Genomic DNA, 72,089 nt, shown 5'->3' on the forward strand with positions numbered 1-72,089 from the left:
GTGGATGGCTTGCAGGGTGGTGGTGGTTTCAAATACGCAATAATAATTATAGATGGCTGAATAATTAATCAACTGAAAATAATGCATTTGACAAGTTTTGCCTCCTCTTCTGCTGGTGAATTTTCCATGAAAAGATTGCAGTGTTTTTAAAATGTATTCATTATTCAAAATCATTTATCAAGAAATTCATTCATTATTCAAAATCATTCAGCAAGAGTCGGATTCTTTCGTGCTTACTCATATTGAAGTGTGTCCGACTGTCTACAGAGTAAGCTATTGCCCTGTGCATGTAAGGATGGCAAAACCTGGTCCCAATTAATTTATTCAAATAATTCTTCATCTGTAACTTGCTCATCAGCAGTTCTTTGTGAGTATTTGTTATTCAGCTATGTGAACTGTTTTGATTGACCTTATAATTAACACGCCTGTATCCATTCCATGACTGCATTTACATAACTCTTTGAACTGGGTTTCCAGTACCAGTATCACACAAACTGGCTTTCTGTGAATAGTTTCCAATATTCACATAACATTCATTGTTTCTGCATTTTTTCGGGGGCGGGGGAAGACACCAGGAAACGTTCACTAAAGTGAGCAGAGAAAACAATCACAATAGGGACACAAGCACAATTGAAGTGAGCTTATTTAATAATCCACAAGATCATGTCTCAGTTTTCTTTGCAGTATTTGCCCAGCACCAATAATTAATGAGTGAGGAAAGGATTCCATTTAGTGAAACATATGAGAACAGTCAGACAAGAAAACACCCACACAATGCTACTAAATTCGGTCATTCTTTTAAATGGAAGAGGTAAAGGAGATATAAAAATTGTCTTGCAGCTAGCTAAAGCAAATGTTATGCTTTATAAAATGCCTTTTATATTGATTTGTTGAAAGGCTTTTACGTTTTGGTGGTTTGCCAAGGAGTCAGCATGGCATAATAATTCTTATGGTTTTCTATATACATTTTTCACCCATTTTAGGGAAAGTACTTCTGCATGCAACCTTTTGATTGAATCAGGGCACTCCATTTCATATAATTAAGAACCTTTGCTGTTCTGTGAGCATTTTGGGAGGCTTGTATGTAAGTAAGAACAATGGTCGGTAGAGTGGGATGTTTTTAATCTTCACTGATTCACATCTAAAAAGACTTTGGAAGAACCAAGAGCTGAGAACATAAGGTGTAAATGCATGTTCTCAATCGCGTGCATGGAAGAAATCCACAGACATGAGTTAATTTCGGTAGCCTGAGCTGAGGATTTGGATTGTCCACATTTTTTCGTGGCCTTCCTTCTGGAGAAATGCTCACTTCTTCACTGGGCTGTTCTGAAAGGCAACATTTGACTGTGGGCTGTGAGAAAGGCAGGTCAGCCTTTCTCCTGTGTCCGTGACTTAGCTGTAGCTGAAATGCAGTGTGTGAGTTTTGTGAGTTAGGGTTTTAAAGAAATGATGCAGGTGAAAATGGGTAGAGGTTTATATCGATCTGTGTGAAAAATAACAGCATGGACGGGGGGGAAATTTTCCCCTTTAAATGTGGAAAATAAATATTTAGTCGAGTGGAAATTTAAGGCCAAATGACATCATCTGCACAGGGATGTGATAGGAGGGAAAGGTCAGAAGAAGCGCTTTGTTCCCAGGCCCACCAAAGCGGGTGATTGCAGGTGGTGGTGGGGCATACAGCAGGGGCATGAAATGGGTGGAGCCTTATCTCATCTTCCCTGTGCACCAGGATAGCTGCACTGAGGATAGTGCTGGCTACATCTTTACAGAGTTGAAGTGGGTCCCTTTGGCTAGGATGTCTCCCCAGCCCCAGGAGGCTCTATGTCTTTAAAAGGTATAATGTTTCCAGGCACTTCCTCTGAGGCAGTGCATCTACTGCTACCTCCCCAGCATTGCTCAGTTTTAGGGTAGGACCCCACCAAATTCACGGTCCATTTCGGTCAATTTCATGGTCAAAAGATTTTAAAAATAGTAAATTTCATCATTTCAGCTATTAAAATCTGAAATTTCATGGTGTTGTAATTTTAAGGGTCCTGACCCATGAAGGAATTGTAGGGAGGTTGCAAAGTTATTGTAAGGGGGGTTGCTGTACTGCTACCCTTACTTCGGCGCTGCCTTCAGAGCTGGGCAGCTGGAGAGCAGTGGATGCTGGCTGGGAGCCCATCTCTGAAGGCAGAGCTGCCACCAGCAGCAGCACAGAAGAAAGGATGGCCTGGTACGGTATGGCCACCCTTACTTCTGCGCTGCTGCTTGCAGAGCTGGGCCCTCAGTCAGCAGCCACCACGCTCCGGCCACCCAGCTCTGAAGGCAGAAGTGCAGAAGTAAGGGTGGCATGGTATGGTATTGCCACCCTTACTTCTGCGCTACTGCTGGCAAGGCACTGCCTTGAGAGCTGGGTGCCTGGCTAACAGCCGGCACTCTCCAGCTGCCCAGATCTGAAGATAGCGCAAAAGTAAGGGTGGCAATACTGTGACCTCCCTAAAAGAGCCTTGTGATCCCCCTGCATCTCCCTTTTGGGTCAGGCCCCTCAATTTGAGAAATGCTGGTCTACCCTGTGAAATCTGTATAGTATAGAGTAAAAGCACACAAAAGACCAGCTTTCACAGGAGGAGACCAGATTTCACGGTCCATGATGCGTTTTTCATGGTTGTGAATTTGGTGGGGCCCTCTTTATGAGCCATAATTATGCCTTTATAGAGGGAAACTAGTGCTACACATACAAATAAAGCAATTGGCATTAGCATATAAGGGCTAAAGATATACTTGGCACAGCTGAGGTGTGTGTTGGAAGGGCAGGAGAAGTGACCGTTAGCCAACTTTGCATTCTTCCCAAGCCTGAGTCTGGCTGGTCCCTGAGGATGCTCTAAGTTAGACCTGGCTGTCCATGGCCCCAAAGAACTATTCAAACTGGGAGTAGATATGTCCTGGCCATGCACCCTTTCCTCCAGAAATGCCCAATATGTTGGGACCAAGAGATGCATGGCCTAGAGAGGACCTAGAGCCTCTTCACTGACACCTGGGGATTCTATTTATACAAGCAGAATCATCAGGCAGCTGGCTGCACTGGCTTTCCACCTCTTTTATGCCTTTGGAGTGGCATAAAACATCCTAGAGAGGATCCAAGAATTGGGCTCTTTGCCTGAAGCTCTTTCTCTATTCACAGCCACTCTGTCTCTGTCGCTATATTCATGAGCAGGAACATGGGAGTGCATTACAACTCCTATACGTTACCAGGCTTAGAGGGGATTTATAATGTTTTCATGTTTCCATTTTGTAGCTATGTACTTGAACATCTAGTGGCAAATATGTAGAGTGTGTTTATGGGCTGTGGAATGGAGAAGGAAAATTGTTTTAAACGCAGTGACCAAAATGGAAACGGAAATCGTCTTTTTATTCAGAAGACAGACAGAGCATAAGCAGAAGAAGTGCAGGTTTCCCCACAATGCCCACAGCCCTGACCAAGGGAGAACTCCCCTGAGATAATGCCTAGCTCTTACATAGCGTTTTTATCACTAGAACTCAAAGTGCTTTACAAAGGAGGTCAGTATCATTATTCCCATTTTTCAGATGGAGGAAACTAAGGCACAGGGAGGTAAGAGTAGGAAAGTTATATCATCTCTGAATTTGGCAATGGTGCTGGAACACTGTGTCCAGTACTGGTGCTGACAGTTCTACAAGGATGTTGATAAATTGGTAGAGTTGTGAGAAGAGCGACGAGAATGAGTAAGAGACTGGAAAATATGCCTTTATAGTGATGGCTCAAGGAGCTCAATCTATTTATCTTAAAAAAGAGAAGGTTAAGGAGCGAATTGATCTTAGTTTATAAGAACCTACACTGGGAACAAATATTTAATAATGGGCTTTTCCGTCTAGAATAGGAAGGTGTAACAAGATCCAATGGCTGGAAGTAGAAGCTAGACAAATTCAGACTAGAAATAAGGTGTACATTTTTAACAGTGAGGGTAATTAATCACTGGAACAATTTACCGGAGTGGTGGTGGATTACTGGCAATTTTAAAATTCAAGATTGGATGTTTTTTCTAAAAAAAATTTACTTTAGTTGAAACAGGAATGTTTTGAGGAAGTTCTGTGATCTGTATTATGGAGGAGGTCAGACTAGATAATTATACTGGTCCATTCTGGCTTTGGAATCTATGAACTGTCTTGCTTAAGGTCACTCAACAGCAGAACCAGGAATAGAATCCAGGTCTCATGAGTTCTAGTCCACGGTTCCAACCACTAATGAGATGAAGAGTTAGCGTCTTTCCATGTCCATTCAAGCTCTGGCATGTATACTAAAACTGAGCACAAGGATGCCAATTAGACCAACTTTGCTGGTTTCAATTCACATGGGCCCCAGTCTGCTAGGAAGTAGGCTGAAATAATCAAATAGTTATTGGGGATTCATCTAAGGGCAATGGTGTCTATCTGCCATCAGCATATGCTGGATTTGAACTGATAACCTTACACCCAGAACACCTGAGCCATTTGCTTTTCCCGGAACAGGGTTTTGCATTGTTTCTACCCCTAGGTTATATCCTTTTGCCTCTGCCATTATAAAAATAGCCACAGTTTCTAATGTTGCTCAGTGGTTATCCAACTTGAAGGGACATGGACTCTCTGGATGCCCATATCTCTCCATTTGCAGTTAGAGGCATGAGTTGGAACCTAGTCAAGGAAGGGAGACTGGTGACTTTTTAAAAACAAGAACATCTGTGTTTAATTTTTCTTATATAAAAGAATTGAACGTTTACTCAAGAGGGAATTTGGGGCCTTTTGTGTGTTTTTTGTTTTATGATTTTTTTTTCTTTTAGATAAAGTTTAGCCACACTGCTGTTCTTAGGCAAAGTAGTTTTATGAGGAAACTCTCTCAGGAATGAAGATCTATTCCCCAATGCTTAAGCATTATTCTTTATAATTATGGATATTTTTTCCTCCAAAAATATTTTTTTAAGAAGCTGACATTTCAAAGGCTTTCAGTTCTGTGTGTCATTATCAAATAATCTTTTTTGTACTTGGCTGTTTATTATTGGATTGCAACAACGATAAAGCTCTAGGGGTTTTGTCTCCTTTGGTATGTTAATTAGCCATTTTCCCTTTGATCTTTTTCTTACTGAAAAGAGTGAAAAGCTATCTCGGTAGGGAATCTTACTGATGTAACATTCATCCCCTCATCTCCATAATCTCAGGATCAGAGGGAGACAACAATTTCACTGCTGAATGAGGTTGCTATAGGCTTTAGTTATAATGTACTCTGCTTCTAAATAATCCCACCACCATTTATATTTGGAATATTGACGAGGAAACCTCTGAGAACAAAAAATGCAAAAATAATTAATTTTAAACTGAAAACTACCTTCATTAACTTAACTTGTTCTTCACGTTTAAAACTCATGCTGTAAGCCTCTTTCTTTTTCCTGTTGACTTGATGTATTTTCAGTAGTCGTAGTAATGAAATATAGGATGGATGCCTAGGAAATAGGATGACTATCAAAAGAACCTCTTGAACACTGGATTGCAGAATAGCCTTCCAACGAAAGTGGTGAATGTTGTATTGCTTGGGACATTTGAAGGAGACTGGGCATACGTATGCAGGGCCGTCATGCTGAGGAGACAATGTGTTTGAGGTTTTCAATCTCTCAGTGCAACATCTGTAGCAAAATCCTTCATGTTTCAGCTAGATACTTTAAAAACTGCAGTAAAAATATGCCATTGAGGGAGTTGGAACAGATCTACTGTATGGAACAATCCTGCAGTGGCACGGGGATAGATGAGCTGCTAGATATTTTCCATATACAGTTTCTCTGAGCATGACCATACATTCCCATAGGAAAATGTGTGGGAGTAGAGAATTTACTAGAAAATCTCACTACAGAGATTCCTAGCTAGTTTCCTGCAGCCATTTATGTTAGTTACCAATCATCCTTGTGCGTGTGAAGGGACAGGCTAAAGAATGGGTTAGAGGCCTGGCTTCCTGGCCATGTGGAGCTCAAAGATCCACTGGGAATTCTGTCCTTCTTTAGTAGATGTAATAGTAGTGTGTACGTCTAAGGCTCCTGTATTATGTATTCTGCTCAGACCTTTTACACAGGAAATAGTAGCGTGAAATCTGAGTAAGTGGAGTGCAAAAGTGCCAGCAGTGTGGGTCTTTTTATTGATCTCTCCCCAACATTGGCATTTGGGCATTGTTAGCCACAGACATTACATCACCCATTTCCCCTGTCATATTGTGTTTTGGACAAGGTTAAGGGGCCCAGAGAGGCACGTAAGATTACAGCAGCTGAGTGCTTTATTACGAAATGACACAGAAGGATCAGCTGTACTTCTGCTGCAGTGAGACTACCTTGTTAACTCTAAATGCCGACAAGCATATTTTGCACAGGAACATCCTTTCTGGTGTCCTTATGATTTCATTCTTTAACACAGTTTTTCTCCACCTGCGGGGGTCAGGAAAGACAAGTGGTGTGTGTGTGTGACACAACAGCACTGAAAAATATATTACAATCTAAAAAAAATAAAATCTTGCTCTCCTGCTTTGCATACACCCTTACTCTTCAAGGCAGGGGCATGTACAAGGAGGGGGCAAGCAGGGGCATGCCCCCCACAATAAATGGCGGGAGCAGAAACTTCTCTGGCCCAAGGGCTGAAGAGGGGAGAGTGGCTTCTCCAGCCCCAGGGCCACAGTTGGAGCTGACAGCTCCTCCAGCCCCACGGCTGGGACAGGGAGGGAGTGCTCCTCCGGCCCCGGATCTGCTCTGGTTGGGCTGGAGGAGCTCTCTACCTCTCCCCACCATGGCTGCGAGGCTGGGGGCACTCATTCTCCCTGTGTCAGCCCCCAGGCTGGAGGAGCCCTGTGAACCCTCTGCAGACAAGTAATTGTGGATACACATGTTCAGATGGCTCCACAGCATATGGATTTTCATTGAAATGATGACTGTACTGCTGTTTATTTCTATGCATATGATATATGCGTGTGTGTTGCTATTGTTTGATGTGTGTAATATGTGTGTGTTTAACGTGCCCCTCCAAGAGCGGTCACATTTAAATTCCTGCACCCATCCCTGATTAAATCACATATTCTTTGTCAACCTCTTGAAACACACACAGGAATTAAATTCAGGCTGATCATTCTTATCATTGATACATGTTTTTACTCTGACTTTAAGAGCAAATGTAATGTAAGGGGTCATGACAAATGTTGATGTTGAATAGGGGTTGCCAACCTGAGAGGGTTGAGAAACACTGATATAAATCAAAATCTGATTCTAAACAAGGCTAATTGTCAAAATGCACACTAAGTTAATGTTAAATGTTAACTTTAACCAACTCACATATAATACCTGAATCTCTGAGCTTGCGGGCAGCATTATACTTCCTATCTAGCCATCTCTATTAACACACTGGGTTTCTTTATTTTCTGGCTCTTTACTTACTTCTTTGCTTTAACTTTAGTCTTAACTCTCCCATTTGTCTTTGCTGACTTTGGATTGGCTATTTTCTTTCTTCTTCTCTTTGTCTCTATATTTGACCTTTCCCCCGCTTTTCCTTTCTTTTGGCTGCTTGTCTTTTGACATCTTTCAGCATTCTCTAGCCCAGAGTTTCCTTGAGGAGCTGATTCCTTGACAATCCTCTTCTGCATCACCATGTCCATAATAAGATTTATCAATGTAACCACTAACACTCTCATTACAACCTTGGTCATGGACCATCTGAAACTTGAATCTTTGGGATGGAAGCTCCTTTTTCCTGATTTCTGCAGTAGCTCTCTAAGGAGTGGAACTTTTTAAACCCCCGAGTGGTACCAGAGACTCTGCATGCTTCTTTGAGTGGGGGCTTTACCTGCCCTCGCAGCCCTTTCCAGAGTACCTATTAGCTCACTCTCCTTCAGCTCAGACCTTTCTGTAGTATAATGGGAAATTGAGAAACCTGAGATTTTTCCAATAGCTGGTCGTAGACTCCACTCACCTGGTTTCTCTCTCCCATTTGGGAAAAAAAAGATGGCAAGAATTATGCTTTCAATGAATTCCAGCAATGGACTCAAGAGCTGTCTCTTCTTTTCCACCTGTCCTGGCCAGGTCCCTCTTTCTTCTCCTTTAGTCTATTGAGTAATTAGTATCTATGTCTACACTACTGACCTTACAGCAGCACAACTGTACCTCTGCAGCTGCACCGCTGTAATGTCTCCTGTGTAGCTGCTCTGTGCTGAGGGGAGAGAGCTCTCCCATTGGCATACGAGGGGTGGTAGCTATGTTGGTAGGAGAGTGTCTCCTACTGACATAGTGCTGTCCACACCGGTGCTTTTGTGGGTGAAACTTATGTCAGACAGGGGGGTATAGACAGAGCCTAAAATACTTATATGCCTTGCTTTACCTCACATACCATGTATGTACCCTCAAAATACCACTGTGAGGTAAAGTTGTACAATTCTCCCATTTTGCAGGTGGGAACCTGAGAGATGGGGGGATTAAATGACTTGCTAGTAGAGGAGGGAATTGAAGCCAGCTCTCCTAAGAGAAATCATGTGAAATGACATTTCAGGTTAGCAGGGATTTTTACAATCAGATCTGTGAAAACATTGGGGAACTTGGGGGTCCTGGGAATTTTGCAGAAAATAATATTTTAAGCTCCAAAAGCCGCACCAAATGAACTGGTGATGATGTTTGTTTTGATAAATTTCACACTTAAAGTTCACCACCCCTCTCCTCAACCCCTCAGTTCATGGATGACTTCCCCCTGTACACTGCTGTCCATGTCCTCTTCCACACGGACAGCCTGGATCACTCCCAAGAGATGCTGCTGCTGGCTTCCACTGTACCCCAGAGGTTGCCACCGGGTCCTGCTTATTATGACTAAATAGGTCTATCCTCCTCCGCTGAACCTCTGCAGAGCCCCAGCTTGTGGAAAGACTTCTGTGTTTCCCTGGTGGGAAAGTAGACAATATCCTTTTGGCTTTGTTCCTCTCCCCTTGATGGTTTAGGGCCACTGATCTGGATTTTCTCCTTCTTACTTCCCATCAACATTATGCAGTGAAGGAATGATAGGATATGATTGTTTTATTTTGCTGGATGGCGATGGTGGCCTTGAATTGGGATGGCTACTTGCTTTAGACTTAGGGTAGAGGGAAGGTTGGTAGTGTCACACCAGGCACTTCATGCCAAACTCACCAAGAACAAGGCAACAGCCATAGATCACAATCTGGAAATCCATAAATAGGAAGAAAATACTGTCATAGAAAGCTTGGCCCATTAAAATGAAAGGGTGCATGGCAGCCTGCAGGATAGTTCTTGATCCTATGGATTTATTTAAATCTTTCCCACTTTTCTTGTCCTAACGACAATGGTACTTAGATTCCAGCTCTCACCTGTCAGCCGGTGACTGGTCCAGAGACACAGCAGCAGCTCACAGGTGTTCTCCTAAGGGCAGCAGCAGGCTCTTTCCAACTATTTGGTGGTGGTTTAAATCTGTCAAATTTGAAACACAAATGTGCTGAAGTTGCAAGCAATGGGCAGAGCATGTCAGTCAGAGAGAGCTGATAAGGCTGAGGGGAGAGCAGCTGGACGTGGCTGTAGTGCCATGCAGACAACCATTTCCGGTCCCATGTCACTGCTTCAACCTATTGACTCACCGGGTATGGGCAGTGTGACATTTTCACTGCTTTAAGCTTAGGGTGCAGAAAGCACCTTCATGAAAACACCCCGTGGCCTAAAGCGGACACCGATCCTCTACCCATTTGCTTCACTCACCCAAATGCTCTTCCATTTGCTCAGAAGCAAAGAGGCAGGAGGAGACCAAATGCTGTATAAGCTGCAGGATGCTACTAATGACAATGACTGCCTAGGGTCAATGTGGCAAACATCATGGCTCAGTCCAAATGGATGTGTTTGTGTTTATTCTTACTTCACAGAAACAAACTGGCTTGATAATATCTAATTCAAAACATTGGGATTCTGTGCTGACATATGGTAGCATTAAGCAGAGAGGTGAACATCAGCAGCGCAGTTTGAATATCAATCCGCACCCAAACTTTCCCAAAGTCCCAGTTCAGGAGGATTCGGATTCAGGGGTTCAGGTTCATTCATAACTGGAACGATATATTTAATATCCTTTCTGGATCTCACATTTGTAGCTTTGCTATTGGTAATGCCCTAATATTCACAAGTGACACAAAAATATCCCCTCCCTCCGCCACCAAGAAAAAAATCGGGAGAGGATAGTAGACTGTTCTACCTTGTAATTAGCTGAGATGCGCTGGTTACATTTTACAGACCTGATGAAGAACTCTGTGTAGATCAAAAGTTTGTCTCGTCCACCAATAAAAGATATTGCCATACACACACACACACACACACAAAATAGGGCATGAGCACAGAATATGCACACTGTATTTACCTTACCCCCCCCCCCATCTTTGTTAAAAGCACATTAAGGTTTCAAAGTCAAGCACTCAAAAATTAGGAAATGCCAGAATTAATGTTGCCTTAATTTGGACCCTTTGTGCATATGCATTGTGCCTCATTCAGTGCACAGGATGGATGGTACTCACTTAATGAACATTTATTGGATATTTAATTTCTTCTTATTGTTCCATGTGTGGCACAATGTTGCATATACTGCACACTTTTCACATCCTGCTCTGAAGACAGGATTCTTAATTTCCCCATGGGCTTTTCTATGGTGCTTATCACTAAAGGAATTCATTGACAAATATGCATATAGAGACCTACAAGGTTGAGAAGGCACTCCAGCTGGAGAGGACTGCAGTAGCACCACCAGGGGAGGAGGAAATGGCCCCTTCACAGGTAGGAAGCTGGCTGCTGGTTACTTCTGGGGTCCCCCACTGCTTCCAACCCACCATCTATAGAGATAAAAAATTGGTGTTGCCTTAATAACAAGGGATGAAGAAACTCCCTGTAGGCTTGTGTGGCCACCCCTCACTGTCAGTCTCCAAGGGTGGCCACACCTCTTCACTGTTATGCACCTGGAACAACAGTCTGTACAGGGGGAAATTAGCTGTCTCTAGGGCTCAAACCCTCAGGCAGGGTAGAGCAGTGAACAGTTCAGGAGCCCAGGCCCTTAGGTAGGGTGGGGCACCAAGCAGTCTAGAACTCGAACCCTCAAGCAGGGTAGATCAGGTAAGCCCAACCTTCAGGCAGGGGTGCACCCAACACAGTCTAGGGGCTCCAACAAAGAGTGAGCGCCACAACACAGTCTAGGGGGGTCCGGCAAAGGGTGAGCATCCCAGCAAGCGCAGGTCTCTTAACCTAAGGTTGGGGGGAAAAGTACTGCCACCCCAGGGGAGGGGCAACTCCACCACATCCCAGCCCAGTGGTCTGCCACTGGGGAATCCACCCGCAACACGCTGACTATATCTCCAGTGGCATCACAGCCAGATGGTAGTCTAGTTCCCCTAGGCTGCTTCCTATACTCCCCCTCAGGTGGCATCATCCAAGGGTCATTCTCCGTCTCCCTAGGGTACGCTGCGAGCGGCAGTCCCAGCAACTCTTAGGCATCTGGCGTGTCTGGCTGTACAGGTAGCTTGGGGTCCTCCACAGAACAGCAGAAGGCTTCTGCACCGCAGCAGGGAGAATGCATCTGGCAGCTCCTCTCCAACTGAGCCACAGGGCCCACCTTTTACACTTTCTGTTCCTGTCCCACCCCTCTGCTACCAGCATGGAGAGCGTGGCCTTCCAGGTTCCACCCAAAAGGGGGCAGGTGGCCGCCCCCCACTGTCAATCTCTGAGGGTGGCCACACCTCGTTGCTACACTCCCCCAAAGAGGAAGGAGAAGCCATGCAACCTCCAGGTTGGGAGGATCACAGCCACCACTCCCTAGAGGAAACGAAGGGTGGTGGTGGTCAGTGACTGCCTTCTAAGGGGGATGGAGTCATCCATCTGCCTGACATGGCCTGGCATCCCAGGAGGTGTGCTGCCTGCCATGGGCCCAGATCTGAGACATTATGGAAGGAATGCCAAGAATCATCTGGACCTCTGACTACTACCCGACGCTGCATTCATGGGGACACTAATGATCCTGCAGGGTATGACCCTGAGCAAATCAGAAGTGACTACAGGGCTCTGGGAATGAGGGTGAGAGAGTTAGGAGAGCAGGTGGGGTTTGCACTGATCCTTCCAGTTAAGGGTAGACACAGACATCCTAGAGGTGAACATTTGGCGGTGTAGATGGGGTCACCAGGAGGGCTTTGGCTTCCTTGACCAGGGGTTGCTGTTTCAAGAAGATGGATTGCTCAGCAGAGATGGACTCCACCTATCAAAGAAGGGAAAGAGTATCTTTGGATACAGACTGGCTGTCAGAAACCATGATGGGGAGGGCCAGGCCTAGTGGTCAGAGCCATGGTGATCAGAGCTGAAATCAGGAGTGCAAAACAGCGTTGGAGCAAGGCTGGAGTGAGAGCAAGACTGGATCAGGACTAGGAACAGGGCTGGAGCAACGGCAAGGGCAAGCTAGGGCTTGGGGAATTGGTTGCCACTATCAGGCAGAGGAGAGTTCCAAGCCCCGGAATGCCATTGAACAGATTGAGCTGCTGTTCCTCTTGTGACTCTCAGGGCAGAGCCTCACAAGTCCAGTTCCTTGTGGATTGGCTGGAGCCTAGGACATGAATGACTCATCAGTGCATGTGGCTTAATCAGCCTCTAGTTCAGGGATGACTCATTACCTGCGCTGGCTAACCCAGTGAGGCAGACTTTAAATGAGGTCTGATGGAGGCAGCAGACAAAAGTCCACAAGTAAGTCCAGAACGTGGAGACTTGGGTGAAGGGTCAGAAGCTGAGGGAAACATGTACAATCATAGCAGGGAGAAAGGGGAGACAAGAGGGAATATCGAGGGGAAATCTAATGAACATCTTAGATGTCTGTATACTAATGCAAGAATTATGGAGAATAAACAGGAAGAACTAGAAATACTAGTAAATAATCACAATTGCAACATAACTGGCATCACAGGTGGGATAATACATACGACTAGAATATTGGTATAGAAGGGTACAGTTTGTTCAGGAAGGATAAGCAGGGATAAAGGGGAGGAGGTGTTGCCTTGTATATCAAGGCACCGTGGACTGCACTTCACCCCGTGCTTCACTCTCGCCCACAGGCGCCCCCCGCAGCACCCCCTCCACCCCCAGTTCCCATTGGCCAGTCCTCCGTCAATGGGAAAGTGGGCCTGTACTCGGGGTGGGGCAGCACACAGAACCCCGTGGCCCCCCCACACAGAAGCCAGACGCGCTGCTGGCCGCTTCCGGGGCACAGCGCAGTGTCGGAATGGGTAGGCACTAGCCTGCCTTAGCTGGGCAGCCCCGCCGATGGGACTTTTAATGTCCCGGTCGGCGGTGCTGACCATTGCCGCTAGGGTCCCTGGGTGCAGAGCTAGGCGACCCAGTGCCTTACATGCCGCGACCCGAACTTTGAAAAACACTGCTCTAAGCTGGGTCTGGGAGTCAGGAGACCTAGGATCTAGCCCTATCTCTGTTGCTTTATGGTCCTAGCCAAGTCACTATAGGTATATCTACAATGCACACTAAGCCTGAGTCTGTGAGACCTGGGCTTGTAGACTCGGTGTTTCCAAGCCCTCCTTTGAGAGTCCACAATGCATTGTAAACCTGGGTTTACAATAGCTGGACCCACATCTCACAGCCATGCTAATGCATCCACACTGCACCATGCAGCCCCTCTGACTCAGGTCTGTGGCTTGATCTGAGTCCACACTGCACAACTGACAGGGCTAGGACCTGAATCACAGTGGGACTTGGGCTCTGATCCACACCACTAGAAGGAGCCTAGAACTCAGGTCCTGCACACTTGCTGATCTGAGTCAGGCTGATTGTGTGTGGACAGAAGGGGGACCTGGGCTGAAACCTGATTCAGAACTGGGGCTTTTTGTGCAGTGTAGACATACCCTTAGTATTCTCAGTGCTTCATCACCCTAAGCTGTAAAATGGGGATGATGGTACTTTCCTGGTTTTGGAGAATGCTTTAAAATGATCAGATTAAAGCTAGTAGATAAATTCAAAGTATTAGTATAGACATTTACCATCAGTAATAAAGAAGAATATCACAGCCAGCTGAAACCGTAAAGAGAGTTTAGGTAGGCACAATGTACCACAATTACCTGATTTGGAAATTGACCAGGACACTGCTGGTAATACTGCTACTTTTATGGAAAGTGCTGTGGAGTTTTTGAATGACCAGAAGTGATCAGGACCTTTCCTTTAGGTCTAAATCTGAAAAATGGCACAGCAGGTAGAACAACTAGGACTTTTAAAACTAGACTGGATAAAACACTAAAATATGTATTGCACGGAACGAGCTCATGCTGACAAGAAGATCCACTCAATAACCTAGCACGGGGTGGCCAACCTGAGCCTGAGAAGGAGCCAGAATTTACCAATGTACATTGCCAAAGAGCCACAGTAATGCGTCAGCAGCTCTCCATCAGCTCCCGCCCCTGCTCCCAGCGTCTCCCACCCACCGGCAGCCTTGCTGATCAGCACCTCCCCCTCCCTCCCTGCACCTCCCAATCAGCTGTTTCGTGGCGTGCAGGAGGCTGGGGGTGGGGAGAGGAGTGAGGGCACTGCTGGCTCAGGGGAGGGGGGGTGGGAAGAGGTGGGGGCAGGGACTGTGGCAGAGCCAGGGGTTGAGCAGTGAACACCCCCCGGCACATTGGAAAGTTGGTGCCTGTAGCTCCAGCCCCGGAGTCGGTGCCTATACAAGGAGCTGCATATTAACTTCTGAAGAGCCGAATTTGGCTCCGGAGCCACAGGTTGGCCACCCCTGGCCTAACAGGTCTTCTGTGGCCTTATTTCTATGATTCTATGAAGGCCCCTATGGTTTTGTTTACACAAATTTGCGCTGATTTAATTAAGTCATTTCCAGGCTACGTGTATGGACTTGTAGGTGCTGACGCCATGGAAAAAAAATTATGGGTGCTTAGCATCCGCTGGCAGCTGCCTTATCAGTGCCTCCCTCTCTCCTCAGCGCCTCCCGCCCGCTAGCAGCCCCACCGATCAGCACCTCCCCCTCCTCCCCGCACCTTCTACCCGCCCCAGTCAGCTGTTCCACGGCGTGCAGGAGGCACTGGCAGGGAGGGGAGGAGTGAGGGCTGGGCACGCTCGGGTGAAGGGGTGGAACGGTGTAGGAAGAGGAGGGGAAGAGGTGGGATGGGGTGGAGCGGGAAGAGGCAGAGCGGGGATGGGGCCTGGAATGAAGGAATGGAGTGAGGGGGGCTGGGGCAGAGCCAGCGGGGAGCACCCTTGGCACATTAGAAACTTGGCACATATGTATGGACTCCTATTTCATAGGATGTAAGGCTGGAAGGGACCTCAGAAGTCATTTGGCCAGCCCACTGCCCTGAGGCAGCACTAGGTACACCTATATCATCCCTGGCAAGTGTTTGTCTGACCTGTTTTAAAAAACATCCAATAACAGATTCCACATCCACCCTTGGAAGACTACTCCAGTGCTTAACTATCCTTACAGTTAGAAAGTTTTCCTAGTAATCTAACCTAAATCTCCTTTGCTGTAGATTGATCCAATTATTTCTTGTCCTATCTTCAGTGGACATGGAGGAAAATTGATCACTGTCCTCTTTATAACAGCCCTTAACATATTTAAAGTCTGTTATTAGGTCCCCCCCGTTAGTCTTTTTTCAAGACTAAACATGCCCAGTTTCATTAACCTTCCCTCATAGGACAGGTTTTCAGAATAGAAGTGGCTAATGTTGTTATGCTAAAATCAGTTTGTTACCATAGTGATTCTGTGCTTGGGTCACCTTATACTAATTTTACACTAAAATACACCTCTACCCTCGGGAACCAAAAAATCTTACTGCGTTATAGATGAAACCACATTATATCGAACTTGCTTTGATCCACCGGAGCGCTCAGCCCCGCCCCCCCCGGATTGCTGATTTACCGTATTATATCCGAATTCGCATTGTATTGAGGTCGAGGTGTAATTCTGTTGTGCCTGTGTGCGAGAAGAGAATCAGGACCACAAAGAAAGGCAGACGATGGAAATGGTATGAAGAAAATATGAGGCATAATATGAGCCAACTAAAATACCCGTAGACAAATGCAAGAACAAGGGAAACACAGGAGAGGAATTAAAACTAGTATAAATTGAGGGTGATTACGATCTTGCAAAGATGTGGCAGGATATCTGTTGTAAATAGAATGGCAGGCTTTTCTGCGTGCATGTGGTAATTGAGGCTAGGATTTACAAAGGACCCGTAGGGAATTAGGCACCCAAAGGTGTCTAATTTCTTTAGGCTCATTTTGAAAATCCCAGTCTATGTGCCTAGCTGAGCACAGTTCAAATACAATAGCTGATTTGTGCATGCATGTTGGGTGTTGGCATATATAAATTAGGCACACACAAGTGTATGGCTACAATTGCGTCGCTAACAGTTTCTTAGTGATTAAGGTGAAACCAGAGACAGTATAAAAATTCACTATTGAGGTAGAAGGCTGGGACACTGTAATTAAGGCCTAATAAAGGGCAGCGCTCTAAAAAAAAGTTTCTTGCATTGTTTAATAACCAGTCTAGACACAGAATGAGCCTGCAGGTAGACAATATTTTCTACCAGGAAGATGTGGAAGCTCACTGGGCCCAACGGTATACAGTGGCAGACAATCCTAGTGGGTCTCAGATACAGAGCAAGAGCATTTTAATTAGCCTCTAGCTATATGGGGTGATGACTGGACCAGGACAGGGTTCCAGTTACTGTACCTCCAATATCTATGCCAAAGGGGGTGATCAGATCTAGAGAGTGTCCAGCTGAGTTGCATAGATCTGCAGACTGTTCAGGAGGGCATGGTTGCCCTCTTGGGTAGAAAGTCTACAGCAATATTAACAGCACATAGCTAATCTACCCAAGTTTACCATGCCTAAGTCTAATCTTACAAGATAAATTAATTACATATGTCATTATTTATTTACCCAAAATGAATATAAAGGGAAATAAAAATAAAAAGGGAGATGTGCTTCTATGTTAGGAATAAAGCCAAGTTGTGAAAATGTTCTTCTAATTCTCTTGTATCAGTTTTCAAAAAAGTTATGTCTAGTTGGTGATTATTTACTTTTTTAAAATAATGATAATTAAAACAGTAAGTAATGAGGTGGTGGGAGGATTACATGTTCCTCCTCCTATTCCTTGGATGGAAATCAGGGGCTTCAAATGCTAGTGTAAAAGATAAAAGGCTTGTTGTGTTGGCAACTTTACAGTGGTTTTTCAAGCCTGTCAGATAGTCCTGCTGTGGCATCAGTTGTTCTTCTGGATGCCATATTCTTCTCTGATTTGATTAGGAAGATTCTATCATTATTTAAATGATTTTTCCTTCCTAAATTAAATTGACAATAAGAATCTGCAGATCATTGTCTTTAAGTGAGAGAATCCATCTATTATTTATTAACATCCTCCAGCCCTGTCATTGCTACACCTCTTACAGAGAAACTTAACACTCTACCCCCGGCAATAAAAATAAAATACATAAAAATGCTACCTTGTATTGAATTAAAGTATTGGAAATGCAAAGCTCTACCTTGATGTTGGGAGCAAGGGGTGTGTGTGTGTGTGTGTGTGGTATGTTTGTGTTACTGCAGTCAAGAAACAGAACCAATTCTTTTCAAAGTAATTGGCTTCCTGCTGTCATAAGTTCTGAGGAAATTTTGACATGTTTGTGTTTAGCTGTGTACTCATGCTGTATTCATGCATAATAACGCACTGTCCATATTGGACAGATGGACTTCCTCAATCAAAAGTGAAATATGCAATGTCTCTCCAGCAATCCAAATACCAAGCCACCTGTGGGTGTGTTGCGCAATATATAGCCTCTCTGTGTGTGTGCCTTTACGCTATTTCCTTTGGGAATAGGGCTGTAAAATCTCTATGTGGCTAAGTGAAGAAGCAGTAAACAGAATTCTGAAAGAGTTCAGCTACAAAGTTTACAATAGAGAGTGCTGAAATCCTCGCTTGGAAGAGTTTGGAAAGGAGGCATGCCCTCAAAGCAACTCTAATTCTTTATCTCAGTCTAGGGGCTCAGAAATAGATTTCCCACACCATCTGGCAGGAAAAAAATAACAGGCTGAGACTGTGGAGAGGAAACAAGTCATTGACCAAAGGTTTTTCACTCAAGCATCATTGAATAGCTATCAGCCTCCTTCCCATCCTGGAGTGCTCAGATTACCCAGTGAACCTCTTCATCAAAGTACAAAATTCAAGGATGCATGTATATGTGCAGGAGGGTGAGGGTTAGGCTTTAAAATAAAGCGATCTATGGCTATAGTTGAAAAAGCACTCTGGTTAGTTACAGTAAAACAGCATGTGACAAACAATACACAAGAATAGCTGGAGTTTTGCATTAAGTCACAAGGCAATTATAATCAAAGGGAGCCTGGATAAATGTGATATGAAATCCTGACATTCCCTTGGGATAACATAGCCCTGCAGGTCTCTTCCTGACTCATGAGTTTGCATCACATTGAAAGAGGAAAATAGGACACATTAGCTGATACAATGTAGAGAAAGAAGTAATAAACCCCTCGCTATTAATGGTTGACTGTACAATCTAACTCCCTGCTCTTTCTTCTTTGCCATAAATGCATTTCTAATATTTGGAGGGACAAATTCTCCCCTCCTTTACACCTGAAGTCAATAGAGTTTTGAAATGTAGTTGAAGGCAGAATTTGGATGAAAAAACATGGCTTACTTGTGCTTATCTATCAGTCAAAGCACAGTGTCTGTGCTTGGCAAGTGATAGGTAATAATAACAACAACTCATAATAATCTGTCTTTGCAACAGGTTTATTTTGCACATGATTATTGGATTTTCTTCTGTGTGGCAAAAGACAAAGATTGCAATCAAAATAAAATATGGCACTAAATATTCTAGGGAAATGAAAGAAATACAAAGGTGATTAAAAATGTTCCTTCTATTTTGAAGACAAACTGTCTAAATATCAGAACAGCTGACAAATATCAGAATATTAAGGGCATGGCTGTTTGTCATGTCTACACTGTTTTCTTCATTATTTTTGCTGCAGTTCCTCTTCTTGTATTGCTTCTAAGTTCTGTCTAATATTAATTGTTGTTTAAACAGCACATGACTCATTTAGAGACTGATCCAACATTCATTGAATTCAATGGGAAGATTCCTATTGTCTCCAATGGGCCTTGGATAAGGGCCTAATTTAATGATTTGGTGTGTCTCTCTCTATATATAGTTAGTGTATATTTCTTAAGCATATGAATAAGCTATAGTTTCATGGGTGGCGGGTATCACAGGCCAGGAGAGGCCCCGCCCATGCTCCGCCCCAGGCTCCCTCCTGCTTCCCACCCACTCTCTTCCTCCATGGCTGGGCTGGAGCTGGGGCTAGGGCTAGGGGAGTCCAGTCTGCGGGCCAGGACTCCAAGTGGCTGGGGCCATGCTTCCTGCCTGCCTGGAGCTCCGGGGCTGGGGTGGCCATGTCTCCCACCTGCCCGGTGTTCCGGGGCTGGGGGCACTGGGGGCTGCACCTCCTGCCCACCCAGCGCTTGGGGCTCAGGGCGCTGGACAGCCCACCTGGTGCTTCAGGGCTGGGGTTGCTGGGGGCCGGGCAGCCCACCTGCCTGGTGCTATGCGGTGGCTGCAGTGGTGGAGCTCTGGGCTCTAGCGGGGCGGGGCCTCGGGTGTAAAGTTCGGGCTGGGGGCTAGCCTCCCTGTGCCAGCAGTTCATGCGCCGCCCATGAGGTTTGCCTTTTACATTGTTAAGTACATTGTTAGGTGCTCAGGAAAGTTGCCAGGTTGGCGACACTGAAAATTCAGGCACAGGACTCGTGGCATGTGCAAACTTCCCCTCAGTGCCTGGCCAATTTGCCTGTACCTTCACAGAGGGCCCACCTCTAACGTTGAAAGTGTATTTCAGTCTCTGGGTGCAGGGAAATGTTGCACTCTCACCAGAAACTACCAGCAACGGTGCCAGATGCAGCTGAGAGCTGTGTGGGCACTTACTACTAGGAACTGGCCTGAGATCACCAGCCTATTTCCTAAAGGCCACACCACAGACATCACAATTTTAGTTCCAAAATTCAGGTCACTACTACTAAGCTGGTCTAGATTCCAATTAGTGACCTATGGTAGGGGTGAAAGACTGCATATCTCATCACCAACTCCCTGAGTTCTTCAGGTTCCCAAAGCAATTGTATTTTGCTCCAAGCCTGCTCTTCCAAACTACTGATTTTATATTTTAGCTGAGCACAAGCAGGATTTTAGTCATTAAGTGTAAGCACAGCATTTATTTTATTGTGTAAAAATCAACTCACCCAATACTCAGCACAAAGCCTGGAGAGTTGAAATTTAAGCACAGTGCTCTTTGCGGGTTTAATAATCAAAAAATAATAATAGAGGATGGAATCCATCCCATTACGCTCCCATGGGTAATGTGCCGAACAATTCCTATATGGCAGCTATTCCAGCTTGGCCACCATATGAACTGTCCATCTGTACCTCCCCTCCTACACTGTTAGGGGCTACGATGATCTTAGGTGGTGCAGAGGGTCTTGTGCGGTATTTCCTCCATACAAATATATTTCCCTCAAGTCCATGCTATGAAATGATTTATGTCAATATTATCCAAATTCAGCAGAACAGAACACATCAGCCTCAGGAAATCTTTGAAACATCTGAGCTTACTGATTGTCTGACAATTCTGAAAAGTCACGGAGGACTGAGGAGGTAGTATAATGAGGAGGTAGTATAATGTACCAAACCTCAAAAAGGAGAGACAGCTGATTTTGGCAATTGCTGTTGGGGGAGTCTAATTGCTGTCCTTGGTAAAATAATGAACCAATACTCTGAGAAATATCACTAAATATCAGATGATAATGGAATCTGTTTGTAAACATCAAGTTTTGCAAGACAAACCTGATTTTTCAAAATATGTAATTACAAAATTAGGGCCAGATTCTGAAATCTGATCTACTTGGGTGGATTCCTGAGTTCATATGTAGCCCAGTGTTACATGCAAGTAAAATGGCCCACTTGGGCTAATCAGGTTGTAGGATCAGGGCCTCACTGAAGCAAACATTTATGATTGGATACACTATCTCACAAAAATCTTATTTTCAGTATGACTTCCAATTGGCTTGGCTGTGAACAATCTCGTGGGGAATGCTAGATGAATGCTAACAAAGAAAGGGATAGATGGAAATACATTGAACTGGGGGACGGGTACACAGGGGTGCCACATAGTAAGGTGTTATATCCAATCTTACTTAACATCTTCATTAAGGTCCTGAGAGACTGGGTAAACAACATGTCAGCACAATTCACAGGTGGTACTAAACTGGGAAGCATTGCAAAGATGAGAGTGGACAGAAATAATAAAAAATTGACCCAGAAAGGTTAGAAATATGGGCAGGAAACTAAAAATAAATAAATAAAAGAGAGATGTGATCTTTGAAAAATGAAAAGTGCGAGCTGATACATCTGCGGAAAAGAATTAAAACACAGATCAATGGGGAGAAGAAATGGAGAGATGTTGAGCAGCAAAGCTGTAATGCAATTTGTGTTGCATGTGAAGAAACATCAGAACATGAAAATAAAAATAGTCTCTATATGGCTCTGGTTGCCACAGCACCTTTAATATTGTGCTCAGTCCTTAAATAACTTCAGCAGGGCCAGGATTTCACCTCTCATTTCTAGAAACATTGAAAAAATAGAGGGAATTCAAAGAAGAACAAGAAGGATTAAAGTGGTGAATGGATTGATTTATGGGGAAAGAATACATGGCTTGTGGGGATGCAAAATAACAGTATACAACTAATTCAAGGATGCAAACACCAAGAAAGAGAGAAAAATTAATTAGAGAGGTATAAGGAAAAATGGGATAATTAGGAAAGGGAAAATGCAGATAATACTTTCTGACAATGAGATCTATTAGATTATGGAACAGCCTCCCTCGGGAAGTAATAGAAACCTCATCACTTGACATATTTTACATTTTCATGGGATAAAGCAATAACAACAGTAATTTTCAATTCATTTGTATTATACACTACTTCTTTAGATAGAGGTCTTCTTTAAAGGGGCCATGTCTCTTCCCCTGCTCCCTTGCTTAATATTTATATTTGGTCAAATTATTTGTTGCAAGTAAATTATGAGATTCATTATCCCTTTTTTCCTGTTTTTGAGTCATACTCAAAGCCAGTCTTGATTTGTATGAATGATTTGTATTCGTTACACATAAGTATTCACCAAATAGTTTCTGAGAAAAAATTACAAGCTACTCTTGTCCCTGAACTGTTTACTTTGACTATTTATTACTCATAATGTGGGGAATGGGGGATGGGTGGTCAGGCCTAATTGTTAGAGTCAGAAGCCTGGAACCAGCGCTGGGGTCAGAGTCAGGTGCTGAGCCAAAGGTCACAGCCAGAGACAAAATCAGGAGTCAAGCCAGGGTTAGGGTGTAGGAGCAGGGACCTGAAGTGAGGTAGGGAAGTGGGAACTGGGAACAGAGGGGGTCTGGGATAAAGAAGGCAGGCACAGGCTGAGAGCCAGGAGCCAGGAACAGGCAGGGCTCAGGACACAGACAAGTAGGCAGGGCCCATAGTAGCAGCCAGCCAGAGATTCAGTTAGCTACTCAGACAACTTCCTGTGCCACTTTTTGGTTTAAATAGTATGTCCCAGCCAATTGGTGGGGCTGGACATCTACCCCAATTAGGAGCTTCATGGGCAGGGACCTTTGTGAGCTAGATCTTCACTAGCCCCTCTTCTGCAGTGATGGGTGGTGGCCATGGTCTGAGTCCTGCCTGGGAACCTTGAGGGCCAGGTGTGATACCTGCAGTCCCTCACACATAATTTGTGATTGGTCATTCACAACTGAAGTGATTGACACTTTTAAATGGGAGAACAATAAGAACACAATGATTAAATGAATGGCAAATAATTAATAGTAACAAAATGACAATAGGATGAAGTTCAGAATGCACAAAAATTTTCAAAAATAAACCAGCAGCCATCCAAATACTTACAATCAACCAATAAACTAATTCGGTGAATAAATGCACATCAAACTTGATATGTTTATTCATGAAAGTATATGCAAATCCCCTTTTGTATTATCCTCCCAACTCTACTTACCTCATACCTTTCCAGAGTGCTTTAGCTGCACTCATAAGAAATTTTAGGACAGCATGAAAGTCGACTGTCCTGCCATTTTGTGTCTATGCTGTTTATTTACTCTCTCTGGCTAAGTGATTTTATTAGAACTGAATTTCCCCCTGTTGCCTTTCTGTGTCTTTTTGCAGTTCTGTCCTCCAGTGTTTGCTAATCCTCCAGTTTTGATCATGGTTGGATTTACACCAAAGAAACACTCGACAAAGAAAGACACGAAGCAGCTGTGCAGGGTGCAGATACATACTTGTTATTCTGAGTTTAGTTGATCAAAATACCCCCTGGAATCCTTAAAAGAGTCCTGCGCTGGGCTACGAGTAGCAGGAAGTGTCACTGCTTGAAGATTAACTGTTGCTTCACCATTGTGACAGAAGCAGCTCCAAGGGCTGCAGTTGGAGGACCACTGCACTAGAACGTACACTGTAGAAGTAAGCTTGCATTGGCAGTGAGATGGACTAGATCACCTCCTATGTCTTTTATCAGCTCTAATTTCTATAATTTAATGAAGGATCAATAAGTAAAAGACTTATCCCATGGCATTTACGTTAAAGACAATACTCTGCTGTTGAAAGCTGTGGACCCTTTCAAATTAATAGGGCGCGGGTGGGGAAAATTAGGTGGAGTTTGATGAAATAACAGCATTTACACACATCAAATTGTTTCTGGTCAGTAATGCTATGTAAAATGTATGGTTACCATTACTAAAAAAAGTAGTTGTACAAAAAAATAAAGAACCACCGGGAAGGTGGTGGAGTAGAGGAAGCTGGGGAAGAAACAGACAAAGCCAGTAGGAGAAGACACCCTTCTTCCCCTCTCCCTCCACAGATCAGACATACTGGGAATGGGGTCGTAGGAGCATTTAAGAGCAAGTGAGCCAGACCCTCTCCTGGAAAATCATTATAGCTCCACTGATGTCAGTGTGCTCAAAAGTGTTGTCTGGCATTTATATGCATATAAATATATATTATATGGGTAACTAAAACACAATAGAAAGGTGATATTACTAGGAGCTTTGCCTGCTTAAAGAATGCAAGATTTGGTTATTTGGTAAATGAAGGACACTCTCCCTCTCTCTGGTATGTCAGACACCAGCCACCTGGGGAAGCAGTGTGGTCCAGTGAACAAGCACTAACTCGGGAGTCAGAAATGCTGGATTCCATGCCCAGCTTTGCCACGGACCTGCTGTGTGACTGGGCAAAATGTTTCACCTCCCTATACCTCAGTTTCCCCACCTAGAGATAGGGGATAATGGGACCGATCTTCTTTTGCAAAGCCCTTTATGATCTACAGATAAAAATGCTATGTGAGAGCTAGGTGTTGTTATTAAGTAAGCAAAATGCCTCAGATCCAATGGGGAGTTTTGCCGGTGCAAGGACTTCCTCATCTAAACTTTTGTTAACAACAATGAACAAAATTGTATTTAAATTATAAGACTGATTTTTTTTCTTATATCATTACAGCATTCTCTGTATAAATATGTTTCTCAATATGTACTTTGTGGGAAAAAGGCTTAAAAGATTAGAAATAAGCTGAGGTGATGTAATTCAATACATTCCTCTTCTGTATTCAGGCTAGATACCAGTTAGTTCTGATTCTTCCTTAATTTCCACCAGGTTAAAGAAAAGATGGTTTTGAATTTGATAAAGATGATTTGCTTCTACACTGCTGTGCTTTAATAATTCTCAACTATATTTTAACCTGCCACTAGGGTACTGGATACATGGCTTGTTGGCTCTGTGTGATCCTGAATTATCTTCTCAAAATATACTTTATTAAAGAGATGAGTATTTTTACTGATATCTTTGTAACAAACAAAACCCTCTGGTTCTAATCACAAAATAATTTAATAGCCAATGGTCTAATAATAATGTGCAAGAACATGACATTAAGACATATCTCATTTGTATGCTTTGGCTCACATGATTAACTTTGGTTCTGTTTTCAAGGAATGATTATAAAACTAAAAAAGAAAAATAATCCCTGCCCTTCACATTCATTTTTCAAACAAATATATGTTTCTTCTTAATGGCTTCAGTTCCTGGTGTTTAAATCTTGAAGCTATTGTACTTGATAGCATGCTCTCATTAAACCTCCAGAATGTGCATGCATTTGAGAAATGCAAATTGTTTCCAGCCTTTATAGGAATCTGCATGAAGGTTAAAACCATGCAGAAATTGTTTATTGCACAGGGAAAACAAATCTGAAGGAGCAAAACTTTTCAAGGTCTTGTAAAAGTTTATGTTTCCATTAGAACAAACCTTATCACCACTTGCTGCATTACATTTGGGGAGTTTGAAGCAGCTTCCCCGTGGTTTCATTTGTCTGGGAAACATGCTAATGGTCGTTTCATGATTAGTGTTTGTGATTACGGAGTGTATAGAATGAGATCTGGAATAGACTTTAGAGGGCAACGAAATTCTAAATTGTATAGCCAAATAATTCACAACAGTGTTATTACTCTTGTAACTTTCTCGGAGTGGGAGTTGGAACAGGAAGGAGAGGGAAGCAGTTTGATGATCTTGGAGGTTTAAGCCTTGTCTACAGAGGTATTTCAACCACTGGTGGAGCAGCTGGACTCGTACTTGGGCAAAACCCGGGGGTAGGACCAGTTTAAAATGGTGCTGTGCCACATTTGCAGCTTACCCCACTTTGAAATTGGGGCTAAACTGTATCCCTGCAAGTTGTACTGAGCTCTATACGGGAGGGATGAGATTCTGTGTTGCCTCCTAGAGCACCAGGTTTTGAGAGGGGGTCCTTTTAGAGAGCAGTCAGGGGCTGTCTTGCTCAGTTCCTCCGCTGCTGGAAAACCTTCTCCCGCCGCCGCCCCCGCCAGATCCGGGGCTTTAAGAACAGATTTGCATGGAAGCACAGGGCTGGAGTCAGACTGGCAGCCTAAGGAATTTGCATCAGTGCAGCTACTCCACTTTGGGCTGAAATCCCAGTAAAGACAAGGGTGCACAGCCAGATTCTGATGCCCTTACTCACCTTGAGTAGCAATTTACACTCTGAGTAGACGCGAAGAAATGAGACGACTCGGGGAGCAAATTGCTGCTCACTGTGATTTAGGATGTTGGAATCCAGCTCTTACCTATTTATTATATGATGTCAAGTTGAAGATAACCACGTGGGCATTGCAGTTCTATTAGAGCGTATCTGGCCGCTCCAAGTTTAGGCATCGTTGTCATTTAAACTACCCCTTCCGTCTCATTATTTTGTTTTCTCTTGCAAAGTTTTAAATCCTGTTTAACGGATTTGATTCCCCAACAATCTGGCGAAAATTAGTGTATCATGGGCTTTTGTTTCAGGAACAAATGTGAACTTTCGGGGCAGAAGGGTTTTGTTTTGACTTTTTTCCCCCCAAAGCACCATCATGTGGTTTTACTAAACTGAACAAGAGGAACAAATTGCTGCTTTCCTCGCCTGCATTCACTCACACTTTGCCCTGTCTGTAGCACTGTTTTTGCTTTATTTTGATTTTTTTCAAGCTCCTGCAGAGGTCCCCATTCGGTTCCGAGACTCACCTTTTGTCAGGATGTGCTGGCAAACTTGAAAGCAAGCAAGTTTCCCACAAAACTTTTGATGTGAAGATCGATTTTTTTTAACCTAACCCAAACCTGACAGAATGTAACGTGTGTGTTTCAGCAGCTCAGGGTTGTAAACACAGCATGCTAAAGCCAGATGCCAAAAAGGGACACACATCATACAGTTCCTCTGTTAGCTCGCCTGTCACTCAACGGGTGCAGCGTTGATCTTGCCTCGGAAAATGTCTCTTTCCTGCAACTCCAAATGTCCTTAGTTAATACAGAATGCTTCGTTTTTAATACGATTGTTTATTATAGCAGTAGTCATATGTAATAACAAAACACCAACAGAAAGCAACATAGCACTCTCCCTTCCTTAGGTCAAGCATGCACTGATCATTTACACATTATGGAGGACTGGCGTGATTATAAAATCGGTCTAGTAGCAGCTAACAAAAATAATATGTACTTCGGTTTGATATACTAAATGTATGAAAAATAAGGCCCAGATGTCATACTTATGTCATAATAATCAAAAGCACACCTTGAAAATGAAACAATAGTACCTGGGTCAATAGTGGGTTAGTAGAATTTAATTTTCTATAAGATGTAAGAAAAATATTGAACATTCAGATCATCAGCTGATGAGAGATGCATGGTATGGAACTTACAGTAGAAAACAAATATTAATTATTCCTATAAAAAGAGTGTTCAAAAATAATGTTGACAATATTGATCTGATCTGAAACATACAAGCAGAAACCCCCCAAAGTAACCCCTCCCCCACATACATACACAAAACCAAGCAACCACACAAACGAATTCTAGAAATAAGGCAGAACGCCTTCCCGGCGTCACTTGGTTTCAGTTATTTATTTGAAATTTCTACCTTATTTTTGGACTCCATTGATCTGTTTAGCACAGTTGATAAGTTACGTCTTTTCTAAGTGTGCATGGAAGAAGAATCATTTTTCAAGGAGCAGGGCAATACTTATGTACAGCGATGCACATATGTACAGAAAACCATACACTTTTTCATCACCACTTTGTAAACGATGGTTAGAACTGTCAACAAGGTGACACTCTGGCACAGTCAGGGAACTTGACACCAAACGATTTGTTGCCACCCGGCATTTGGGCAGATGGTTTCATTCCCTTTGAGCCTCCCACTTTTCAAACCACTCGCAGCTTCCTCCGTGCAATGACTTTAAACAGAAATATTCTCATTGTAATATTTTTATGGGCCTGCGCAAGCTCATACACTCACACCTTAATCATAAACCATACACCCAAAACATCAGTGGAAACCTCCCTTCCTTCTTTCTTCCACCACCTAAGGAGACAGTATTGCTACTAAGAGTTGGTGGGCTTCCTGCCTGGTCTCTTGAAGGATTAAACCCAGGAGTTTCTCACTGATCAGCCCTGATGGATATTAAGCGAGGTGGAAGAAAAAGGACAGTGTTAATTCATATTCTTTAACTCACAGAAATATCGAAAGGACTAATTATGTTGCCTACATGCATACACCACAAGTAACTGCTAATGTGGTTTCAGAGTAGCAGCCGTGTTAGTCTGTATTCGCAAAAAGAAAAGGAGGACTTGTGGCACCTTAGAGACTAACCAATTTATTTGAGCATAAGCTTTCGAGAACTTATGCTCAAATAAATTGGTTAGTCTCTAAAGTGCCACAAGTCCTCCTTTCCTTTTTGCTAATGTGGGAATTCCTGTCATTATCATTCTTCCTAGCTTCCTCCTACCATGCCACCCCGCTTTACTTCTACACATATATGCGTTTGGTTTTTTAATATAGTGTTTGTATAAGAACATTCTTAAATGTATTACAGGGAAAAGTCCTCTGCTTTTGTACATCTGGAGAGCAAGTCAGTGGGAAAACTTTAGTCGCCAAGTTTGCTAGAGAACAGAGCAATGTGTTTGCACATGTGTAATTGACAGATTGTTCATTTCTTGGGGGAATGTCCCACTGAGTCCATGCAGGGGACACTATGACACTGGTGTCCCTAGGGATCAGAGGATTGGTCAGGGGAGATGCTGATTTGCATATCCTTATCTATATAATCTCTGGGGAAGGGCGCAGAGAGCAAAAAGGCAAGCTGTAGCCTGGGGCACGCAGAGCTACTTAAAGACTCCTGGCATCAATTACACAGCAGAGAGGTTTTGATTGCTGGGATGTGTTTAAAGGGGGGACAGTGATCAGTCCGGGCATTCAGGAGTGGGGGCTTTTGGTCTGTTTCTAATCTGGCCTTTTTAAAGCTTCCACAACACAAAGTGCCAGTGGCTTTTTTTGAGGGCTGCGTGGTAGGATCTCAGGGGTTATGTCTCCTGGTCTCACGTTGTCCAGAGCGGGACTAAGCTCTGTGCTGCTGTGTCTCCTGGGCGCAGGGTGCCTGGGTGAGACGGTCAGGTACCACACGGACGAGGAAGACGCCCCCGGTACAGTCTTTGGGGTGCTGTCGGACGATTTACAGTCCAGCTCTGGGGACAGACCCCTCGGCAGTTTCCGCCTGATGGAGCAGTTCAGCAACAGCTCGCTGGTGCGGGTGCGGGAGGGCGACGGGCAGCTGAGCATCGGCGAGGCAGGGATCGACCGGGAGCGGCTGTGCGGCCAGTCCCTCCAGTGCGTCCTGGCTTTCGACGTGGTGAGCCTGTGGCAGGAGCAGTACCGGCTGGTGCACGTGGAGCTGGAGGTGCGGGACATCAACGACAACGCGCCGCGCTTCCCCCAGGCGCACATCCCGCTCGAGGTGTCCGAGAGCGCCGCGCCCGGCACCCGCCTGCCGCTGGAGATCGCCCTGGACCCGGACGTGGGCTCCAACTCCATCCAGAGCTTCCGGCTCTCGCGCAACAGCCACTTCGGCATCGAGGCGCAGACGCGGGCGGACGGCGGGAAAAGCGCCGAGCTGGTGCTGCTGCAGGAGCTGGACCGCGAGACCCAGGCCGCCTACACGCTGGAGCTGGTGGCCCAGGACGGCGGCAGCCCGGCCCGCTCGGGCACGGCCACGGTGAGCGTCCGGGTGCTGGACGCCAACGACAACAGCCCGGCCTTCCCGCAGGGCTCGGTCACGGTGGAGCTGGGCGAGGACGCGCCGCGGGGCTCCCTGCTGCTGGACCTGGAGGCGGCCGACGCCGACGAGGGGCCCAACGGCGAGATCGTCTACGGCTTCGGCAGCCAGGTGCCGGCCGAGGCGCGGCAGCTTTTCCGGCTGGACCCGCTCTCGGGCCGCCTGACGCTGGAGGGGCCGGTGGATTACGAGCGGCAGCGGACCTACGAGCTGGACGTGCAGGCGCAGGACCGGGGCGCCAGCCCCCTGGCGGCCACGTGCAAAGTCATCGTGCGCCTGGCCGACGTGAACGACAACGCGCCGGGCATCAGCGTCAGCCCCCTGAGCGGCGCCCCCGCCGGCGCCGGGGTGGCCTACGTCAGCGAGGCGGCGGCGCGCGACAGCTTCGTGGCGCTGGTCAGCACCTCGGACAGGGACTCGGGCCCCAACGGGCAGGTGCGCTGCGCCCTCTACGGGCACGAGCACTTCGCGCTGCAGCGCGCCTACGCCGACAGCTACGTGCTCGTCACCGCCGCGCCGCTGGACCGCGAGCGCGTGGCCGAGTACAACCTGACCCTGGTGGCCGAGGACCTGGGCTCGCCGCCCTTCAAGACCGTCCGGCAGTACACGGTGCGCGTGAGCGACGAGAACGACAACGCGCCGCTCTTCTCCAAGCCCGTCTACGAGGTGGCGGTGCTGGAGAACAACCCGCCGGGCGCCTACCTCGCCACCGTGGTGGCCCGCGACCCCGACCTGGGCCGCAACGGGAAGGTGCTTTACCGGCTGCTGGAGACACGGAGCCCGGGCGGCGGCCCCCGCTCCGGTCTGATCTCCGTGGATCCCCACAGCGGGTCCGTCCACGCCCGGCAGCCGCTGGACTGCGAGGAGCTGCCGCTGGCGGAGGTGGAGCTGGAAGCCTGCGACGGGGGCGCCCCCCAGCTCTGCCAGCGGGCCCGCCTCCGGGTCCGGGTGGTGGACCAGAACGACAACGCCCCGGTCATCACCTCCCCGCCGCTGGCGAACGGCTCCGCCGAGCTGCTGCTGCCCGTCAGCGCCCCCGCCGGGTACCTGATCGCCCGCTTCGCGGCCAGCGACGCGGACCAAGGCGCCAACTCCGAGCTCTCCTACTCCCTCCGGGGCGGCGCCCACCCGCTGGTCGCCCTGAACCGGGACACCGGGGAGCTGGCCCTGCGGAGGAGGCTGCGCGGAGGGGCCTCGGAAGCGGCCTTCCCGCTTGTCGTCGCTGTCCACGACCGCGGGAGGCCGTCGCTGTCCTGCACGGCCACCGTCCGGCTCATTCCCACGGACACACTCCCCTCTAGCGTGGAGATCGTGGTCGTGCAGCCCTCGGCCGAGGAGCTGCAGCGGCAGCCCCGCCTGGACCCCTCCGTGGTCCTCATCGCTGTGCTGGCCGGGGGCTGCGGCTTGCTGCTGGTCGCTATCGTCGCTGTGGCCTCCACCTGCAGGAGGAGCAAGACTCACTTCCAGCGTGGGCCCGAAGAGCAGCGGGGAGGCCAGGAAGCCAGGCTGCTGAAGGGCTCAGGCTCCCAGGCAGGGAGCTCCTCCCTGCCAGCTCTCTGCCAGCTCTCTGTTACCACCGAGTCTGAGAACCCCAGTGAGACTTCCCAGGCCGAGGACAGTAGCAGAGAGTCCTTGTGTCATTCTGCCCAAGGGAGGAAAGCCAGGAGCAAAGACTCCCAGGTAAGCACACCTGCTTCCTTTTCAGTGGCTCTGCAATTAATCCATCCTTTCAACTCCCAGGAATCTTTAGTAAGCGCTTGACATAACATCCCATGAGGTCACCTACCCAATTCAGCTTGATTCATATCTGGACATTTTGGTCATAGAAGAACTAGATCTGTTCGCTTGTAGACATAGAGGTCACTGGATTGGGAGTCTGAAGATCTGGATCTGATTTCTGACTCTGTCACTGGGTTACTGCCTGTATTTCACTTCTCAGTAGAATAGGAATAAGTGTATGTACCCACTTCTGTAAAGTGCTTTGAGATCTAGAGATGAAAAGGGTTCTATCACAGCTAAATATTATTATAGAGATGTGTATGTGTTTTTGTTGATATATAGTGCCTATGGTTTATTTCTGTTTGTTGTAATTATTATTATTTCTATTTATTTGATATGTTAGAATCATATTATCCATCCACTTGAAGTAAACCTTGTGCTTAAATTATTGTTGGGTCATTTTTATATTGAGAGATGCAAAAGTATTAACATAGCTATTTCTTTCTTTTGTCAGGGTCAAGTTCTTGTTCCTTTTCATTCCCCATCTCTTTGGCAGGAGCAAGAATCTGCTTCGAGTTTAAGGTAAAGTAGTGTTTTTCTTACATTTAATATTTTTGGGCATTTACAGAATTTCACATCCAGGCAGAGTATGGAAAAAACAATACACTAATGGTTTCCTTTTGCTTTCAGCTCCCATTCAACTCCTGATCAGTTTAGTGTGAAAGACAGTGGGAAAGGAGATAGCGAGTTTAATGACAGTGATTCTGATATCAGTGGGGAGGGGTTAAAGAAGCCACCTTCACAGACAGCTGAAAAGCAAGTTGGTAAGTATAAATTTAACTTCAAACTCTTCAGGGCAACACGTATAAAAAGATAGTACGTTTTTTGGGCAGAGATCATGGGCCTGAATCACCACTGCATTACTGCGGTGGTGAATCAGTGGAGTTACACAGGCATGCAACTGGAATGCCCAGTGAAGAATCAGGTCTTCTAGCCTTAATTTGCCAAAATGTGACTATGATTTGTGGGTCTTCTATTTTTAGGTGCCTAGCTTAGCACACTTTAAAGGAGTCTGATTTTCAGAAAGTACTGATTCCACACTTTACGGTGTCTCAAGCTGAGCATCCCAAAACTCAGATACCCAAAATCATTTGTCACTTTTGAAATTTTAGGCCTCTGTCTTTCTATTTTTTCTGTAAAGTGTCTACCACATGTTTGGGCATTTAGCAAATAAAATATATTTACAGTTACATTGCTTATTGTCAAATCCCTTGTATATCACACTGGTTTTGCTATTACTAAAGCCCTGATCTTGGAGACACTTGAATTCAAATTGGGTTAAAAAAAAACAAGGAGTCCTTGTGGTACCTTAGAGACTAACAAATTTATTTGGGCATAAGCTTTCGTGGGGTAGAACCCACTTCATCAGATACATGGAGTGGAAAATACAGAAGCAGGTATAAATACCCAACACATGAAAAGATGGGAGTTGCCTTACCAAGTGGGAGGTCAGTCTAACGAGACAATTCAATTAACAGTAGGATACCAAGGGAGGAAAAATCACTGTTGTGGTGATAATGAGAGTGGCCCATTTCAAACAGTTGACAAGAAGGTGTGAGTAACAGTAGAGGGAAGTGTTTCTTTTTAGGATCCGAGCCTAATTTTAGGACATGATGTTGCTCCCATTGACATGCATGGAAATCTGCCCCTTAACCAAGCACAGAAGTGTGGCTATGTTTTTCTTGATATATAAAACTCTTTTTGTAGAAATAAACACATCTAATTGCATAATGCTGGTGAAAGTAATGGGAATTTGATATTTCTCTCCTGGCAGAACATATTAGATCACTGTATTCCAGAAAAAAAAATGTATTGTTAAAACATTACTTCTCTTCCAGGTACTACAGCCTGTACAGATGGACGGACTTACAAGGACACAGAAAGATACTGTAGATTTTATGTCCAACAGTCCCAAACAAGCAAAACCATCCCATTGCATTATGAAAATTATATGATTGCATATTCTACAACACCAATTTATCAGCCCATCCTTCAGCTCGGGAAGCCAAATTTTCTTCCACAGCAGCCAAAGCTGAAAGAGTGTTATCAAGTTAATATTCCTAAAACTGAAAAACTATGTGAAAGAGTTCTAAGTGGTGAGCCAGAAATGCCACCAACCACTCTGTCGAGACAGTATAAAGGACTAAATCACCCTCCACAGAACACTTTACTCCCAAACGCCTCTGAAGTAGCAACGTCATTCTGACATAGCAATGTAAAGACATCCAAAACTGTCATAAGAATGGACTAAATATGTTTGTGTTTATGTGTAAATGTTACCAGCTGAGATGTATAAATGAAATCCCACCGAAAAATCAAATATAACTTTAAATTATGGCAAAAGCAATCAATGTCTAGACAAATCATCCTTCTAAATTTGTCCTTTATATTTACCAAAGAGTCAAAATTAAAAAAAATCATATTAAAGGACATAGTTACTGCAGCTAAAGAAGGATGGGGGAAGCAAAGATTTATGTTTTATATTGAAACAATTAATGTAAATAAAAAGTGTAGATCTAGATATACATTTAAAAGCTAAATGTATGCCTGTATCTGTTCTGTTTCTTATGAAATACTTATTTCCTGATTTATCAGATAATTCACCTGTTCTATTTGTGTTAGCTGTCAAATAATAAATGCAAATTTAGGCTGCAATCCTGTAACTGGAAAGAGGCAAGCAGACCCCTTGTGTCCATGAGAGAGGATAGAAGCCTTAGGGTATGTCCACAGTACAATTAAAAACCCACAGCTGGCCTACGCCAGCTGACTTGGGCTCATGGGGCTCAGGCTGGTGAGCAATTTAATTGCGGTGTAGATATTCGGGCTTGGATTGGAGCCCGGGCTCTGGCACCCTGCAAGGGGGTAGGATCCCAGTGTTCAGGCTCCAGCTTGAGCCCAAATGTCTGCACCACAGTTAAACTGCCCTTTAGCCCAAGCCCATGAGCCCAAGTCAGCTGGCATGGGCCAGCTGCAGGTGTCTAATTGCAGTGCAGACAAAGTGTGAGTAAAGGCTATCGAAGTGGGCTCTTAATAAATAATCAGGAACAATATCTATGTTGAAGGACTGAGTAGTTCAGGGTAATGAAGAGCCATTCTAATCTGGTTGGGGATACTGATGTTCAAAAAAATCACATTCTCATTGGCTGGCTGGGCCTTTTGGACGATGCCACAGCTGTATCTCAATCCCCGTAGTGCATAATTCGTACCGCGTCACTGATTCACACATAATAATTCCCTACACATATTATGTGTGTGTGTGTAAGAGAGAGTAACACTGATATGGAGGACAAAGATAATAAGGCTTGGTTGGCCAGTAGGTTCTACCACATTATCAGCGTTAAATGAGATCTTCTGTGAGTATGGGGATGAAGGGAGGCATTTGGAGATGGGGAGAGAAGAAAGATTTGAAGGGAAAGTTACACCTAAAACAGATTGCTTTCTCACAAAAGGCCAAAGGGCCATTTCAGCAGCTGTTTGTTACCTTTCAGACATGGTCAGCTCAAGTTCTAGTGAAAAGCAGAATCCCGGTGCTGTTCAGTAAAAATTTTTATTAAAGAGAGTGAGTTAAATTTGGCTTTGGGGCCACAAACTGTTGTTAATAAGGCAGTTTGGCTTCTGGAGAAAATGGAGAGGGGGCAAAGAGTTCCTAATAGCACAGGGAACCTTAAAAATAGAGTTAGAGAAAATAGCATTTATAACTTTTCTCTCATTTCTCATGTTATGTTACTAGGAACTACTTTCATAATTCATAAATTGCATCTTAAAAAGTGAAAATAAAAATTCTGAAATGCAAAATGAACGAGCCACATTCTGGCAGCAATAAGCTACTCCAGGGTGTGTGTCAGGAGGCTGTTTTGCTTTGGAGGTTCTTGGGTGACTTACAGCATTCACTCCTGTGACCAAATTGTGCACCCATAGCCTACTAGATTGTAGTCTATAAGAAGCCTACAATTTTATATCTTATTGCTATATTCACCTCTAACTCATTCTAATCTTTCTCAGTAGAAATGAGTCTTGAACCACAACCATGAATCCAAATTCTGGATCTGAACTTCATATCTGTGGAATGGGGCAATACAAAAATCATGGGTGCAAACACACACTCCCAAATTTGAGAGTTTGCAATCCAGGCTCGAATCAAAACTTTCCAAAATTTCAGCGTTCAGCTGAGGTGGTTACACTGAGATCACACAGAGCTACATTTGAACTGCATACTTGGCTATACAGAGACCCACACTTGACTAGTGTGGTTTACACTAGCTAGATACTGCCACACTGGCTGCCTGTGGTGTTGGTTCACGGGAAATGTAGTTACATGGTGTCAAGTTTCCTCCCCCACTCTGAACGCTAGGGTACAGATGTGGGGACCTGCATGAAAACCTCCTAAGCTTATCTTTACCAGCTTAGGTCAAAACTTCCCCAAGGTACAAAATATTCCACCCTTTGTCCTTGGATTGGCCGCTACCACCACCAAACAAATACTGGTTACTGGGGAAGAGCTGTTTGGAAACGTCTTCCCCCCAAAATACTTCCCAAAACCTTGCACCCCACTTCCTGGACAAGGTTTGGTAAAAAGCCTCACCAATTTGCCTAGGTGACTACAGACCCAGACCCTTGGATCTTAAGAACAATGAACAATCCTCCCAACACTTGCACCCCCCCCCTTTCCTGGGAAATGTTGGATAAAAAGCCTCACCAATTTGCATAGGTGACCACAGACCCAAACCCTTGGATCTGAGAACAATGAAAAAGCATTCAGTTTTCTTACAAGAAGACTTTTAATAGAAATAGGAGTAAATAGAAGTAAAGAAATCCCCCCTGTAAAATCAGGATGGTAGATACCTTACAGGGTAATTAGATTCAAAACATAGAGAACCCCTCTAGGCAAAACCTTAAGTTACAAAAAAGATACACAGACAGAAATAGTTATTCTATTCAGCACAATTCTTCTCAGCCATTTAAAGAAATCATAATCTAACACATACCTAGCTAGGTTACTTACTAAAAGTTCTAAGACTCCATTCCTGGTCTATCCCTGGCAAAAGCAGCATATAGACAGACTGAGACCCTTTGTTTCTCTCCCTCCTCCCAGCTTTTGAAAGTATCTTGTCTCCTCATTGGTCATTTTGGTCAGGTGCCAGTGAGGTTACCTTTAGCTTCTTAACCCTTTACAGGTGAGAGGAGATTTCCTCTGGCCAGGAGGGATTTTAAAGGGGTTTACCCTTCCCTTTATATTTATGACACATGGCCTTTCTTGTTACATACCCATGGCCTGTCCTCTGCACCAGCCATTATGAGGTCAGCATGGGGCCCCTTTCAGGGTTAAGTAGTGTGCAAAGCTTTGCATCATGGGAGAATTTCACTCTATAGGAGCCCAGGAGAATACTTAGTAATGCAGCCACTCAGTTGATGATATATTTTCCTTTTGCACATCCTCCATTTTACATTTCTGCTCCAATTCCAATGACCTAGTCTGGAAATCAGAATATTGATCTAGCCGCCAGATCTATCCATCTGTAACAGGGCATTTGGCAATCCCCCGGCCCTGCTATCCTGGGTCACCAGTTAGACTCCCTTATTTTAGTGTCCACTCCGAATAATATATTCAAGGCGCCTCCACCAACACCTGTATAGTACAATACAACAATTCTAATACATATGACCCTATTGCTTTCAAACGCCAGGAGGGAAAGGATTCTCTTTCAGTCTAGCTACAGCTAGCCCTAGCCCCCTAACTCTTCCTTCTTGCCTTTTATCAAGTTAGTCAGTTGATGGGCCAGTTACTTCCTTAAATCACCCAGCCTCCCCATCTGATTGGTTAATGCCTCCCTATTTCCTCAATCAGCCAGCACTGGGGAAGATAATTGATGCCACAGTGACTAGAGTGCTCATCAATCTGTTAGGCTTCAGCACCCTGTCACATCCTCACAATAGATTCCCTACTTCCTTACACATTGTGTACTCAATTGCACTTGTCAAAATTTGTTCACTGAGGGAATGAAAAGGTACTATTCTGCCTTGGCATAGTTTTGCATCTGCTTTCCTTTCCTTTTGCACATCTGTAAATGACGACATAAGGTGCAAGGCAGTGCAGACACAGGCCCCTTCCTGCCCAGCACGTCCTGGCTACCTTAACTATGATATCTGCATGCAGTTGTATGAGGGAGTAGCTTTTGCCTTTCAGGACAGGGCCAGATCTGGTTGGTTTACTGGAGGCAACAGCTGGAATTTAGCATTGAAAACCAAATAGATCATAATGCTAACAAGTGCAGATACATTGTATTATGTTAATTGTATCAAATACATCCTAATTATATGACACATATAATGCATGCAATACACTACCTGCTCAATGCCATGCGTTAGGGAGCTGTGTTGGGATATATGAGATAGGTGCTAGCTACAGCAGTGAGTGGAGAAAATGTGAAGACTGCAGTACCAAGCCGGTTAGTGGGGACACACTGAAGGGTGGCTAGTGGGACTCTGCACTTTTTCAGGTGCAAATGGTTGTGATACTTATCTGTACCATTTGCCCTGGAAATGGTGCACTCCTTTAATGTAAAGGGGCCTTGGAAGTTTAGGGTGAAATCCTGGCCCCACTGAAATCAGTAGGAGTTCTGCCATTGACTGCAGTGGGGCTAGGATTTCACCCTTTCTGTATTTACTGATATGTATGTATTTTAAGGCCTTCAGTGGTACTCCCCAAATATGTCTTCTTTTGATAGATGAGTGTAAATTTCTGGAATGAAAATATAAGCTACCCAACTGTAAGAATTCTGAAAGAAACAACAAATGGAGGGCACATCAATTTTCTAGTTGCATATCAAACAAGATTTGATTGGAATTTTGATTGGAAATAAGTAAGTGGCTAATGTGCTAAGCTAATGTTATGAGTACTGCATTACATCTGGCAAAGTTCAGCTTTGGAAAAATCCAAGGCTGCAGTTCTTTTACAGTACATTTTATTTATTCACACATACACAATAGGAATGAAGTTAAGGGGAGTTCACCTACATATTTACAGTATAACCTCTACAAGAGACTGCCCTTATTAAAGAACCTCATGTCTTCAGACATAGCTCCAAAGGATTCCCAAATGTGTGAATTATAATTGTGCTCCAACTTTGCTGAAAAGATCATTTCCATTAAGCAATTGATTATTCTCAGTCCTTTAAGTGATGTCTCAGGATGGGTTTCACTGTATTGTAATTAGCCAAGAAGGAAGCAAATCACTTTAAAACTTAGTCCATGCCTGTAGTTGCTATTTTGTGATATGCATGAAAATTAATTGCAGTTTAAATTTACTGAACACAAAGTGAAGCTGGTGAGTCACAATTTGCAGTTCATTGAATAAATGTCAGTTATTGATTTTTGTGGTTAAGGACTAGAGAGGTAATGGGATGTTTGCTCTCATTAGAGGTGGCGTAGCACAAGATACCATAAAATGTAATTAGGGGAACATCAATCATTTAAAATATGCAGCAAAGATTAAATATATTGCCATGCACAGAGGAATGAAAGAACTCATTAACAATATAGTCTAATGCGACAGCATGAGAGGGCTTGATTTTCAAAAAAGGAATCTTTCAGTGTATTGAAGATCATAACAGGCTGTTCTTCAAGTTTTAATTGAGGTTCGAATCTAATTTTACTTCTGTTGTTAGGATAGATGAACTTTTATGTACGTGGATTTGTAAAAATTAGTGTTTGTTAACTGTTGATTAGCAGAACTTTTCGCTTTGGCACACTTAAGATCATGCAAATACCTTTTGAACTGTGTATTCAGCTCATCTTTGCCATGTTGCTGTGGTGCAGATATTTGATGGCAGCTTAGTCCAATATATTTTCATGTTCCTTCTGATATCTGACTTGCAGAGAGAGACAGACAGTGAATCAAGACAGTGTGAGAAACCGAGAGGTAGGGATACATCAAGGCTTTGGCTGGCTGTGAGCACACTTTCTTTCAGTCTGCTGGTAAAAAAACAGGGGACAGCTAAGATCCTAAGTTTGTTTTTATTCTTTCCCTTCAATTTTGTGTGCAATGTGAGTTACAGTTTTGGTGGGAGTGGTTCTTGCTCCTCTTTAAAGTACTATTCCAGTCAATGGGCTATTAGAAAAGCTCAAACTTGGAGGTCTGTAGAAAAGGCTAATTTTAGCTCTTTGTGTAGTGAGAGGATCCAGTTCTTGTGAACTATGAGAATTGTGGCCCTCTGATCGCTTCTTCCTTGCCCACAGAGTCCCTCAAAGGGTCTGTCTTAGGTTGTATTCCTTTATTTATGCTGTCAGGCTGAAGCAACAACTGGGAACTAAAATCTCCTAGGAGGAGAAACTCTATCAAACGACTTTATTAATTCTTCCCCTCTTTAAAACTTGTAGCTGTAAAAGTCACTCACTCAAGGGACCTTTGGATTTTATACACAATACAGTTTTAAAAGCAAGGGTCTGGGAGATAGGCCCTTCTTGTGCTGGGTGCTGAATGGAAGACAAAGGTCTACCATAAAGAGATTCTTTTCTCCTTTCAGTAATTATCAGATAGTCCAATCCTTATTGTTTTGCTTAAATGTAGCAAAATTATACAAGCATTCCGCCTTGTGTTATAAGCTTTTTTTCTTAGATATTCTTACTTTCTTTACCCTGGTAAGACCAAAAAAAAAAAAAAAAAAAAAAGGCAGAAACTCTTCTAGAGCTCATATGTGTTATTTTAAGTCTGGGCTCAGAAAGATTTTCTCTTTTCTTTGTTAGTTTCACTTAGATGAACCCAGATCATCTGTATATATAAATCGAGAAATATTTGGCAGCTTTCAAGCTTTTTTTTCATTCTGAGCCTGACATGGAAATTGTATTGCATTAGGAAGCTTTTAAAAGTTATTCTAGAGAGGACTTTTCACCAGTATTTGAGTCTCTGGCAAATCATTTGCTGGATCCCCACATTATAATATCCAGACTACTTAGGACTGCAAATAATAGAAATGTTTTTTCTTTCTCTGAATTGCAGCTCATGCTCCCCAGGCTCTGGCTCCCATGGCTTTTCTTGCTTAGAGAGCTTTGTTTACCTATATAGTGATCAAAAAGACCAATGATCTGTGGATACAGAGGGACCAGACTCTGTGGATCATTGTCACCTCAATATAAAAAAATAATGTAAACCCCCTCCTGTTCATTGGCCCAGTATGAGGTTGTTCAAGGTAGGGGAAGCCTGCCTTGTGACTTTAAACAACTTTGGGAAACTGGGTCTGAGGCTCCTTTGTGCAGACCCGACCCACTCAGACAAACCACCAGGAACAAGGGTTTATTCTGTAAAGAACATAGAACATGATTATAGTGCAGCAGCCTCCTCTCTGCTGGCCTGCTACCTGCTCCCAGCTCAGTCAGTACTGAGACCTCCTGCTGGGGGTGGGGGGTGGGGGGGCAGGCAGAGGGTACTTCCTGGCAGGAAATTCTCTCTAGATGCTGCAGTTTGTAGTCCACAACTTGTAGTAACCAGGGCTGCTGTACACTGGACCTTGGTCTACAATAGCATCCCTTCCTGTGCATGACTCCTCTGCCATCCAGTAATCCAACATGGCTGGCTTTGTTTCCTTGCTGCCATTACTCCCTTCAGGTGTTTTAGTTATCATTAAACAAAGGGACATTTAATTGTTCCCCCATGGAAGGTGGCTACCATGCCCATCAATTTCAAGAGATTTGTGATTGCCCATAGACCAAAGACACACTTGCTGGGAGCCACGTAGCCTCTAGCATCACAATATTAAATATATACCGATTGCAACTTTGAAATATAACCCGATTGATAATAGGGGAGCCAGAATTCATTATCCTTAACACATGCCAAGAATTGTTTCTGTGACACCTACCGTGGTACAATGTGATTAATGCAAAAGGTAGCCCGAAGGGTTTCTATCCAGGCAATTAACTACTGAGATCATGTTGGCCGAATGTTTTTATCTGTGTTGCTTTGTTCAACAGTAACTTTAAAGAGTACATAAACAAGTAATATGCACAGTGGAAGAGAAAATTACATATGTACACTCACAAGCCATATTATATGTGCCCCCACTCCCAAAGTTAACAAAGGTCATATCCACATCTTCAGTACAGATGATCTTGAACAGTCAGTGTGAAGAGAACTCCAGAATCATAAGAGAACTGCAAAACCACAAGTCTTTGCCCAGTGAGCCAAAGGATCAGCTCCAGTAGATTAGCCATTACAGGAACTTGATTGATATATACAAGAGCAAGTCTAAGATATTCCATCCTGTAGGTGATATGTACACTGTGGGTGAAATCATCACTTCATTTAAGTAAATTGCAAAATTCCCAATAACATCAATTTTCCTTTTGATTTTTAATTTTTTACAATTTTTATTAGAGCTGAATTAGGAAAAGATGTTCCCATTCTGCAAAACTTTTTGAGATTTCAAAAAATGTCCCTTCCCATGTCAGAATGAAACTGTGACCTTAGGAAGTTTTCCACAGAACACCAGTGAGTGAGAGAGACAATAGTTGTTAGCTTGGTTATCAGAGCACTTACTGTACTTGATTCCAATCAGGGAGTATGAATTGGGGTTTCCCACATCGCAGGTAGTACCATGACCATCAGACTATTGACTATTTAGGGATAGATAGGTGTGGCACAGAGGACCATTTGTGGCTCACTATTCTGTGTCAGCCATTCTTGTCAGGCCTGATGTACTCCTTGTACCTAACACACTATTATTATAATCTGCATCTAAAAGGTGTCATACGACATCACTGGAAAATTAATAACTCACTGATCATTAATATTCTTGCAAAGAGTTATGAATATGTGCTAGAATTATGTCATTAAAATTTGTTTGACAAGAAATACGTAAACCCAGGCTGCCCTAGACAAATGAATGTGTATTTGCTAGTCTGGCAGAGACAATGAAGGTCTGTTTACATATAAAATAAACAAAGCTATCAAGGGAGGGAGGGAGGAGAAGGCAACATGACGTCTACATCCTAGCAGGAGAGAAAAACTTCATCTGGGCTTTAAAGACAAGGGATCTGAACAAAATGCAAATGACAAGTAATTGAACCAACTCATTGCATACAATATTACTGTATTATAAATTGGTTAGTCTCTAAGGTGCCACAAGTACTCCTTTTCTTTTTGTATTATAGAAGTGTATAGAGTGAGATCTTTTCTGAAAGCTAATGACACCCTGGCGATTAATATCATTGTGAAATGTATGTATTAACACTGCATGAGAAAATATGGATAATTCAGGATATTATGCTTTAAAGTCTGTGACCAAACACAGGGAGAAACAGGCATTCTCCCAGACAAGAAGGAAGGCAGCCATCTACCCATCTCCAGTATAATTAAGCAAAGTGTGACCAAAACAATTCAGGCCCCATTTACATATGAATCAACAAGGGGATGGGAAGTCCATAAGAGGCGAAGAATAGTATGAGGTCATCCTGAGTCTGGGGACAAAACACTGAGTTTTGGAAGGTATGAAGAGAGAGAAGGAGGTGTCTTGGCATCCATCACTGGACAAACACAAGGAACCAGAGCTCTTGCAAGCAAAGAGAGATAGCTCTTTCAACCAAGGGAGTTAAAGTCTCTGGCAATGATTGGTAAGGAAACTAGCTAGAACAAAGACTGTAGATTGTTAAATTATGTATTAGCCACTAGAAAGCATATTTTTTCTTTTGTTTGTGTGTAACCCTTTCTAGCTTATTCCTTCTTCTTGGTATCACTTAACCTCTGTCCTTTTGTTACATTTGTTTCCATTTTTACAATAAACCAATTCAGTGCTGTGGTTGAAGGGAAAGGTGAATTCACCCCAGTTAGGTTAATAAGCTGTAATGTGCTTTTGTCTCTTTAAAGGAGCAAATAAACCTTATTAGTTCTCTGAGTGTTCCAGAAGAGGACTGGATGCTTCTGGGCAGATGTTTTTGGGGAAATTTGGGACTAAGAGTATGGGGTCACCATACTGCAAGTAGTAACCAAGGCTAGTGGGTACCAGGGTGGGGCTGTTGTGCTGTAGGCAGGCTGCTGGGGTCAGAATGCTGAACTAGGGGATACCCAGGAGACTGCATGCTTGGCTGCTGACTGTTGGTATCCTGGCTGTGATTCATGGCAGCAGATCATTTTAAGGCACTCAGGCTAACAAGGCAGGTATGAAGAACCTGTATGTGACAATAGGCAGATTTAATTCAGGCATTTCCTAGCTTTTGAGTGTGTGACTTTGTACCTTTAATAATGTTCTTATAATGTGATTTTTGTGTGCAGTTTCCTCATTTAAAAACAAACAAAGACATTGGAACCTTTAGATCCACCTCACAATCTAATGGAGTAATGCAGGGGTGGCCAACCTGAGCCTTGGAAGCAGCCAGTATTTACCAATGTACATTGACAAAGAGCCACAGTAATATGTCAGCAGCCTCCACATCATCTCTCCTACCCGGCTCCCAGCGCCTCCCACCCACCGGCAGCCCCACCGATCAGCGCCTCCCCCTCCCTCCCCTCACCTCCCGATCCGCTGTTTTGTGGTGGCATGCAGGAGGCTCTGGGAGGGTGGGGGGCAGGAGCGAGGGCACTGCAGACTCAGGGGAGGGGGCGGGAAGGGTTGGAGTGGGGACAGAGCCTGTGGAAGAGCCAGGGGTTGAGCAGTGAACACCCCCCGGCACACTGGTGAGTTAGCACCTGTAGCTCCAGCCCCGGAGTAGGTGCTTATACAAGGAGCCGCATATTGACTTCTGAAGAGCCGCACGTGGCTCTGGAGTCACAGGTTGGCCACCCCTGGAGTAATTCATAGCAGTAGTAGTTTGTCAGCCTTTATGTAGATCAGCACCAGAGAGGGATGGGACACTTTGTTAGTGTGTTTCACAAATATTTGCTGGCAGCAGAGGAAGGGTGAGATCAGGGAGCTTGGTTGCATTCCACACTCTGGAGGGGAGCCTGCTCTAGGGGACACAGACCTTTGTGTCTGTTTCCCTGCCAAGCTTGACCTCTTCTGACCCATTCCCTCAAATGTGTCCATGCCCTAATCCTGTCTCTCCCCACCCCACCTGGCTTCTAATAATTTCCTCTACTTATGATTCCTATCCCAGTCCCAATGTCTTTGCCCAACAAATCTGAGTCTCATCCTCTGGATTCCTTGTCCCAGTCCAATCCCAGTCTCCTAGCCCAGCCATTCCCTGTCTTACCCACTCCCAGCTTCTTGTCTCCAGTCTCCTTGCTCAGCCAGTCCAAGGTCCCCTGCTCCTGGCTCCATCTGATCTGTCTCTTTCCCTCACACTGGTTTCCAGTCACCCCCACCCACATACCACAAACCCACTGGCTCCCAGACCCAATCTCTCTCCTTAGAGTCCTCATGTAATCTCAGTGTTCCCCTTACTCTTTATCCAAGTCCCTTTTCCTAGCCAGTTCCAGTTCTGCCCCTGAATGCCAACAACGTGTCAGGTCTGTCTCCTGCTCCTTTCCTCCTCTCTACTGTTTCTCAATCCCAGTGGCCTCACCCAACCAGTCCCACTCTCCCCCCTTTCCAACTTCAGTGTCTGTTTCCCTCTCCCCGCACCATCCACCAGCTCCGCTTTCTGCCTGCTCTTCCTCAGGCTCTTGTCCGAATCTGCTCCCTCCCCCTCCCCAATGCATGTCCAGCTCTTGTCCCCTCTGCCTTTGAAGGCAGCTTTCTCCTTCACATTTCCAGGGCCCAGAAGTGGAAAAGGGTCACTGAGAGCACAGGAGAGACCAGCTCCCTGCTCTTAGTTCAGGAGTCCAGACCTGACTCTGGCCCAGCCTACATCAGTCCAGAGCTGCAATTGAAGGGAAAGTCCTACTCAGCCCTGGGCTGAGGCATGCCCAGTGTGGATGGAATCTTTGAGGAATTTAGCTGGTCAAATCTAAGAAGTCTCTATTGAGCATCTGCACACTAATTTTTGAAAGGTTTCAAACTTGATCAAATGCAGGCAGATTTTCATAGGAATGGTAAAAGGCACATCCCTGCCAGAAAGACCACCCCTCTGCCAAATTTCAAGTCTCTGCTCCGAAGCACAGGGATGTTAGAGCTTTTCAAAGAAAAGTTTGCCAGAATTTTTTAACATGGGCAAAATACATGTATAAAATATATTTTTCTCTAACCTCGTGGGAAATGTCTGAACTATTTTGGCTGAAATTTTCCAGAATAATTCAGCCTGAAGCAGGCACTTAGCATGGAACATTTCAACTCAAATTGTTAAATTTTGATAAAGTTATAAGCAACTGTAAACAGGGCTATATTATGGAAAGTTTCAGGTAATCTTAATTATAGGGAGTGCTCCCAGCACTGCCTATCATTTACCTATAATATTTCTATATGCATGTATAACATAAACCTGCATGGTGCTGGTCAGTTAAAAAGGGGATGAGAAATTGTATACACTGATTGGCTGATAAAATTTCTGAGCTGAGGAGGTAATGAATTGAGGTAGTAATTGAACAAGTTCTGAGTGTTGCAATTTTAGCTGAAAACTTACAAGCCTTATCTGCTTAACTATACACATTAAAATAACATTTCATAATTCCAGGAAGACACTAGAGTGTCGGAATTAATCCATGTCAAATTGTGTCGAAAGCACCAGGCAGAATATGTACATTTATATAAAGGATTCACATGGATGCCCAAGTGAAGCAACTCAGAAGTTCAAAGCTAGCCTTGTAAGAACCTCTGTTGCTCTCCTTTTAATCTTCATTTTAGAAATGTAGGAATATTTTTTTAAAAAAATATTTAGCTAAATAAAGAAAAATAGACAATGTAAGAAAAAGGTCATGAGCCAGCCACTCAGCCTTGGCAGTAAGCCATCACACTACATAGGTGAAAGTGAGAGTTTGAGGGCCATTGAACACTGAATTTCCTAATGTATCAAAATTACAGAGACAACTGTGCTAAATAGCCTTCTTCTGGTACAGTGTGAAAACCTAAAGTGCATTTATTAGCCCTCTCAATCATTCGTTTGGATCCTTGGTAAGGTGGTCAAGTGGTTACATACTGAGCTGCAGTAGAATGCACATAAGCACACTGGTTGAAGGATCTGAAAGAGATTTATATACACACACACACTATAGGTTGGTTCTGTAATTCTTAATGTCTGTTTTCTGCCTTTATATCTAGAATGTTTAAAAAGGGTATCTAAAGATTCTATTCATATGTTAATAAGTACACAAAGAAGCCAGGAAAAGACTAGGGGCTGGTCTAGACTGGGAACTTACATCATTATAGCTACATCTCGCAGCTATCTCCCATATCCCTGAGAGATGAAGCTATGCTGACCTAACCCCCAGCGTAGACAACACTAGGTCAACAGAAGAATTCTTCCATCGACCTAGCTACTACTCCGACAGGAGAACCACCCATCCCCCGTCTGCATAGGTAGTGTCTACATTGAAGCACTACAGTGGCACAGCTGCAGTGCTGTACCTGTTCCGCTGTAGCAGTTTAAGTGTAGACATAGCCTAGGAGAAAACAAATTTATCCACTGAATCAAAGATAGAAGGCTACCGTTGAATTAAACAATCTCTCACTCTAAAATCAAAACAATAAACAGGTGAAAAGTGATTGGCATGGGTGTGATAATTTAACAGTTTACATTTCGACAAGATCTTGACGATGATAATGATCTTAACCCTCAAATGCATTTGTGTATTTCATGTATATGTTGTTATGCTGGAAGGTGATAATGGCTGCCAGCAAATGTCTTTGATCTATAGGCAATTACAGACCTAATTCAAGCTGGTGGACAGGCTAGACACCCTTCATTACTCTGGCTAAATAGAAGAAGCAATTAAGCTCCTTTATGGAGTAAGACAGCTGAAATAATAGAAGCCACTGCCCAGGGCATTGGGCCACATAGGAAGGCCTGAGCAAGAACTAATAAAGGGAGAATTAGAGGGATTTTCCTGGAGACTGATTGCAAATGCAGAGGCTGAGGCACTACTAGGTTGCAGCTATGTTTGCCTGTGTGGATTCCAGAGTCAGAAAGCAACCAGAAAGCCAGAGAAGCAGTCATGGACTCAGGTAGCAGAGCTCTGTGGGGCACAGGACTGGCTGGAAAGGCAGCCTTGGACTTTTTAGCAAGGAAAAGTGCCTCCTGTTATTTGTCCCTACTGTGCTCAGGGAAACAAGATTTTGTGTACATCCTTTGTAGACAAACAGGATTTCATCAAAGAACTACCTGGCTATCATCAATCTCTCCTCGTAATGGAAACTACCCAGTGAGACCCCCGAATACTGGCTAATTGCATGGGCCAATGAGGCAACAATATAATAGCTAGAACCCATCCATCTTGTCTAATATTTTTTGTATCTGCTGTACAAATATGGAAGATTTTAGTAATTGGATTCCTATATTTGTTTCTTTAAAATATAATGTCTCTCTCTTTGAGCCAGTCTGTTTGCCAACGGTCCTGCCTCCCTTTGCATAGCAATGAATCATGGTTTTGTTTAGAACTCTTGAGCCTGACAGAAGAATGACTGACTCATAACACTGAGCCAGACTCGCCACTTGCAAGAGTGGGTGCTGTCTTCAATGGAGCTGGGCCTGACTATACAAGGATTATGTGAGAAAGACAACTGAACCTAAAACCATGGTTTTTAAAAGACTATTTTTACTTTGGCAGAGCTAAAGTCTAACCTTTCATGCAAACTTTGTGTTTAAAACTCTTGTTCAAAGTTGAACTGCTTTCAACTGCTAGTACCAAAATATAACAAGGGAAGCATCTGGCTATAGAGCATAACAGTTGCTTAATCTTAGGATAAGGACTTAAGGTTGTGCTATGTTTTAGGTGATTTTAGTTCCAATTTTTTGCTAGATCCGTACTTTTTTTTCCAAATTATTTTGGGTTGGAACTTTTTGTAGGATTGTTGAGATAATGTGCGTTCATTGACCCATGACTGAGAAGACCTGCTCATATCTCCTTAGGGGAGGCTAGTTGTTTGCATAAAGGTACCTCATCAAACGCTGTTGGGTAATGCTAGTGGCTTGAGAAAGGGAGTGTTCCTTTTTGACTTGCCAAGATGAGGAACCAACAGAGCCAGCCATCATCTTTACAACCATCTTCACAGGAAAACCATTGCCTTTTTCTCTCTCCAGTGGACATGGAGAACAACTGATCACTGTCCTCATTATAACTTGTTAACATATTTGAAATCTCATCAGGTGCCCCTTTTCTTAACACTCAACATAACCATTTTTAAACCTTTCCTCCTTGGTCAGGATTTCTACATTTTATATAATTTTTGTTGCTTTCCTCTGGACTCTCTCCAATTTATCCTCATCTTTCCTTAAGTGTGGAGCCCAGAATTGGACACCGTATTCCAGCTGAATCCTCAAGTAGAATGGGACAACTACCTCCTGCATCTCACTCCTGTTAATAAACCTGAGCCCTAGTCTACACTAGGAGTTGAGGTCAAATTGAGCAGCGTTAAATCAATTTAACCCTGCTCCTGTCCACACGAAGTCCTTTTTTTCAACTTAAAGGGCTCTTAAAATCGATTTCTTTACTCCACCCCCGACAAGGGGATTAGCGCTGAAATCGGCCTTGCCGGGTCGAATCTGGGGTAGTGTGAATGCAATTTGACGGTATTGGCCTCTGGGAGCTATCCCAGAGTGCTCCATTGTGACCGCTCTGGACAGCACTCTCAACTCAGATGCACTGGCCAGGTAGACAGGAAAAGGCCCTCGAACCTTTGAATCTCATTTCCTGATTGGCCAGTATTGCAAGCTGCAGGTGAGTGCAGAGCTCATCAGCAGAGGTGACAATGATGGAGTCCCAGAATCGCAAAAGAGCTCCAGCATGGACTGAATGGGAGGTACGGGATCTGATCGCTGTATGGAGAGAGGAATTCATGCTATCAGAACTCCGTTCCAGTTTTCAAAATGCCAAAACATTTGTCAAAATCTTCCAGGGCATGAAGGACAGAGGCCATAACAGGGACCCGAAGCAGTGCTGCATGAAACTTAAGGAGCTGAGGCAAGCCTACCAGAAAACCAGAGAGGCAAACGGCCGCTCCGGGTCAGAGTCCCAAACTTGCCGCTTCTATGATGAGCTGCATGCCATTTTAGGGGGTTCAGCCACCACTACCCCAGCCATGTTGTTTTACTCCTTCAATGAACATGGAGGCAACACGGAAGCAGGTTTTGGGGATGAGGAAGATAGCTCACAGCAAGCAAGCAGAGAAACCGGTTTTCCCAACAGCCAGGAACTGTTTCTCACCCTGGACCTGGAGCCAGTACCCCCCGAACCCACCCAAGGCTGCCTCCCGGACCAGCCAGGTGGAGAAGGGACCTCTGGTGAGTGTACCTTTTAAAATATTATACATGGTTTAAAAGCAAGCATGTTTAATGATTAATTTGCCCTGGCATTCGTGGCTCTCCTGGATATACTCCCAAAGCCTTTGTAAAAGGTTTCTGGGGAGGGCAGCCTTATTCCGTTCACCATGGTAGGACACTTTACCACTCCAGGCCAGTAGCACATAGTCGGGAATCATTGCAGAACAAAGTATTGCAGTGTATGTTTGCTGGTGTTCAAACAACATCCGTTCTTTATCTCTCTGTGTTATCCTCAGGAGAGTGATATCATTCATGGTCACCTGGTTGAAATAAGGTGGCTTTTCTTAAGGGGACATTCAGAGGAGCCCGTTCCTGCTGGGCTGTTTGCCTGTGGCTGAACAGAAATGTTCCCTGCTGTTAGCCAGATGGTGGGATGAGGGGTGAGGGGCTAGCTACGTGGTGGGGGGAGGCAAAATGCGATCTTGTAACAAAAGCACACGTGCTAGGTATTTAATGTTAACAGCCAGGTTTACCGTGAAAGAGTGTACCCATTGTTCTATAAAATGTCTTTTTAAATACCACTGTCCCTTTTTTATTCTCCACCAGCTGCATGTGTTTCAAGGATCACAGGATCTTCTCCTTCCCAGAGGCTAGCGAAGATTAGAAGGCGAAAAAAACGCACTCGTGATGAAATGTTCTCTGACCTCATGCTGTCCTCCCATTGACAGAGCACAGATGAATGCGTGGAGGCAGACAATGTCAGAGTGCAGGAAAGCACAAAATGAATGCGAAGAGAGGTGGCGGGCTGAAGATAGTAGGTGGTGGCAGCATGATGAGAGGAGGCAGGATTCAATGCTGAGGCTGATGGAGGATCAAACTAATATGGTCCAACGTATAGTTGAGCTGCAGGAAAGGCAGCAGGAGCACAGACTGCTGCTACAACCCCTGTGTAACCAACCACCCTCCTCCCCAAGTTCCATAGCCTCCTCACCCAGACGCCCAAGAACGCGGTGGGGGGGCCTCTAGCCATCCAGCCATTCCACTCCAGAGGATTGCCCAAGCAACAGAAGGCTGGCATTCAATAAGTTTTAAAGTTTTAAAGTACTGTGTGGCCTTGTCCTTTCCTTCTCCACCACCCCACCCAGTGCTTCCCTCCTCCACCACCCCTCCCGGGCTATCTTGGCAGTTATCCCCCTATTTGTGTGATGAATTAATAAAGAATGCATGAATGTGAAGCAACAATGATTTTATTGCCTCTGCAAGCGGTGATCGATGGGAGGAGGGGAGGGTGGTTAGCTTACAGGGAAGTAGAGTGAACCAAGGCCGGGGTTGGGGGGGGTTTCATTAAGGAGAAACAAACAGAACTTTCACACCGTAGCCTGTCCAGTCATGAAACTGGTTTTCAAAGCTTCTCTGATGCGCACCTTGCCCTGCTGTGGTCTTCTAATCGCCCTGGTGTCTGGCTGCACATAACCAGCAGCCAGGAGATTTGCCTCAACCTCCCACCCCACCATAAAAGTCTCCCCCTTACTCTCACAGATATTGTGGAGCGCACAGCAAGCAGTAATAACAATGGGAATATTGGTTTCGCTGAGGTCTAAGCGAGTCAGTAAACTGCACCAGCGCTCTTTTAAATGTCCAAATGCACATTCTACCACCATTCTGCACTTGCTCAGCCTGTAGTTGAACAGCTCCTGACTACTGTCCAGGGTGCCTGTGTATGGCTTCATAAGCCATGGCATTAAGGGGTAGGTTGGGGCCCCAAGGATAATTATAAGCATTTCAACATCCCCAACAGTTATTTTCTGGTTTGGGAAGAAAGTCCTTTCCTGCAGCTTTTGAAACAGACCAGAGTTCCTGAAGATGCGAGCGTCTGTGCAACTGCAGCTCGAGTGCCTCTTTTTCCTTTCCCTGGCCTGGTGTTGCAGGGATGGAAAGGGGAAGGGATGGGAGCAGAGAATAGACTGATCCATGTTTCACAGAAGGTGAGGCGAGAGGAGGGAGTGGAGCTGCTCTCTCTTTTCTCTCTTCTTACTCCCCTATCTAACACTCCTCTAGCTCCCAAAGGTGTGTGAGGGAGAGCTTCGCCCGCCCACTTCCTGGTCTCAATAGGGCAGATGGCCCCGATTAACTGTTCTTCCTCAGGAGGTGGGGAAGTGGGAAGGCCACTAATCAGAAGAGGTTTTAGCAGATCTGAAATTCATGTGATGGGTGCTGCTTCTCCTGTTATTGTAAGACTGGTGCCACCAGGGGCCAAAAGTGTACCACTCACAATGAGATAGTGAGACTTGGTAACATTGGGATATGGCTGGTCAACACAAACAGTAAAAATGCCTGATGTTCCTGGGTTGTGATGGAGTGTTTGCCCCACATTTTCCCAGAAGGAAAAATGGAGTGAGAAGGGAGCTAATTAACCCAATAGGTCACAGCGGAGGAGAACCAGCTGGCTAAGTAATCCCCTGACTGAGCGAGGGAGCTCAGCTGAGCAGGGGTGAGCTAGGCTGGATTTATAAAGGCAGGACATAGCCAGCAGAGCTAGCTGGCTGCTGGGAAATAGGCTGCAGTTACTCCCTGGGAGGAGAGAGTTGTGATACTGGCAAACCTAGGCAAGGGGGGAGCCAGAAGGTAAGGAAAGGGCTCAGGAAAAAGCAGTAAGGGCCAGGAGGGAACAGACCTTTGCTGATGACTAGAGGGTCCCCAAGCCAGAGCAGGGTGGACCCTGGTTCCCCTGCCAGCAACTGGGGAAGTGGCTCCAGCTGGGCCATGAATGGGGAAGAGGCTGAGCCCATTTGCAAGAAGGGCCCTTGATACCCCAGCAGGGGAAAACACATATAGTGACCTGGCTTGAGGGCTGAGTCATGAAGAGGCAGTAGAGACTGCTCGTGGAGTGAGAGAGGGGCTGAAGACCCAGCTAGAGAGATGGTGTGCAATCGGGGTGGCAACCCCATGAAGCTAATCCCCAGAATGACCAAGAGGAGGTGTCATCCTAGCAGTGAGTTGAGTGCCCCGTCACATGGGCACAGGCCTTAGTAGCAGCTTCAGTGCAGGGTTTTGATAGTGAGGACTGCAAAACCTTCCTCCCCAGACAATTCCACAGGATGACTGGTGAAGGCCATTGTGGACACGGAGCTATCCAAACGACATATGGGGCTCTGGACACTTCTGGGACTACAGATTCTAACTCAGGTTAATGATTACCAGTTGTCACTGAGTGAGCTAGCTCTTTCAAAGAGTTGGGCTCATCCCCACCTGTGCCTATTTATCTGCTTCCCAGGGGATGAATTTGGGCTTTCGCCCAGTGGCTGGGACAGGTGATCAAGCATCACATGATGGCAGCATGGGGGCTGTCCTTCTTAGAAGAAGAAGTCTGGGGATCAGTGAAGGAGAGTGCTGAGTGGATACAGGTGAAAAGAAAGACTCTCCTTGAACCTGGATGAAGGTCAAAGAGGCCATAAGGAAGCTGGCAAGTGAACCAGCTGAGTAGATACAGAGGCCGAAGAAGCACAAGAATTGACCTATCTGAGAGCAGGAAACTGATGCATAGCACACAAAGACTCGAGGGAGGGTAAGGTGATTGTATCACCTCAAACAACTTGGCTAACATGTCTGTAAATACTAGCTTGCACACTCCACAAACACGTATGGTTTATTCCCTAGCTGAGCCCTAGGGTAAATCACACAGATGCTTGTTTCCTGGAGCATATTTTTGTGGAGTGTCCAGACTAACATTCACAAATGCTTGAGTTTATTGATTGCTAACTAGTTTGAGTAAAAAAAACCCTCAAGTCTAGATATAACTTTACAGTATTTAGGGTGTTTTCACCTGAGATGTTTTTCTACTGAAGGGAGTTCCCCTCTTGTACTTAAAAATCAGAAGTAGCTCTTGGTCTGTTCAGCTGGTTTAACAAGAGGCTGAGATGGAACACAAAATGTAGTGAGGTGAAGAGCTCTGGCTCAGCACAAGCAGTGCCCAGTTTACAATGGTGCCAGTGGCTCCATGGACCTGGGCCCATGCCCAAAAGGGGCCCCAGCCTGCTCCACTTGCACTTGCGCTCCGAGACCACCGCTGGCTCCCCCTGCCCACCACTTGCTCCTCTCGGCCTGCCTGCCCACTGGCCAAGGGCTCCACTCTGCCCCCTGGCCAGACCCCAATGCACCTCCAGCTCTGGGCAGTCTCTGCTTCCCACCACCTGTGGGGCCCCACCTGTCTCCCTGGAACTGAGCCTCCTGGTTTTGGTGCAGAAGCCTGGCCAGTCTCGGCCAGATGGGGGAGGGGACCATGGGAGAGGGCTTGGAGGGCCATTCAGGCAAGTGGGTCCTGAAGGAGCCGGCAGGGGTAGGCCCGGGCCTGGCTAATCGCACCACTCCCGAGGGGCCAGAGTGATTCCCGGCTCTGGGACCAGCCCTGGCTGCGCTGCTGGCTCAGCCCGGCAGACACTGTCGCCTCCCAGAGGGCCGGTGAGTGCGGCTGGGAGGCAGGGCATGGGGGAATGGGTCTCTGGAGGGCCTGCTGGGCTGTGAGGTGGTGGGGAAGATGTATGTGTTGGGGCACTAGGGAGTGGGCAGTTGTGGTGGGTCTGTGGGCAGGGAGTGTTGGGCATTTGTGGGAGAGGCCTGGAGGGGCACTGGGCAGGATGGGTTCGGGGGGCTCTGGCCATAGGGAGTCAGGGGATGGTGGGTGGGTGGGGACTGTGTGGCGTAACATGGATCTGCCCCCAAGGGGAAGGGACCTGCTGGCAGCACAGGCCTGGGCGGGCCACTGTGCGACTGGCAACTGTGGTTTGTAAATAGTGCCCTCGCACTGGGCTGGGTGGAGCAGGGCCGCCCCTGCCATGCCATGCCCCATTCCCCCTGGCTGGCCACTCACTCTGGGGACTGAGCTCCCCGCACCATGCTCCATTGCCGCCTTGGGGGCCCACAAATATGTTTGGTGCCAGGCCCACAAAAGGTTAATCTGGCCCTGAGCACAAGCACTTCCTTAATGTAGTACATTGATGAAGTTTAAGTAAATAAATTAAAGCATGTTTTCTCTCTCATTGCCCGTTTTAAAGGAATCCCAGTGGTGGTGTTTTGTTTTTCTTGTGTTTGCAGTAGCTATTCCAAAATAGCAAACTTACACTGGTGGGTAAGCATTGTTTTTTCCCATTTTATGCATGGGATAATTGAGCTTCAGCAAAGTATGGTGATTGCACCAACACTCATCAGAAATAAAGTCCAGTTTCCCTGGAGTCCCATGTCCCTTAGGCCACAGCAGCAACCATCTAGACAAAAAATGTTCCCATATTTGGGAGGAAAAACAGAAGTAAATTAAAAAGTAATAAATATTCATTATTGTACAGGCAAGAATGAAAATGTATAACTGATGTGTCTCAACCCCTTTGAAAATGACAAGGCGTAGTGTCTTCACTTAAAGCACATTTAAGCTGCTTTTCGAGGGCTGTTTTTCATGTGTACAGTTATTTAGATTTTTGTTAAAAATAACTGGGAAATTTACAAACATTTCAGCTCGTGTTGGCACAGGTGAGAGTGGATGTAAAATAGCATTTCCCCAAATCATGAGAAATTCAAATGGTGAAGAGAAAAATCAGGCTTCTGATGCTTAAATATACAGAGCTGTCATCATTGTATTATATTAAAATAACTTTTCTCCAGGAACTGCACAGTCTTTCTCCCTTTCTATCTGTCACTTCTCAGGAGTCTGTGACTTCAGTTAACTGCACCAGTTGCTTTCTAGCTATGGTAGTCTTACAGCAAGGAGGACACTTAAATAGAGGCTTCTCATACACAGTGGGGGACTCATTAACTTCTGAATGGATGCTGCAAAGAAAGTATGATTGTTTCCTAGGGACTTAAAGGGGCTCCACACAACCTGAATGTTGAAGTAGAGTTAGATCAAATAAATGATTCTCAATCATATTTTTAAGACAGAACTGTCAGGCTCCTGGCAGAATGAACCTTGTTTGCTTATGGATTATGATAATTTAATTAACTGATCAGTGTCTTATTGCTGCCTCAAGGCATAATACTTTTAATGATGTCCAAACCATATGGCTGTTAAAGCCATACTGTGTAATAGCAGCGCAATGGAAAGTGGATTGAATAAGATGGAGATTGAAGGGAGGTAACATGTCAGTGGCAAAGTACGTCCCTGACTCTCAGAATGAGAAAGTTCAGTTCATTCTAAAGGCTGCGCCTTCTTTTCAACTTCTGCCTCCATGAAAGAGTCTGCTGGAAGCCAATGGCAGTAAATCGTCGCTTTCCTTGATCTCAGGACATATTACCCTCTACTCTGACCCTTCATATATCTATTCCCCCTATCAGCTGGGTATCTCCACCTCTCCAAGTAATGTACAATTTCTTGGACATGAGAGAATACCCAGGAGGTGGAATATTTACCCAACAGTGAGAAACTGGTCCCTGCCTAGGCATGAATCTATTTGCTATAACTGTGATTTGGAGAGGAGAGAGAGCCACCAGAAGGGCAATCTCTTTCCTTATCCAAAAACTTCTCCAATTTTGCCAAGGTCATGACCATAAGACTGTTTGTCCTGCCTCTTAAAGTCTGCCCATTGTCACCTCAGCAGTGGCAAGACAGAAGTGAAGGAGCCTGCTGTGATGGGATGTATAAATCCCACACTGGTGACAAAGGGGTTAAAGAGCTGCTGTGGGCAAGGCTGGCCTCACCCCACTGGCCCTGTGTGACAGTCTACACTATTATGGTAACTGCTTTTACAGAAATATGATAAATCTTGTGCAAAGTATGCCTTGTAAGGTATCATTGGAAAAGTTCTAATGTGAGCATCACTATCCTGCTAAAATGTGTGCATCATCATTGTATATGAAGTTTATGAATTTTTGCCATATGTTTGTTGCTGAAACATATGAGTCTGGGGAATGCTCAGAGACCGGCCCCTCAGAGGCAACAAAGGATAGTGAACAAAAGCCTTACATGTCAAGCCTCACGTACACAAAAGGTGGGAGCAAAAGATTTGCAATTCACCTGAGAGACAGTACAAATTTTAGGTGCACCACAGATGGAGTGTCTGCACCCCAGTGTAGTTAGTGGGTGGGGAAGGAGAAGAGGGGGCTATTCCTGAATGCACGGAGGAGAGTTTAAATAAGGGACAATGACATCACCACTTCACCTCTCCTCTACCAGCTACACTGAAGGCAACAAGAGTGTTTGGAAGACAGAGAAACATTTGAACTGGTGGGAGTGGTCCTAACTTTCCAATTAGCACAGACTGCTGTAGACTTTTGGGTAAGAGGAACCTTATTGCTTCAAATTTGACATAGCCTGATAAAGTTTAAGAAATAGCTTGCGGTTTTTATCTTTTTGTAACCAATTCTATGACTATTTCACTTATAATCACTTAAACCCTATCTTTCTGTAGTTTAATAAACTTATTTTAATGTGTTATCTAAGACAGTGCATTTTTACATAACATAAGAACGGCCATACTGGGTCAGACCAAAGGTCCGCCTAGCCCAGTATCCTGTCTTCCAACAGTGGCCAATGCCCGGTGCCCTAGAGGGAATGAACAGAACAGGTAATCATCAAGTGATCCATTCCCTGTTGCTCATTCTGGCAAACAGAGGTAAGGGACACCATCCCTGCCCATCCTGGCTAATAGCCATTGATGGACCTATCCTCCATGAATTTATCTAGTTCTTTTTTGAACCCTGTTATAGTCCTGTCCTTCACAACATCCTCTGGCAAAGAGTTTCACAGGTTGTGCATTGTGTGAAGAAACACTTCCTTTTGTTTGTTTTTAAATGTGCTGCCTATTAATTTCATTTGGTGACCCCCTAGTTCTTGTGTTATGAGAAGGGGTAAATAACACTTCCTTATTTACTTTCTCCACATCAATCATGATTTTATCATATCATATTGACTGAAGTTTGGTGAATCTACTCAGATTACAAAGGCTGGGGCATATTCAGACCCTTTGATGGTATGATGAACTAATTAGTGACCTTACTTTGATCAAGGGAGTCTTGAACAGTGTAAGACACACATTTCTGGGGTGCAAGGCTGTGGTTGGGGGAAGTTGTGGGTGTCTTCCTGTATACAGTTGATGAGTGGCTGTGAAAGACTTCATGTAATTTTGGGTGTGCCTTCCCATGGCTGTGTGAGAGCAAAGCCTGAAAGGGCTGCTTGTCACTAGCAGAGCAGTATAAGAGCTACCCTGAGCTAGAGAGCTAAGGGGGTGCAGCAATTCCAGAATCGAGGTTGTACGCCAGGGCATGTCACATCCTGTAATTCTTGTCTTGGGAGAATCAAGGATTTAAAGAGCAGGAAGTTCCAGTCAGCTGCTGGGCAGCTCTGGGGGAGAGCTGGCAGATGCTCTATAATTTCCAAAAGAGACTCCTAGAGGGCTTCAGAGAAGCTGCCCTCAGGAAGGTCATACCAATCTAACTGGCCAGCTGGGACAGGTTTGGCAAGCCCCAAGGCAAGCTGCCAAGCTCTCGGTTCTGCTACCCTCAACCTGTCCCAGGGCTAGGGAATCAGGGAACTATACTAAAGGAGTAGGGGAGTGGGAGTCAGGAGCCCCATCCTCTTCAAATAGCAGTAGACTATTTGGCTCTGAGACTCCTGTTTATACAGCTGGGGGTGCCCTACAAGTTTTGCAGAACCCAAGCAGTAGGAGGGGTAGTACCTACTTCAAGATGTGATGAGGCACAGGAGCAACCATGAAGATCTCTGGGATTGTTCTTCTGCTCAGAGCGTGGGTGGACAGGAGGGACTTGGAGGTGGAGAAGGTCTGAAAGAGGAAACTTTGCTGGGAAAGTGATGGCCTTTTTTAGTTGAATGAGAGAGATAAGAGTCCAACTTTTCCTAGGCTGCATCCTCATCCATCAGCAGATGTCCCCACCCCTTCTAAAATAATATTATCCCAGTTCCCTGAACCTGATTCCCCATGCTGGTGAACCCCACTTCCTCCTCTTTACACTGACATCAATGGACTTTGCATCAGGTCCCAAGTCTTCTTATGTAAAATCAGGACCATAAATTATGAAATGACAACAGCAGATGCATCCTCATCCTCTTCAGATGTGGAGGAAAGGATTTGTGTTACACAGGCACCAACGCACAACCATATTGCTAGTTTAAAACTTTTTAATGGTTTTTTTAATGTCATTTTTCTTAGAAAATTCTGGTTTCACAGACCTCCACCCATCTTTTTTTAAATGAAAACATCAATCAACCAGCTGGATGGAATTAAAAAATGTTGAAATTTCAACAACAGTATCAAATTTCCAGAAATGACTAATATTTTTTACTTTTTTTTAACCAGCTCTCCATAAACACATGTTCCTGCTACTGGTAAAAAAACATTGTTCTTTACAGCAAGGCTTATAAATAAAATTGCAGCACTTAGAGACCAGCAGCAGTGTCAATGTTATCATGTCTGCAGGGGATCACAGCTCCATTCTTCCCAGAACTGATTCCCTCCTTAGTAAAAGGATTAATGTGGCTTGGTTTGTTAAACTAGGCTAATATGTTACCCTTCCTACAGCAGCCTGCAGGGCTCATTGAACCCATCCATTGTATACCTGCAACCACCACTGACCTCAGCTGCTAGGATTATTGGCTCCCTGGTGTTCAAGAGAATATGTAGCAATTTCCCACCACCTAAGAAATACTGTAAAACATGTTTAAAAAGTGTCCTAATCCTGTCTGCTGAACTCCTTCTTCCTCAATAAACTGCTCCCACCTCAGTGAGACAATCAAAGCACCAGGGAGTTGGTCAAAACTTCCACCTCTTCTGACAGTTACAGTGAGCTGTAGCTCACGAAAGCTTATGCTCAAATAAATTTGTTAGTCTCTAAGGTGCCACAGGTACTCCTTTTCTATTTACTGGAGACTTTCTTTTAGTACCAGCTGTCTCTGGTTTTGGAAAAGGTGGCTCTGAGTTCTCGTCTTGATGCCACCAGAAAGTTCTAGGTCACTATGCAACATAGTGACAGCTGTGAAGTTCCTAAGTGGCCACAGATCTGTTATAATACAGTGAATGATGGACCTAATACATGATCTCCCTCTAAGCTGCAGAATCCTACGTTGATCAGTGGCCCTTGTACCACTTTACAGAAACTTCCAATAAAAAAATCTCAGCAAATTGTTGCTTCCCATTCTCCACTTCCACATATATTAGGGCACTGCCTTTTCCTTGTCCCAGGCATGACCAGTCATTCCAGAGAGCAACAGTCAAAACCAAGAGTAACAGCCTCAAGTTTGGGAGCTTACTTTAACTGAGTTTGAAACTCTTTTGAACACTTTGCTGCAGGTCTAGTTTCTCAAGCTACTAAAGTTAAAATAAAATTGAAATGAATGGAGAAATGACATGGATGAAAACATGTTTTTGTGTGTGTGTGTGCGTGTGCACACGTGTGTGAACTTGTGATGTTTCCTACATGTAGAAAAGAAATATATGGATAGATATGGAGGGTATCAAAAATATTTGAATGACTAGATCACTATTATTCCAGAAAATTCTAACTGGTAAATAAAGAAGTTTCTGTCATTAAAACACAAGCAAGAAGACTGCTAAAGAGGCAGCAAGTTGAAGGATAAATGAATCTAATCTAATCTAATCTATCTATCCTATCTACTGTGAGAAGCAATGATGAATCCATTCTTTTACTTTCCCTGTTATGTCTGATGGCTCAGGATTATTTGACAGCACTCCCGTTGTATGATAAACTGGAATGTGGATTACATCATTACAAGCCTCCTGCCAATGGCCCACTTCCCATAACTTGTTACATGACTGCAGTGTTAATCCACAACTAGTTATTGTATTAGTTTTATACTTTTTTTTCAAAACATACCCATCTATGTAGAAGATTGCAATGTGTGTGAATATGGTCTCAATAAGATACTATTACTTCTGTCATACAGAGACAACTATATAATGATCTGTATAATATAGACTGAAGAAAATGTTAGCCTGCATATTTAAAGCCATTATGTACATTTCCACCTCATTAAAGAAAATCACTGGAGCTATGTAGCCTGCTTAGGCTGGCGATGAGATGGCAGAGTATATAGATTTCACAATCTAATTTTCTAGTATTAAAGAGCTGCAGATGAACAAAACCAATAGAATTGTCCTTGCTGGCTAAAAAGTTACAAAAGAAAACTCATTCAAAATACTTAAGAGTACCAGTCACTTTTTATGTGCTAAAGATGTGTTTTCATGAATGGGTTATGCTAGGCTTTAATAGAAGCATGGATCAAAATGTGGCAGAGTGATTCCAAGAAGAAGGTTTAAGTGCTTTTCAAATAAGGGCATGCTGCACAAGTTTCCAAGGTAACTAAAAATATACAGTGTTCATAAAAAAATTGGGTTCATTCTAAAATGTAGAGATGGGAGTGAACAGAAGGCTCAAATTCAAATGTTATGTCTCTAGAATAGCGTGCAACTCAAACCCAAGATCCAAACATTCCTTGCTTATAAAGGGCACACTTTTGCCACTCGAACATTAAGAAACAATTTACCTCCCACGAGCAGTCCCACTGGAATTAGTGGGATTACTTGTGGAGTAAAGTATTACTCAAACTGAGTAAGTGGGGATAGCATCTGGTCCCACATAAATACTGCAGGTGAGATCCCCACTGCTGCTCCCACCCCTGTGTGCCAGGTAAAAGAACGGGGGCAGTGTAAAGGGACCCCAAACACCTGATATGTTGCCAGGAGTAGGATCCCCCAGCACAGACACTATGGAAATCTGCCTCATAAGCCCTGGTATCTGGATCCACTGTGAACAGTACTGCAGAAATTCCAAGCAGTGCTATAGTCCATAAGGTAACCCAGAGGCGTTGCCATAACTTAGGTAGGCTTCTAGAGCTCCCTAAATTATGCTGGGGACTTCTTCAGTCTCAGGAACAGATCAGGATCAGTAGGACACAAAGATGGCGGAAAGCTACTGTATCTTCCCCTCTCCCTGCGAGTTCTGTGTTATGTGTCATAGGGTGCGTTTATACAAAAAAAGATGTGTTCTTAACTCAGGTTAGCTCATCTGCTCTAGCTCATTTGAATTAAAATAGCAACCATGGTGACTTGGCTTTTCATTCGGATTAGCAGCTTGAGTTCAACTCCAGGCTCACCTGTATGCTTTAGTTTAACTCAAGCTACTAACCTTAGTTAAAAACTGACTTGTTGTGTCTTCACTGCTATTTTACCTCAGGTTAGCTAATCCACATTAAGAATGCACCTTCTTTTGCAGTGTAGGAGATACCCATACCCACAGACTGTCATCCTGAAGTATTATAGACACCTTACAGGCTCTGCTTGCACTGAGATTTGGACATAAAGGAGGGAGTACATGTCTTTTTTACAGTGTATCCCCAAATTTACAGCATACATTTGTTGAGCATAGTATGAATTATCTGAGAATTTACAAGTTATTCTGTTAATTGCATAAGAAGCGTCTTAGATGGCCTGCAGGGTTTTTTGTGCGAATCTAACACTTCCCTAGCAAAGAAATGGCTGGAGTCAGAAACTTAAAAATGGACTGACTTGTAGATTCTTGTAAAATCTGAGACCTACTGAATTTTTAAAGTTTAGTACTGTGTATATTATTGTTTTAGGATCAGTATTTCTCAGAAATGTTTTTATCTAAGTTGCAGTGTCCTTTATGAACTATTTTTCAAAGTAGCAGCTGTGTTAATCTGTATTCGCAAAAAGAAAAGCAGTACTTGTGGCACCTTAGAGACTAACAAATTTATTTGAGCATAAGCTTTCGTGAGCTACAGCTCACTTCATCAGATGCATTCAGTGGAAAATACAGTGGGGAGATTTATATACATAGAGAATATGAAACAATGGGTGTTACCATACACACTGTAACGAGAGTGATCACTTAAGGTGAACTATTACCAGCAGGAAAGCTGGGGGGTGGGGTGGGGGGGAACCTTTTGTAGTGATAATCAAGGTGGGCCATTTCCAGCAGTTGACAAGAACGTCTGAGGAACAGTGGGGGGTGGGGGAGGGGGGAGAATAAACAAGGGGAAATAGTTTTACTTTGTGTAATGACTCATCCACTCCCAGTCTCTATTCAAGCCTAAGTTAATTGTATTCAGTTTGCAAATTAATTCCAATTCAGCAGTCTCTCGTTGGAGTCTGTTTTTGAAGTTTTTTTGGTTGAAGAATTGCAACTTTTAAGTCTGTAATCAAGTGATCAAAGAGATTGAAGTGTTCTCCAACTGTTTTTTGAATGTTATAATTCTTGACGTCTGATTTGGGTCCATTTATTCTTTTAGGTAGAGACTGTCCAGTTTGACCAATGTACATGGCAGAGGGGCATTGCTGGCACATGATGGCATATATCACATTAGTAGATGTGCAGGTGAACGAGCCTCTGATAGTGTGGCTGATGTGATTAGGCCCTATGATGGTGTCCCCTGAATAGATATGTGGACACAGTTGGCAACGGGCTTTGTTGCAGGGATAGGTTCCTGGGTTAGTGGTTCTGTTGTGTGGTGTGCAGTTGCTGGTGAATATTTGCTTCAGGTTGGGGGGCTGTCTATAAGCAAGGACTGGCCTGTCTCCCAAGATCTGTGAGAGTGATGGGTCATCCTTCAGGATAGGTTGTAGATCCTTGATGATGTGTTGGAGAGGCTTTAGTTGGGGGCTGAAGGTGATGGCTAGTGGAGTTCTGTTATTTTCTTTGTTGGGCCTGTCCTGTAGTAGGTAACTTCTGGGTACTCTTCTGGCTCTATCAATCTGTTTTCTTCACTTCAGCAGGTGGGTACTGTAGTTGTAAGAATGATTGATAGAGATCTTGTAGGTGTTTGTCTCTGCCTGAGGGGTTGGAGCAAATGCGGTTGTATCGCAGAGCTTGGCTGTAGACAATGGATCGTGTGGTGTGGTCTGGATGAAAGCTGGAGGCATGTAGGTAGGAATAGCGGTCAGTAGGTTTCCGGTATAGGGTGGTGTTTATGTGACCATCGCTTATTAGCACCATAGTGTCCAGGAAGTGGATCTCTTGTGTGGACTGGTCCCGGCTGACGTTGATGGTGGGATGGAAATTGTTGAAATCATGGTGGAATTCCTCAAGGGCTTCTTTTCCATGGGTCCAGATGATGAAGATGTCATCAATGTAGCGCAAGTAGAGTAGGGGTATTAGGGGACGAGAGCTGAGGAAGCGTTGTTCTAAGTCAGCCATAAAAATGTTGGCATACTGTGGGGCCTAGCGGGTACCCATAGCAGTTCCGCTGATTGGAAGGTATACATTGTCCCCAAATGTGAAATAGTTATGGGTGAGGACAAAGTCACAAAGTTCAGCCGCCAGGTTTGCCATGACATTATCGGGGATACTGTTCCTGATGGCTTGTAGTCCATCTTTGTGTGGAATGTTGGTGTAGAGGCTTCTACATCCATAGTGGCCAGGATGGTGTTTTCACCGATGGATTGTAGTTTCCTCAGGAAGTCAGTGGTGTCTTGAAGATAGCTGGGAGTGCTGGTAGCGTAGGGCCTGAGGAGGGAGTCTACATAGCCAGACAATCCTGCTGTCAGGGTGCCAATGCCTGAGATGATGGGGCATCCAGGATTTCCAGGTTTATAGATCTTGGGTAGCAGATATAATACCCCAGGTCAGGGTTCCAGGGGTGTGTCTGTGCAGATTTGTTCTTGTGCTTTTTCAGGGAGTTTCTTGAGCAAATGCTGTAGTTTCTTTTGGTAACTCTCAGTGGGATCAGAGGGTAATGGCTTGTAGAAAGTGGTGTTGGAGAGCTGCCTAGCAGCCTCTTGTTCATATTCCGACCTATTCATGATGACGACAGCACCTCCTTTGTCAGCCTTTTTGATTATGATGTCAGAGTTGTTTCTGAGGCTGTGGATGGCATTGTGTTCTGCACGGCTGAGGTTATGGGGCAAGTGATGCTGCTTTTCCACAATTTCAGCCCATGCACGTCGGCGGAAGCACTCTATGTAGAAGTCCAGTCTGTTGTTTCGACCTTCAGGAGGAGTCCACCCAGAATCCTTCTTTTTGTAGAGTTGGTAGGAAGGTCTCTGTGGGTTAGTATGTTGTTCAGAGGTGTGTTGGAAATATTCCCTGAGTTGGAGACGTCGAAAATAGGATTCTAGGTCACCACAGAACTGTATCATGTTCGTGGGGGTGGAGGGGCAGAAGGAGAGGCCCCGAGATAGGACAGCTGCTTCTGCTGGGCTAAGAGTATAGTTGGATAGGTTAACAATATTGCTGGGTGGGTTGAGGGAACCACTGTTGTGGCCCCTTGTGGCATGTAGTAGTTTAGATAGTTTAGTGTCCTTTTTCTTTTGTAGAGAAGCAAAGTGTGTGTTGTAAATGGCTTGTCTAGTTTTTGTAAAGTCCAGCCACGAGGAAGTTTGTGTGGAAGGTTGGTTTTTTTATGAGAGTATCCAGTTTTGAGAGCTCATTCTTAATCTTTCCCTGTTTGCTGTAGAGGATGTTGATCAGGTGGTTCCACAGTTGCTTTGAGAGCGTGTGGCACAAGCTGTCAGCATAGTCTGTGTGGTATGTCGATTGTAATGGATTTTTTACCTTCAGTCCTTTTGGTATGATGTCCATCTGTTTGCATTTGGAAAGGAAGATGATGTCTGTCTGTATCGAAAGCTTATGCTCAAATAAATTTGTTAGTCTCTAAGGTGCCACAAGTACTCCTTTTCTTTATGGAATAGTATTTGCATTTGATTAGTTTGATGTAAAATGAGTGTGACAACAAATACTTTTGACATCTTAAGTTTTTGGTGTGTGGGTGGAACCAGTACGGAAATAAACAACGTTATGCAAGTGAATACTATATAAGATAGCTGCATCTTAATGGAAGACAATGAATTCCATCTCATATAATGTGTTATGCACACGCTGACATCCTGGCTTTCTTGCAAATGAGGCAATTGTATTTTCTGTAAGTTTGTTAATTTTTTTGGGTCGGCTCTCAGTGAATAAATGGAAGCTCAAAGCTAGTCCATTCAACTAGTACCTGGTATGTCAGTAGATTTTCAGATAAGGAAGACTGGAAAAAGAGTATCCCCCTATAGCTCTAGACCAGTGGGTTTCAACCTTTTATTCATTTATGGTCCCCTAAAAAATTTCAAGTCAACTAGAGTGGTAACAGATATAGCCAGATTTGCTTGCCAATACCTCCTCCCACTGATGATACCAGAGGTACTGCGTGAAATCCTGGTTCTGCTGAAGTCAATGGGAATTATGTCATGTTTGCACCTTCATTTGAAATTTTTTTAGGGATCCACAAATGAAACATTGATTTCAATATGGTCAGGATTTCACCCGTGATGCCTATCTGATCAAGGTATGACCGTATGTCATTTGCCAGTTGGCACCAAGGGGCCCCTGGCTCACACAAGGTCACCATAGTTATATCTGTTAAAACGCAGGAACTGCTATCATAAAACTACAGGCAAGTTCCAACTCTGTCACTGAGCAAAGCATCCATAAATGGAAGGAACAGTAAAAGTCTATAATGTTACTATATTGGCTCTTTTGGTGGTGTTGTCACTTGACAATATGGGCCACTGAAAACTTTAGGTCAACACACTTCCAAATTAGTGCTGACTTTTGCAAAGAGCCTGTCAAGTTGACCCTCATTTTAACTTTGGTTGCAATTGCTTAGTTTCATAATTTTGTTAGGCTAGCTGAGGTTGTAGAAAGTTCAGGGCCAACCATTTTTGTTTCACACAAAGTTGCTTTGAGAATGTTGTGTAAGATGAGAAACTCCAAATTCTGAAGGAGACTGTTGTGGTCTGTTGTGGTCCAACCTTTTATGACTTTCAGAATATTGAAAATATATGGATAAAGTTGCTGGAAAATAATGACAGCATCATGTTGATCAATCCATTTAATGTCACTAAATGAGTAGAGCTATTTACTTGCAATGCCATCAGAAATGATATTCTAGACATGATACTCCAGACAGGTAATTCTCTAGGTGGAGTTATTGATGAAGGGATTATTTTTGCAGATGTACCCCAATAATTATGAATTGCCCTACGTTACTAGGTTAGATTTATTTGTTACAGTGGACACACAGTGCATGTTGGTGCTTACAGCAAGTGAGTGCCTTAGATGCAGAAAAACATCAACTCATGAACCCTTAGGTAGGCATATTTCACAGCTCAATCAATGTTTTGCTGGTACGCCTGTCCAGTCATATAATGGATTTCTGTGCCCTGTAGGAAGTCCTCTCTTATACCCATTATTGCATAAATACTTTAAGTAAATGGTCACTTGTTCCTTTTTGGCATTGCCCATTGTTTCATGTGCAAACATTCATTAATTTTGAACTGTTGATGAAGTTCATAAGCATATCTATTCTTTCTTGACTGGCACATTCAATCAACTGATCTTCGAATAGTTTTGCTGGTGTGCTGCACATTTTTGAGACCATATTTTAGACTATTCTTCTACTTCTTGTCACCAGGGTCAACAAATGCATGAAAAATCTCAAGCATGTGTCTATCATTCTGAGCTAAGTCATATTCTAAGACAGGACCACTAATGAGGTGAACGAGGGGAGTCCATACCTCCCACACAGCTATTGTTTCAGGCTGTCTGCAACAGACTCAGCACAGCATCTGTTTCAATAAGGGTCAAGTTTGGAAGGTTTCCTTTGCTATGGTGGGGGCGAGAAAATTATTTTTTTTTAATATACAGTTCGATTCTGCAGATGCTAATAAACTTCATGGGAGCAGAGGCAACAGACCCCCAATCTCTCTCCCCACTGCATATTAAGGTGCTAAGTCTTGTGTCAGAATTGTTCATGTAACAGTAGCATGTGATTTCCTCAATTTTTAATGGTTGTGTTTTTTATTGATGGGATTAATGATATGTCTTGCTTTGAATTACATTGAGTCATCTTAACTATAAGCTAATGAAGTTTTCTGTAGTATCATTGGCTTTGCTCTGTAAACTCTCAGGAAGGTCACTGGGTTATATGATTCCTGAAAAAACCCAAGATACCTTTCCTGTACCTACCTTCATATGAAACCCTCATGACCTTCTTATGTTCTGATAACATTTCTTTCCAATCACACACAAATTGCAGAATAAAGTCCATTTCTTTGTATATCTCAAAATTAACAAGTGCAGGGAAGTCACTTAAAATTTAATTCAGCGGGCCAAAGCTTGCAATTAAGTTCAGAAGAAATTTCAACTGTGTAATAGCTGTATGATCAGATCCAATATAAATTTGTTTGCCCTTAAAAACACTATAGGGCAGATTTTTAAAGGTATTTAGGAGCCTAAAGATGCAGCTAGTTGTCTAGTAGGATTTCCAAAGCTGGGTCTCAGTGTGAGTTAGGTGTTTAGGTTCTTTTGAAAATCCCACTAGGTGCCTATCAGCATTTTTAGGTGCCTAAATACCTTTAAAAATCTGCCCCTATGGGTCTAATTCTCATCTACAATCAATGTAGAGGGGCTTTACCCCCTTTAAAACACCTTTACACTGCCAGCGTGTACAGGGACCATAGTGTACATGAGAATCAGACCCTGAAGGAGTTGGCTTCACCTTGTGTCCTCATCTGAAGGCAGTTGTGGTTTGATAACCTTGTTGATGTACATCAGAATCAGTCACTCCATAAACTTGTATGTGACACAAAGGAGAGAAATGAGTCAGTCACTGTTAGGATCTTCCAGCACTTTTCCTGGTTTTGGAATGGCTGTGACCTTTGGCCTGCACCAGATTTTTGGGATGCAGTTGAGGAACCGAAGCAGCCAGCTTTTGGGAGTAGGTGAAGTAGGAACTCTATATGCATATAATCCAGGCTTGGAGTCTTTCTTGTTTTCATAATCATAGAATATCAGGGTTGGAAGGGACCTCAGGAGATCATCTAGTCCAACCGCCTGCTCAAAGCAGGACCAATCCCCAACTAAATCATCCCAGCCGGGGCTTTGTCAAGTCTGACCTTAAAAACTTCAAAGGAAGGAGATTCCCCCAGCTCCCTAGGTACCACATTCCAGTGCTTCACCACCGTCCCAGTGAAAAAGTTTTTCCTAATATCCAACCTAAACCTCCCCCACTGCAACTTGAGACCATTACTCCTCGTTCTGTCATTTGCTACCACTGAGAACAGTCTAGATCCATCCTCTTTGGAACCCCCTTTCAGGTAGTTGAAAGCAGCTATCAAATCCACCCTCATTCTTCTCTTCCGCAGACTAAACAATCCCAGTTCCCTCAGCCTCTCCTCATAAGTTATGTGTTCCAGTCCCCTAATCATTTTTGTTGCCCTCTGCTGGACATTTTCCAATTTTTTCACATCCTTCTTGTAGTGTGGGGCCCAAAACTGGACACAGTACTCCAGATGGGGCCTCACCAATGTCGAATAGAGGGGAACAATCACATCCCTTGATCTGCTGGCAATGCCCCTACTTATACATCCCAAAATGCCATTGGCCTTCTTGGCAACAAGGGCACATTGTTGACTCATATCCAGCTTCTCATCCACTGTAACCCCTAGGTCCTTTTCTGCAGAACTGCTGCCGAGCCATTCGGTCCCTAGTCTGTAACAGTGCATGGGATTCTTCTGTCCTAAGTGCAGGCCTCTGCACTTGTCCTTGTTGAACCTCATCAGATTTCTTTTGGTCCAATCCTCTAATTTGTCTAGGTCCCTCTGTATCCTATCCCTACCCTCCAGTGTATCTAGCTCTCCTCCCAGTTCAGTGTCATCTGCAAACTTGCTGAGGGTGCAATCCACACCATCCTCCAGATCATTAATGAAGATATTGAACAAAACCGGCCCTAGGACTGACCCTTGGGGCACTCCACTTGATACTGGCTGCCAACTAGACATGGAGCCATTGATCACTACCCTTTGAGCCCGACGATCTAGCCAGCTTTCTATCCACCTTATAGTCCATTCATCCAGCCCATACTTCTTTAACTTGCTGGCAAGAATACTGTGGGAGACCGTACCAAAAGCTTTGCTAAAGTCAAGGAATAACATGTCCACTGCTTTCCCCTTATCCACAGAGGCAGTTATTTCATCATAGAAGGCAATTAGATTAGTCAGGCATGACTTGCCCTTGGTGAACCCATGCTGGCTGTTCCTGATCACTTTCCTCTCCTCTAAGTGCTTCAGAATTGATTCCTTGAGGACCTGCTCCATGATTTTTTCAGGAACTGAGGTGAGGCTGACTGGCCTGCAGTTCCCCGATCCTCCTTCTTCCCTTTTTAAAAGATGGGCACTACATTAGCCTTTTTCCAATCTCCAGGACCTCCCCCAATCGCCATGAGTTTTCAAAGATAATGGCCAATGGCTCTGCAATCACATCCGCCAACTCCTTTAGCGCATCCGGCCCCATGGACTTGTGCTCGTATTAAGTATTATGGCCTAGTACAGCTTTTTTTCTAAAAAAGGAGCCATTGAGTTTGAATCCACACTAGAAGCCTGCCATTTCTCTGTAATCTCAGTTTTGACCATATGGCTGAAAGAATTACCCAAGTTCTATGTATGGCCATTAGCCACTGGATGGGATGCAATAGAATTTGCAGTGACTGGAAATTCTTTTTTTGCTGAAGCTGGAATCTCCAGGAAGTCTTTTCACAGTTTGCCAGGCTTTCTGGCTTGAATGACTAAAGTCTATCTTTTGAGACTCTCTCCATTGGTTGCGCTTGGTTTGATCTCACAGTTGAAGGAGGTCCTTGCTCTTATTAATGGCTTCGTTTATGTTATCAGCAGATTTGAATTCCTGGCACAGCGTAATTGCCTCTGATGACCAGCCAGGGATATACTATCAGCAATAGCCTCTAGGGACAGATTTCTTAGCAGCAGCCTGAACTGATCTTCAGAAAATTTGCTAGGAGTTGTTTATATTGGCTGTACATGTCAAGTCCAACTCAGACAGTTTGCTGAGAGATGTCTCTGGTTCTGGTTGAAAGACATTCCACTGAGCTTTCAGAAAATTCCACCTGGCCTTCTGTAAGCTGTTTGTTATTGATATCTGCAGGCCTCTGGTGATCAAAGACAGCTGATGTTGAGACTTCGGAAAAAACATCTGCTCTATGAATACTGGTGGCAGTTGCCGGGAAGATGAAAAGGTAATGTGGGGTGAAGAGCCAGTTGCTCATCTACTACTGTGAAAACTTGGCGTTTGCGTTGGGTTGTAGAGGAGCCGTAGATCAGCAACTGATGCCTGCTCCATTAGACTTTCCTGCATTGTGCTCAGGGTATCCCCAGATGACATGGTGGAAATTGAAGTTGCCACAGCACATAGAAGGACATGAAAAGGTGGACAGAAGAGGGTTGGCCAGTTATCTGATGGATACTTGTGGACATTAATCAGCATAAACATATTCACCTTTATTGCCTGCCAGTCTGTGATGTAATTTGGACCAGATGTTGATAGAGTGACAGTGGACATCCCCTGTTGACCATAAGATGCCATACTGCTTGTGGTGGTGATAAGCCTCGACAGTGTAGCCTAGAGCTGAGAGCTGCAAGTCAGTGGTGAAGTGCATCTCCTGAACCAAGACTGTGTGTTCTTCACGTCTTGTTACTAGGTGGAGAAGGCCCTGAAAGGGGCTCTGTCGAGGTGCATGCATGCCCCGTCACCTTTTGAGATGGGGCAAAGGTTGCTATGGCTAAATCTACATGACCACTGTGGGTCTCAGGGTAGTGTGGCCTAACAGCCAAAGTCAGTATAGCCACCCCTCTGTCAGGGCAGGGTGGCCTAACAGTCAGAGTCAATAGAGTCACACATTCTGTCAGGGCTGTGAGTCAATAAGATTGGTGAGGTGGGCCGCTGCCCTGGAGTCATCAGCAGCCAGGGTAGGGGCACCCGGGCTCTCCCTCTCCATTGGTTCTCAACCCAGGGCCCTGACGGTGGCAGGATTGCCCGCCACCAGCTTGTTGGGGATGCTGCTGAAACATGCCAAGCATGTGTGTCCCATCACAGGCCCCTTTGTCAGGTGGCCCTTTTGGGCTGATAGACTTATTGATTGTGAGCCTGTGTTCTGCACTTTTTCTGCATCCATTTTCCTTTTTTATGCTACTCATAGGGGATGCCATGAGAAAGCAGTAGACATGTCCCCTTACCTCACATAAGACATCAGTTAGACTCCCATGGCTGGCCCATGCCAGCTGATGTGGGCTCATGGGGCTCTGGCTAAGGGGCTGTTTCATTGCAGTTTAGACATTCGGGCTCAGGCTGGTGACTGGGCTTTAGGACCCTGCAAGGTGGGAGGGTCCCAGAGCCTGGGCTGTAGCCCAAGCCTGAACGTCTACACAGCAATGAAACAACCCCACAGTCCATGGGCCAGCTGT

The 72,089-nt window shown here is 44.5% G+C and overlaps 1 protein-coding gene across 1 annotated transcript; it reads left to right on the forward strand.

Annotated features, from left to right (window-relative positions):
- Positions 1–29,016: 29,016 nt before the first annotated feature.
- LOC141993936 (protocadherin-8-like) lies at positions 29,017–34,048 on the forward strand. Its single transcript, XM_074964212.1, has 4 exons — positions 29,017–31,443; positions 31,997–32,064; positions 32,173–32,306; positions 33,381–34,048. The coding sequence occupies exons 1-4, from the start codon at positions 29,017–29,019 to the stop codon at positions 33,746–33,748; spliced, it is 2,997 nt and encodes a 998-aa protein (XP_074820313.1). The 3' UTR covers positions 33,749–34,048.
- The last annotated feature ends 38,041 nt before the right edge of the window (positions 34,049–72,089 follow it).

This window comes from Natator depressus, chromosome 1 (genome assembly GCF_965152275.1).
Source record: "Natator depressus isolate rNatDep1 chromosome 1, rNatDep2.hap1, whole genome shotgun sequence".
NCBI lineage: Eukaryota > Metazoa > Chordata > Testudines > Cheloniidae > Natator > Natator depressus.

Bases quoted from the DNA above. Each gene is read 5' to 3' on its own strand.
- LOC141993936 (XM_074964212.1), top strand. From the start codon at position 29,017: ATGTCTCCTGGTCTCACGTTGTCCAGAGCGGGACTAAGCTCTGTGCTG. The intron at 31,444-31,996 runs GTAAGCACACCT...TTCTTTTGTCAG, and splicing joins CCAGGAGCAAAGACTCCCAG to GGTCAAGTTCTTGTTCCTTT. The intron at 32,307-33,380 runs GTAAGTATAAAT...CTTCTCTTCCAG, and splicing joins GACAGCTGAAAAGCAAGTTG to GTACTACAGCCTGTACAGAT.